Source organism: Myxocyprinus asiaticus, chromosome 20, assembly GCF_019703515.2.
Source record: "Myxocyprinus asiaticus isolate MX2 ecotype Aquarium Trade chromosome 20, UBuf_Myxa_2, whole genome shotgun sequence".
NCBI classification, from domain to species: domain Eukaryota; kingdom Metazoa; phylum Chordata; class Actinopteri; order Cypriniformes; family Catostomidae; genus Myxocyprinus; species Myxocyprinus asiaticus.
In genome coordinates, this window is record NC_059363.1 from 43,426,616 (window position 1) to 43,498,704 (window position 72,089).

General features: G+C 37.6%; 2 protein-coding genes and 1 long non-coding RNA gene across 4 annotated transcripts in view; 2 read left to right on the forward strand and 1 right to left on the reverse strand.

The window, feature by feature from the left end:
- Positions 1-22,719: 22,719 nt before the first annotated feature.
- Positions 22,720-34,972, reverse strand: LOC127410950 (piggyBac transposable element-derived protein 4-like). The gene is made up of 2 exons (XM_051646237.1): positions 34,741-34,972; positions 22,720-26,486 (listed from the first exon to the last, which is right to left on the reverse strand). The coding sequence occupies exons 1-2, from the start codon at positions 34,893-34,895 to the stop codon at positions 24,686-24,688; spliced, it is 1,956 nt and encodes a 651-aa protein (XP_051502197.1). The 5' UTR covers positions 34,896-34,972; the 3' UTR covers positions 22,720-24,685.
- A 3,637-nt stretch (positions 34,973-38,609) lies between these two features.
- LOC127411008 (uncharacterized) lies at positions 38,610-39,806 on the forward strand. 2 transcript variants are annotated; one of them, XR_007892200.1, is made up of 5 exons: positions 38,610-38,767; positions 38,869-39,010; positions 39,169-39,335; positions 39,479-39,536; positions 39,765-39,806. It is a non-coding gene; the product is annotated as an uncharacterized LOC127411008 (long non-coding RNA). The 2 variants fall into 2 exon arrangements; XR_007892201.1 differs by having other exon boundaries at positions 39,461-39,536; positions 39,765-39,781.
- A 3,766-nt stretch (positions 39,807-43,572) lies between these two features.
- LOC127410936 (vam6/Vps39-like protein) overlaps positions 43,573-72,089 on the forward strand; it is a 68,312-nt gene continuing 39,795 nt past the window's right edge. Inside the window, exons 1-9 of the mRNA XM_051646210.1 lie at positions 43,573-44,141; positions 45,446-45,511; positions 45,598-45,662; positions 58,828-58,870; positions 59,071-59,165; positions 63,070-63,168; positions 63,254-63,346; positions 63,886-64,069; positions 70,863-70,983. Coding sequence (XP_051502170.1) covers positions 44,069-44,141; positions 45,446-45,511; positions 45,598-45,662; positions 58,828-58,870; positions 59,071-59,165; positions 63,070-63,168; positions 63,254-63,346; positions 63,886-64,069; positions 70,863-70,983 — 839 coding nt within the window. The 5' untranslated portion in view covers positions 43,573-44,068. The remainder of the gene's footprint in view (positions 44,142-45,445; positions 45,512-45,597; positions 45,663-58,827; positions 58,871-59,070; positions 59,166-63,069; positions 63,169-63,253; positions 63,347-63,885; positions 64,070-70,862; positions 70,984-72,089) is intronic.

A 72,089-nucleotide genomic window follows, 5' to 3' on the forward strand; every position in this document is an offset into this window, starting at 1 on the left:
AAGGCTTTAGAATTCATGTAAACTTTTGACTTTGTAATTATGTTAGAATCAGCATGGGCCATTGCTGAAAATGGTTTTAATCTTTGTGATACAGTACAAATGGCATTAGAAACACATTGGCCATTTGTCAAGTTTGGATAGTTTAACATGGGAAGCCAAGAGGAATTATCTTATTTCAATATGGTGACCTTTGTCAATCTAAGGCTTCTGTAGGTTGCAGACAAATTTAGGTGGATTGAAAGTACACTATCACACAAGATAGTCTTCTAACTTCCTACGCTAGAATGCTTTTATGAAATGGGAACACGTCTGCTTCTACACAGATTTTTCATAAACAATTAAATTCACAAGGTAAAAAAAATGTGTTGTTCTAGAGCTTTCAATATAGCACTGGGTGAAAAGAATTTACAAATCACTCCTTATTATTTTAATTAGCATTTTCCATACTGCCCCAACTTTTTAGCGGCCAAGCAGCGAAGCTTCTTTTTTTTCTGCCCTAAAAGTGTCTGTGCATCAGAGACCGTAAGTTATGGAGACACCAAACTTGGCAGGATGATCCCAAATCTCCATCACTACTCAGGCACACAAACGCACACCCATCTGACCCTAGGTGGCGCTATAATAAACACTTTTATTTTTTGGCTCATATCTCTGCAGGGCTAGAATTGAAAGCCCTACAAAATGTATATCTCTGATTTCATTTCCGTCTATAATTTTTGTCCGGCATTTTGAATTTTTTGAAAAACCTACTTTTTCGAACTCCTAGACTGTTAGTCCGATCGGCATGCAATTTGGTATACAGTGCATCCGGAAAGTATTCACAGCGCTTCACTTTTTCCACATTTTGTTATGTTACAGCCTTATTCCAAAATGGACTAAATTCATTATTTTCCTCAAAATTCTACAAACAATACCCCATAATGACAATGTGAAAGAAGTTTGTTTGAAATCTTTGCAAATTTATTGAAAATAAAAAACGAAAAAAATCACGTGTACAGAAGTATTCACAGCCTTTGCCATGACACTCAAAATTGAGCTCAGGTGCATCCTGTTTCCACTGATCATCCTTGAGGTGTTTCTACAACTTGACTGGAGTCCACCTGTCGTAAATTCAGTTGATTGGACATGATTTGGAAAGGCACACACTGTCTATATAAGGTCCCACAGTTAACAGTGCTTGTCAGAGCACAAACCAACCCATGAAGTCCAAGGAATTGTCTGTAGACCTCCGAGACAGGATTGTATCGAGGCACAGATCTGGGGAAGGGTACAGAAAAATTTCTGCAGCATTGAAGATCCCAATGAGCACAGTGGCCTCCATCATCCGTAAATGGAAGAAGTTTGGAACCACCAGGACTCTTCCTAGAGCTGGCCGCCTGGCCAAACTGAGCGATCGGGGGAGAAGGGCCTTAGTCAGGGAGGTGACCAAGAACCCGATGGTCACTCTGACAGAGCTCCAGCATTTCTCTGTGGAGAGAGGAGAACCTTCCAGAAGAACAACCATCTCTGCAGCACTCCACCAATCAGCCCACCTGGAGTTTGCCAAAAGGCACCTGAAGGACTCTCAGACCATGAGATACAAAGAATGAACTCTTTGGCCTGAATGGCAAGCGTCATGTCTGGAGGAAACCAGACACCACTCATCACCTGGCCAATACCATCCCTACAGTGAAGCATGGTGGTGGCAGCATCATGCTGTGGGGATGTTTTTCAGCGGCAGGAACTGGGAGACTAGTCAGGATTGAGGGAAAGATGAATGCAGCAATGTACAGAGACATCCTTGATGAAAACCTGCTCCAGAGCGTTCTGGACCTCAGACTGTGGCGAAGGTTCATCTTCCAACAGGACAACGACCCTAAGCACACAGCCAAGGAGTGGCTCCGGGACAACTCTGTGAATGTCCTTGAGTGGCCCAACCAGAGCCCAGACTTGAACCCAATTGAACATCTCTGGAGAGATCTGAAAATGGCTGTGCACCGACACTCCCCATCCAACCTGATGGAGCTTGAGAGGTCCTGCAAAGAAGAATGGGAGAAACTGCCCAAAAATAGGTGTGCCAAGCTTGTAGCATCATACTCAAAAAGACTTGAGGCTGTAATTGGTGCCAAAGGTGCTTCAACAAAGTATTGAGCAAAGGCTGTGAATACTTATGTACATGTGATTTTTTTTCGTTTTTTATTTTCAATAAATTTGCAAAGATTTCAAACAAACTTCTGGGGTATTGTTTGTAGAATTTTGAGTAAAATAATGAATTTAATCAATTTTGGAATAAGGCTGTAACATAACAAAATGTGGAAAAAGTGAAGCGCTGTGAATACTTTCCGGATGCACTGTACATCATCTACAGACCCTTCTGACAAAAAAGTTATCAAAAGAATTTCGATATGTCAAATCGTTCCGAAGGCATCTGTAGTTTGCAGACAAATTTAGGTGGATTGAAAGTACACTATCATACAAGATAGTCTTCTAACTTCCTACACTAGAATGCTTTTCTGAAATGGGAACATGTCTGTTTCTACACAGATTTGGGCATAGTGTCATATTTAACAGGAATGGGCTTTGGATTGGTCAGCGTTTTTTCGTCCTCTTTCATCATGTTTGCAGTGCTGAGATTCTTCACTGGACTTACCATCACTGGCATCAGCATCATCGCTACTGTACTCAGTGAGAAGCCCTTTCTGTTGCTGTTAATTCAATCTAAAACTCCAATTCTGAAAAAGTTGGGACCATATGGAAAATGCTAATAAAAATAAAAAGGAGTGATTTGTAGGTTCTGATCACCTTGTGATATATTGAAAGCACTACAACAACATATTATTTGATATTGTACCTTGTGAATTTAATTGTTTTTGAAAATATTCACATTTCAAATCAGATCGCTCCAAAAATGAGATTCAAATCACTCCAAAAAAGTTGGGACAGTCAAGTGTTTGCCACTGTGTAACATCACTATTTCTTCTAATAACACTTATTTAGCATTTGGGCACTTAAAACACACGATTGAAAAGTTCACCATCAGAATTTGTCCCTCATTCATCCATTTTGCAGGTCTTCAGCTGTGCAGCTGTACAGGGCCTTTGCTGCCGTATTTTGTGCTTCTTAATGCACTACATATTCTCAGTTGGAGACAGGGGAGTACTGCTGGCATGCCAATCTAGCACCTGCATTCTCTGCTTACACAGCCATGCACTTGTAATACGGGCAGTATGTGGTTTGTAAAACAATGTTGTCCTGTTGGAAAACCACTTATGAATTTGTGTGATCTCCTATCCCTCACACGTCACTGTCTTAAAAACTGTAATTCGTCTGTAATGTATATCATGACATGGGGTCGGGAATACTTTGGTAAACCTTTATCAGTCAACACAATTCGGCGCTGCATCCACAGATGTGAATTAAGTCTTTACTATGCAAAGCAGCAGCCATACATGAACACTGTCCAAATGCGTTGCTGACTTCTCTGGGCTCGGTCTCATCTGAGATGAAAAGTAGAAAAGTGGAATCTTGTTTTGTGGTCCGACGAGTCCACATTTGAATTTGTTTTTGGGGAAAAACAGCTGTCATGTTCTCGGGGCCAAAGAGTCAAAGGACCATACAAACTGTTACAAGTGTCAAGTCCAAAAGCCAGTGTCTGTCATGGTATGGGGGTGTGTCTATGCCCATGGAATGTGTAACATGCACAGCTGTGAGGGCACCATTAATGCAGAAAGATATGTACAAATTCTGGAGCAACATAAATTGCCTTCCATATGCTGTCTTTTCCAAGGACGTCCTTGCATTTTTCTTGCAGCCCTGACCTGTCTCCAATTGAGAATGTGTGGCAAAAACACTTGACTGTCCCAAATTTTTTGGAGCGTGTTGCAGACATCTGATTTGAAATGTGTAAATTCACAAGGTAAAAAAATGTGTTGTTCTAATGCTTTCAATATAGCACAGGGTGAAAAGAATTTACAAATAAACTCTTTTTATTTTTATTAGCATTTTCCATACTGTCCCAACTTTTTAGGGGGGCAAGCAGCGAAGCTGCTGAAACCCTCTTGTAATTGTACTGGTTTTCTTCTTTTTCTTCTTTTTTTCTACCCTAAAAGTGTCTGGGTGTCAGAGACCATAAGTCTTGGAGACACCAAACTTGGCAGGATGATCCCAAATCTCCCTCACTACTCAGGCACACAAATGCACACCCATCTGTCCCTAGGTGGTGATATAATAAACACTTTTACATTTTGGCTCATATCTCTGCAGTCATAAGGGCTAGAATCTAAATTATTTTCCCCTCTGATTCGTTAATGTTTCTGATTTCATTTCCGTCTATAATTTCTTTCTGCCACTTAGAATTTTTCCTGCTACTTTTTCGAACTCCTCCAAGACCGTTATTCCGATCGGCATGCAATTTGGTATACATCATCTACAGACCCTCCTGACAAAAAGTTATCAAAAGAATTTCGATATGTCAAACCGTTCCGAAGATCTTAAGGATACAATTCCTTCGGTTTAACGCGATTTGAGTAATTGATCAATATCTACTCAATGCAAAATCCAAATGTACAAGTTTCATACAATCCTGCCCCTAGGGGGTGCTACAAATAAAAAACGTCATAACTTTGCTGCCATTTGAGCAACAAAGTTCAAATTAAATATGCAGCTTCTTTGGTTCAAATGCTAACATATTTTTTAAAAATCAATTCAACAAATTATCCTATCAAATTTCAACACCTTATAACTCGTATTGGGAATGGCCGAGGGTTATGGAAATTACTATACACAAGCAGGGTGTCAACTTGAAGCCGCATATCAAATTTTGTGACAATCGCCACATGGTGGCAGTATAATTAGCTAATTTGCATTTTTGCTCATAACTCCGGAACGTATAAGCTACAATACAGAATCAGAATCAGAATCAGCTTTATTGCCAAGTATGCTTACACATACAAGGAATTTGTCTTGGTGACAGGAGCTTCCAGTGTACAACAATACAAAAACAATACAAAAACAGCAGCAAGACATAGATAATAATAAAAAATAAAAAATAAAACTAATTATACGCATACGTACAGACACACACATACATACATACACACATACACATGGGTAGTGCAAATCTAATACAATCTGTTATGTACAGTGCAAATGTTTTTTTTTTTTTTTTTTTTTTTTTTTCAGAGGAATGAAATGGCAGAGAGGTTGGATGTGTTGGATAAATATAAAAAAGACTAAACTGTGTATTGCACATAGTTATTGCTCAATGGGGCAGTTTAACTGTTTATGAGATGGATAGCCTGAGGGAAAAAAACTGTTCCTGTGCCTGACGGTGCTCAGAGCTCTGAAGCGTCAACCATAAGGCAACAGTTCAGAAAGGTAGTGGGCAGGGTGAGTGGGGTCCAGAGTGATTTTTCCAGCCTTTTTCCTCACTCTGGAAGTGTATAGTTCTTGAAGCAGGGGGCAACCAATATTCCTCTCAGCAGTCCGAACTGTCCTTTGTAGTCTTCTGATGTCTGATTTCATAGCTGAACCAAACCAGACAGTTATTGAAGTGCAGAGGACAGACTCAATGACTGCTGAGTAAAACTGTATCAGCAGCACCTGTGGCAGGTTGAACTTCCTCAACTGGCGAAGGAACAGGGAAATCAGAGTGGCTAAAATGAGATACTCTGAGAAGCTGAAAAACAAGTTTTCAGCTAACGACCCTGCATCAGTGTGGAGTGGCATGAAACAACTCACAAATTACAGGACTCCTGCCCCCAACCATATGGTGGACCAACAACTGGCTGATGACCTGAATGTGTTCTACTGTAGATTTGAGAGGCCCAATCTCACACCTCACACCTGCTCAGACCTTCACTTCACACAAACACCAACACTTCCTGCAACCCCCCTCCTCTGCCCTCCTGCTACTCAACCTGCACTTAAGATCTTAAGATGATGTGAGCTGCGTCTTTCGGAAACAAAAGACGATGAAGGCTTCAGGCCCAGATGGCGTCTCACCAGCGTGTCTTCGATCCTGTGCTAACCAGCTGGCCCCCATCTTCACACAGATCTTCAATAGATCACTTTTGAGTGTCTTTGCAGAATGTGCGTGTCTTTCCTTAAGGGGAAAAGGTGATTTGGAAAACAGTGTGGACATTAATTCAGTATCAGTTAGATTTATTTGTACAGTGCTTTTAATAATACATACTGTTTTTATAGTTGCTTTACAGAGAACATTGTACATTTGTGTACAATGTTTATAATGTACGTCCAAATGAATGTTTATTTGTATTGCATGTAGTTATTTTTGCTTTTTTGTACAGTACAGTTTATTGTGAGACTGCTAAGACATTATTTCCTACACAAGAACAATAAATTCAATCTATCAACAGGATCAGTTGTTTAATCAACACTGAGTTCTGAAACTTTATATACATTATCTAGACATTCCTGACAAAAAGTTATCAAAAGAATTTTGATATGGTAAATTGTTCAGAAGATATTAGCCGATTTTGGGTATGGCCTATTATTACTAATTGACACATATTTTGTGAGCACATATTTTAAACTTAAAATTTGTACACATGAAGAAGAGAACAGAGGCAACCGTTTCATTTTTAATGCTAGGGGGCGCTATAATTCAAGAAAATCCTATTTTTGCAACTGTGCTCAAAGTAGGTGAAATATCATACCAAAATAGCTGTCCACAGCATCCACAGGATCTTTTCTGTCAAATTTGATCATTTTGGTCATCTCGCCATATGTGCTTGGCCCCCAACAATAGTCACTTGCAGCTATATTTTGGAATTAGGATTGTATCTTTCATTGTCTGTCTCATTCAGAGTCTAGTCTAGAAGTTTTTCTCTAGTTACTATTGGTCTAAAACAATATAAACAAAGATTTCTGAAAAAAGAAGTACCTCAAACAAAGCCAAAGTGATGAGTTTGTGCATTTCTATCAGATGTGGAGTGGGTGGGCATCATGCACAGGAAGCTGGCAAGGGTGATTGACAGCATGTCCTGGACATTTTCCACCATGTGCTTCTCATTGATTGCATACTGCATATGAGACTGGCGATGGCTGACAGTTGCTGTCTCATCATTATTGCCATTATAACTTGGTGGTAAGTATAAACAAACCAATCCCAATGTGACAAAAACACACAATATCCACATTTTGTGATTAAGGCATTTTACATTTACATATAAAAAACAGTAATAAAAACACTCCCACAGGAAATATGCTCATTTTCTAAGGTTATGGGTGGTTCTTAAAAGAGGTGGTCCTGATGGTGGTGGGAGTTGGAGAGGCATTATATGACAGAATGCTGCCATGCAACTTGGAGAGGAGAAGTAGGTGGTGTTACTCTGTCTAACTTCCAGTGCTTCCCTAGAGGCATTGTTGCTGCCTACTCACTGGATGGGTTGCATGGCAAGCTGTGGCTCCGATGGCTGGGGGCACACCTTCCTTCCTCTTCATCAGCCTCCTCCCAGCATAAGAAATTTTAGAGGATGCAAGTGGCCTTCACCACTGCATCTGCCACCTTTGGTGAGACACCAAGCACTCTGTGGTAGAGTCTCCACTGGGCAGCAAGGATCCCAAATGTGCACTCCACCATCCTCCTGGCACGGGAAAGACAGAAATTGAACACACGCTTTTTCCTGGGTGGGGTTGGAGAAGGTGCCTCTTTAGAGGAAAAGCCTCATCACCCACAAATACATGGGACACAGGCTGGAGGTCTTCTGCTCCTGGTAAAGGCGCATTCTCTGGCAGGTTGAGGGTCCCCTGGTGGAGGGCCTTGCCAAAGTCAGAGGCACAGAGGGTCCCACCATCGCTGCTTTTCCTGTATGCCCCCACATCCACCATACGGAAAAGGTAGCAGGCATCAACTACTGCTAGGAGGATGATAGAGAAGCTCCCTTTGTAATTGTAATACATGGACCCTGTTGATGATGGGGCCTGTATTGCAAAATGCTTCCCATCGATTGCTCCCAGGCAGTTGGGGAAGTTCCATAGCCTATTGAAGTCTCCTGTGATCCTATTTCAGTGGTGTTGTCCATGGAAGGGCATGTACTTCTGGACCATGACAGACCATATTACCTCACATCTTTCACTATTCTTGCCACTCTACAGTAACCCACCCTGAGGATAAAAGCTATCGATCTGAATGAATCTCCTGTTGACAGATACCTGAAAAAAAAAAATACAGAAAAAGTTGCAGTGGGTCAATAATCCATTGGTTATAAATTAAATAAAAAAATCTATACTTTATTTTATTATTATTATTATTCTACTTTAATTAGATTAAATGGTTAATGTGTTTAGATGTGTAAAATCTTTTGTATCACTGAATCATAAATACCTATAAAAAAAAAGACATACATTAATTATGTAAGTTAAGTTTAACTAAGTTGTACCACATAGGCAGTGATGAGAGTAACTAAGTACATTTACTCAAGTACTGTATTTATGTACAATTTTGAGGTACTTGTACTTTATTTGAGTATTTTCCATTTTCTGCTACTTTATACTTGTACACCACTACATCTAGGAGAAAAATATTGTACAAAATATAATCAACAAAATTCACAAGCTACCCAGCAGATAAGTACATAAATTAGTTAAAATGAGCTCCACCTTTACCAGCTTCAAAATTAAAGTGATGTACAAATCAATGCATAAATAATTATAATCCAGTAATATAAGACAGGCCTACATTATTCTGAAATGGACCTGCATTATGAGTATTTTTATCTTTGGTACTTTAAGTAGCCTATAATTTTGATGTCAGTACTTTTGTACTTTTACTTAAGTAAAATTTTGAATCCATGACTTTTACTTGTAACAGAGTATTTCTACACTGTGGTATTGCTACTTCAACGGAAGTACAAGATCTGATTACTTCTTCCACATATGCTACCTCAGACAAATGGAGAGACATTCCTCCGAGCTGATGGCCTCCCAGTAATTTGTGTCTCTCCTTGATATGGAAGGTCCAATTTTCTGGACAACACTTCAAACTGTGTCCTGCTCATACAAAAGTACTCCTTGAACCGGGCTCCGTCCAACTTCAGTTCTTGGACCAAACGATGGTACTCGCCTGCAGGATTTAATCTGAGGGTATACACAGAAATCTACCATAGAGGTCTGGACAGGTCTTAAAATGAAACCAGACCCTTACCCGAGACCATGTGGCTTGACCCTACCCAGCCGAAGGATAGGCTACCGTCAGATTTGAAGCCCAAACCCGAAATCACTTACTATCTAATTTCTTAGTACACTAGAGCAGAAGGGGAAAAAAGCATTGCCTTACCATTTATTAAATTAAACTTCACTTGGTGCAGAACAGTCTGGTATAAACAGAAACACAGCAACAGTCCCCTCTATGCAGCCTTAACTTGTTTAAAATGTTGAATCTTTGTGAGAACTGCGCTAAAAACAATCTAGACACAGCGCAAAGAATGAAACAGAGCACAGGTGTCTTTCTTTTTTAACTTGACATGGTGTTTAAAGAGTGCTGGTCCTGCTTGAGAAGCTGAAGAAAAAGCGAGATGAGGTGCAAATGCCAAAGACATTCGCCCAGCATGTGTTTAAACAATGGGAAAACAGAACAGATGCGCGCAAAGACACGTTCGGTGTGAACGGCCCCTAACTCGTCTGTTGGCACGTGTCTGTGAGTGAGAGCGCGAAACAAGTTCAGTAGGCCTGTTTATTTTTTATTTTTTCATTAATTACAAACCCGAACCTGGGGCCGGTTGCACCAGCTATACATATGTTACAACTTAGCCTAGTTGTGGCGTAAATAGGCACTAAGTCACAATTTACGCACTACTAAATATTTGAGTGTTGCACCATTAAACTTGGGTAGGACGTAACACTACATATAAACTAAATATTTATGGAAGCCTCCGACCAGGAGTAACGGATGGATTAAAAAAGCAGACTCATTTAATGACATCAGTGAGCTCATGTTTTGCGTGACAGCGTAGGGTTGCCGACCGTTCCGTATAATACGGAATCATCCCGTATTTAAAACATCAAAGCAGCGTTCCGTATTAAATCCATACGGAACGCAGTTTGTCTCATACAGGCTACATGTTAATGTCTGTGTAAGGTAGCGGTAAGTACAGTTACTGAATTAAAGAGTGAACTTACATATGTACATGAGATTTGTCTGTGCGTGCACACGTGAGAGTGAGAGCTCTCTGTCACTGGTTGTTGCTACGTTACCTGGATCATCCAGGCTGGATGCTAGCTGACAGTGGCGGGAGGTTTAACTTTACAGCGAGTATCTCATGATGGCAACTGTTAATAGTCCATCTTGTAAAAGAAAAATAAATGTTTACAGAAATATAAACCAGAATGGGAGACCGAGAACCCATGGCTTGGCAAAGTCTGGTGAAATATGTATATGGCAAATTGTAAATTATGTAGGAGAGATTTTTCTGTAAGCCATGGCGGAGTTTGCGACGTCAAACAACACGTGAGACTCGCGAGACTCATTGACGGAACGACCGACAGCAAAGGACCCAAGGAGCAATTTCTAGTTTTTTCGTGTTACCCACCATCACATCACCAGAGGCAGAGGCTGATATGGTAGGCTACTGTTTCAAATGTCAAAATGTATTTCAAGATGCACTCCAAAATCTCTCAGATAAATATCATGTATAGCCAATATATGTGTATGTGTGTGTGTTTTATATATATATATATATATATATATATATATATATATATATATATATATATATATATATATATATATATAAATATATATGTATATATATAATATGTATATATATATATATATATATATATATATATATATATATATATATATATATATATATAAAACAACAAAATAATTAATAGTACATCATGTATATAAAGTATATGCTTTCAGATATGATTTAGCCTATTTAATTTTAAAATAAAATATTTCATTATTGCTTAGGTGATGGGCTTACACATACAGACAGTTCCTGTAATACTGAAATCACAAAACAGTTATTGTACTGTTCACTTTGATGCTAATAACTGTGATCTTGATCCTCATATTTGTATTTTTACTTTTAGGTTACTGCAGCTGAGTTGGCCCACGTTTACCACACTGTAAAGCACAATATGAGCTATGTCAGTGCTGACTGTGATAACAAATTACTTCATTGGACAGTCAGTGACTTAAAGATAGTGAAAAACATTTCCTGTGGACGTACGAAAGCGGAGACCATTGTCAAAAACATCCTTGCCCCCAAGTCAGTTGCTGAAGTTGTTAATATTTTGAAGGGCTCGAAACCCATCCCATTTTCCCTTCAAACAGACGCATCTAACAAGGGCAATCAAAAGATGTTTCCTCTGTCTATTCAGTATTTCACTCCTGAGAGTGGAGTAACCCAAAAAATGATTGATTTTGTGGAGAATCTTGATGAGTCTGCTGATGGCATTGTGACATGTATAGAGCACAGTCTTGAACAACTGTCACTTACTCTAGATCAAGTTTCTGCATTTAGTGCAGACAATACAAATGGGAATTATGTTGTTCACAACTCAGTTTACACAAAGTTGAAGAAGAAGAATAGCTACCTCCTAACAGGCAACTGTCATGCCCACATTGTTCACAATACAGTAAAACAAGCACTGGATGAGCTTTCAGTTGATGTAGAGAACATTGTTCTCAAAATCTATGCATTCTTCTCAAGCTCTGCAAAAAGAAGAGAAAAACGTAAAGAATTTTGTGAGTTTTGTGATGTTGAGTTCCGTGAGTTTTTGCATCATGTTGTGACCAGATGGCTGTCCCTGAACCCTGCGATCACTCGCCTCATGCAGAACTGGACTGCTCTTAAGTCCTACTTAATTAGTCTTGGAGATGACTGTCCAAGGCACCTGAGGATTTTGCTGAACCTGAAAATGGATGCAGAAGAGCTGCAAGAGGAAGATGTTGTAGAGGTTTATCTTCTCTTCTGCAATAATATTCTCTCCCTCTTTGAAGAGATGGTGAAGAATCTTGAAAAAGATGCCACAGCATCTGTTGATTTGTATCCCATCATGAAGTCTTTCATGGACAAGTTGATTCAGAGGAGAGATTATGAGTTCTATGGATATTTGACAAAACTGAAGCTCCAGCGTCTTCCCCCATCTGATGCAAACACTGCCAAAGAGGAGTTCAAAGCCTTCTTCAGCACTGCCATCAGGTATGTTAAGAAATGGTTTGACTTCTCTGAGGACAACTGGCTTTTTCACCTGCAACTTTGTCTCTCCAGTCTGAGAAATTTTCCTTTGGTGATATGGAGAAGGTTGCAGAGACACTTAACCTCATTCAAAAGCTACAAATCAACATGGATGCACTTTACGATGAGTGTGTCACTGCCAACCCCATTTTGGAGAAGCTGAGAAAATATGACCAGTGGCAGCATACAGACACAGCTAAAAAGTGGATGAAAGTGCTTCAAGCAACAGATCTTCCAAACCTACTGGCTTTAGTCTCATTTGTCCTGAGCATTCCATCATCCACAGGCTACGTGGAGAGGATATTCTCCATAATGAAAAACAATTGGAGTGACTCAAGGAACAGATGCTCTGTTGAACTCATGAAAAGCGAGCTGCTTATCACCATCAACTTCAGCACACCATGTTATGAATTTTACAAAACTGTACTTCATGACAAACAAATCCTTGCTGCTGTGAGAAATGAGAAGTTCATGCACTGTTCATAGAAAATGTGAAACATAAAAGACAAAAATTTTTTACATTTACTGTAAGTAACATTTCTACATACATGTCTATATTTAATCAGTTGCCATGTTTATTATAAAGAAGTTGAGCTTATCAAAGCCTATTACATGCACATTAACTTTTTAACAAGCTCAACTGTCATGTAAATTACTTTAAAAATAAAAATGACAACATGCACTTAAAAGAACAATCTGTTCCTCATCATTTTTGCAGTCACAGTTCTATAGTGGTACTGCTCAGGCAGGTGGTTTGTGTGTAACGGATGTGACATTTTAATATGACATTATAATTATTTTAGAATTAAATTGTACGTAAATAGCTTAAGCAAAACGTATTTATGTCTGAGATTCCTTTTAGCATTTAATTCAGGCAAAAAATAAATAAAAATAAAAATAAGAGACATTTATACACATACTTCTTCAGACACTGAAATGACATAATCTATGTTGTACAGTACAAATATTTTGAGTGTCCCTTATACTCTCCCTTATTTTCCTATAAAGAACCAAGATTGTCCATTATTTTCCTTTGCTGAAGTTGGTAAGCCTAGTGACAGGCATCAGTCATTTCGATTTCGTTTAAATTAACGAGAGAGAAAAATACTTTCTTTTAAGTGGCTCTTCAGCATGAAACCGATCTAACGGTGCAGTTTTCAGGATGCGTCGCCCGGTGTCAAGTTTCAACATATATGAAATATATAAGATATTAAAATGAATAAATGTCTATTTTTCCAACCTGTTGTATTAGTATTTATTTATCACCCCTTATTTATTTTAGATACAGTTCCTATTTATTGTTATTTATACAGAGCAAATATACTATTTATCAAATGTAGCTACTTTTATTACCTATTGTATTTCAATGGGGATATAATTTATTACATCTGACAGTTACGGGTTACAAGGTTTCAACATCAACCGTAACGACATAAAACTGAAGTTCACAGCTTTTTACAGTGTTGCCAACTAGTTTCAATGGAAAGTAGCTAAAGCCTGCTCGAAAAGTAGCTAAACGTCGCTAGATGACGTCATACGCTAATTAGCATATTTGTGACGTCATCGCGTCTCATTTGAATTTTGCATAGTGTCCGCCCTTTACATGTTTTTGCTTCTCTGTGCTTACCGTACATACTGTAATACCCTATTAATTCCCTATATCTATCAATTACTCAGAGAGAAAGTTAGAAGCGACAGAAACTTATCTTTTCTCTCACAAAGTGCTCAGCCATAACAAACCACTATGTGCATATATATAAAAAAACAAAAAAAAAAAAACTATGTGCATGTTTACATAAAACAAAAACAATACAGATTCGTGATTGGTCCTTGACAACGCTGTTTGCACATTTGCAGCTCATTCACGTCTATGTCAGCTGCCGTGCGGTCAACTGATTGTGCTGCTCCGTCTTCTCGCCTGCTCACCTCTCCCTCTGTCAGTCTCACTGAACAGAGTAGACGTAGAGAGAGGTGTGCCTCCGAGTCCGGGCAGGAAAGCAAGAACACGCGCTCGCGGGGCAGTACTGGCGACTTTCTTCTAAGGAAGATAGCTAAGGTTTGTCCAAAAAGTCGCTAGATTTGTCGCTAGGCGGTTTTTTTAATAAAAGTCACTAAAGAGGTCTGAAAAGTCTCTAAATCTAGCGACAAAGTCGCTAAGTTGGCAACACTGGCTTTTTAATACTTCTGTGTACAAATTTGAAGGCTGCTTATTGGATTAATTAAGGTAAACGTCATATTATGCGACTACGCATTACTTTACGGAGAGTTTACGACCTACTAGTTAGGTCTTGCCTTAAGAACAGGTGGTGCAACTAAATTAAGCACTGACTTAGGGTACGTTTACATGACAACGATGTACTAAAAACGGAAACGTTTTTGAAAAGGTTCGCATACAGACGACAACGTTGTTAAAACGATCCCCGTTCTCACGGATCCGTGAAAATGAGTAAAACGCTGTATTATGCATGCCAGGCCAGTAGTTGGCGATGTCACTGTAAAAAAACACTATGCGCCTGCTCACATAAACATTCTTCCACAGAGCGGTGAATACAAACAATGAAGATGGCGAAAGCATCGAGCAATTTTGTCTGGCCAGACGATGAGGTTGCAAAATCTTGAGCAGCACAAACACAGTCCTGTAGTCCGCCATTGTAGTTCTGAATGTCTCACGCATTGTTTTGAAGTACTCGCGCGCATGCCTATAGACTGAACACGTAATATGCGTGCGCATGATGTCATCGTTTTTGTATGTTTACACGGTGACAATAACGGCATAGTTTTCAAAAACTTGCACTTTGAAACCTGTTTTCAAAAGTTTGCGTTTTCAGGCCCCTAAACACCATTGTCATGTAAACGAACTGCCAAAACGCATAAAAGTTTTCCGTTTTTAGTTGAAAACGATGTTGTGTAAACGGCCCCTTAGTTACAAACTAACTAGTAGTTACTAAGCACTTAGTGTGAACTTTACGTCCTAACTTATGTGAGAACTTACACACAGCTGGTGCAACCCTACCCTGAAGTCCTACTTGAAAAACTGACCCGAAACCCGTCGGGCCCGGGTGGGGTTGCAGACCTCTAAATCTGCTTAATAAACCTTATATCATGCTCCCCCTGAGAAAAAACCCCCAACAACAACACCAAAGCGTTCAATTCTGGTGACTTTGAGATAAACAGTTATATATTTTCTCGAGTATGAGTAGCATTCATGTAACTATTGGCTAAAGTATTACTTCCAGTAACCGTTCAGACAGACACGTTTTCACGCTAAAAAAGCAAAACGCACCACAGTGAATAGAGCAGAACGCAAGTGTCTCAAGACATGTTTTTATCAGTTGAAGAAGTTCAACTTTATCTTTACACAGCATCTAAAAATGCAGCGCTCCTGTGAGAGATGCTAAAAACACAGTGCAGTTTTCAAAAGACATCCATCTAGCGAATGTTTACAAGGAAAACGATTGAAAAATAGCGCGAGCGGACGCAAAAACACATTCAGTTTGAACAGCATGTTCACATGCCACCGCACTAGCTGAAGTTTCTCAAAGTTACCTCTCAAAAAGACAGCCTTTTGTTTCAGTTGACTGTATTCATGTATTCATAAATATCCCGATACCGATACTCCAAATGATTCAGTGAGAGAGCGCTCTGAACGAATTGTACTGAATCACGAATCGATTCAGACAGTTTTGCAAGCCCGTTTGGCCAATTCACTGAAAAGAACGGACTCAAAATAATTATTCATTCACAAATTGGCCATTGTTAGTTCTTTTAAACAGCCAACAGATATACGGGACACATTTCATGATTGGTGAAATATTCTGAGAGTAAATATTTCTCATGTCATTCAGAGAGCTCATGGTACACACAATGTGTACAGCAGTACATCTGCAAGCACCATTGTTTCCTCGCCCACAAAATCTCATGAACCCACATAGACCGGCGGCGGGTCCATCCTCTCTCTCTATGTGCTTCAGCCTTCCCTTCATCCAGAGCAAGGGCCAGAACAATTACTCTACCTTGTGCCGACATTTTTACATTGAGTAATTGTTGATAACACAAACTGTGAAATTAGGTACTTGCAACACATTACTTCCGCAGATATTTCGTATCATGGCAACCAAAGCGTCTCAGCTGAAAAAAACGCTGCACCTCCAAAGCGCTCTCAAGTGCTCCCAGCTGGGCGTTTTCAGAAGAGCACCTGGCATTTTCAGCTGGCAAAAACGCTTTAGTGGACACACGGCCTAACGGCCATTTCACGCATGATGCGTATGCAGTGCATATGCAGTATGTATTTTTTTCAGTGCCCATGTTAACAGGTTAGAGCATTCAGACTACACGCAGGTGCAGCACGGAATTGCGTTGCAGGAGTGGTGCTGAAGCATCAATTCAGTATTTTTGCAGTGCTGCACGTGCTGAATTAAAGTGATAGCGCATTGTTTGTGGTCAAAATGAACATAGATTGAAACGAAAAAGTAACAATTTCAGCATAAATGCATATACAGTCTAGCTGATCCCACAAGAGCTCAATGAGGTTAAGATCCAGAACACTCTTTTCCAATTATCTGTTGTCCAATGTCTGTGTTTCTTTGCCCACTCTAACCTTTTCTTTTTGTTTTTCTGTTTCAAAAGTGGCTTTTTCTTTGCAATTCTTCCCATAAGGCCTGCACCCCTGAGTCTTCTCTTTACTGTTGTACATGAAACTGGTGTTGAGCGGGTAGAATTCAATGAAGCTGTCAGCTGAGGACATGTGAGGTGTCTATTTCTCAAACTAGAGACTCTGATGTACTTATCCTCTTGTTTAGTTGTACATCTGGCCTTCCACATCTCTTTCTGTCCTTGTTAGAGCCAGTTGTCCTTTGTCTTTGAAGACTGTAGTGTACACCTTTGAAATCTTCAATTTTTTTGGCAATTTCAAGAATTATATAGCCTTCATTCCTCAAAACAATGATTGACTAACAAGTTTCTAGAGAAAGCTGTTTCATTTTTGTCATTTTTGACCTAATATTGACCTTAAACATGCCAGTCTATTGCATACTGTGGCAACTCAAAAAAAACACAAAGACAATGTTAAGCTTCATTTAACGAACCAAATAGCTTTCAGCTGTGTTTGATATAATGGCAAGTGATTTTCTAGTACCAAATTAGCAATTTAGCATGATTACTCAAGGATAAGGTATTGGAGTGATGGCTGCTGGAAATGGGGCCTGTCTAGATTTGATCAAAAATGACTTTTTTCAAATAGTGATGGTGCTGTTTTTTACATCAGTAATGTCCTGACTATACTTTGTGATCAGCTGAATGCCACTTTGGTTAATTAAATTACCAGTTTCCTTCCGAAACAGCAAAATCTGTACAATATTCCAAACTTTTGGTCGCAGTGTATAGCTAAGATTTTTTTCATGTGAAATACACTACACAGCATGTTATATTGTGTGTGGGGGAGGGGGACACTCACATCTCAGCAGAAAGCAGCAATCACGTGACAGGCTGGTGGTCAGAGAACTACACCTTACCTCACATTTCATCGTGAAGGTTTAAAAATACAAAGGTCTTTATGACCCACAGGATTTCTTGTACAAAGCTTTGAGTGCAAAAGAAAAGGCTTGGACGGCTGTTGGTGTGGATGATAAGTTTTAATTTAAAATGTATGTGATACTACCTTTTCACATAATAAACACATTTTCTATAATACAATTTTTTTTTAGTAAATGTAAAATAATACACACACACACACACACACACACACACACACATACACACATATACATATACATATATATACTGTATATAGGTGCATCTCAATAAATTAGAATGTCATGGAAAAGTTCATTTATTTCAGTAATTCAACTCAAATTGTGAAACTTGTGTATTAAATAAATTCAGTGCACACAGACTGAAGTAGTTTAAGTCTTTGGTTCTTTTAATTGTGGTGATTTTGGATCACATTTAACAAAAACCCACCAATTCACTATCTCAAAAAATTAGAATATAGTGACATGCCAATCAGCTAATCAACTCAAAACACCTGCAAAGGTTTCCTGAGCCTTCAAAATGGTCTCTCAGTTTGGTTCACTAGGCTACACAATCATGGGGAAGACTGCTGATCTGACAGTTGTCCAGAAGACAATCATTGACACCCTTCACAAGGAGGGTAAGCCACAAACATTCATTGCCAAAGAAGCTGGCTGTTCACAGAGTGCTGTATCCAAGCATGTTAACAGAAAGTTGAGTGGAAGGAAAAAGTGTGGAAGAAAAAGATGCACAACCAACCGAGAGAACCGCAGCCTTATGAGGATTGTCAAGCAAAATCAATTCAAGAATTTGGGTGAACTTCACAAGGAATGGACTGAGGCTGGGGTCAAGGCATCAAGAGCCACCACACACAGACATGTCAAGGAATTTGGCTACAGTTGTCGTATTCCTCTTGTTAAGCCACTCCTGAACCACAGACAACGTCAGAGGCGTCTTACCTGGGCTAAGGAGAAGAAGAACTGGACTGTTGCCCAGTGGTCCTAAGTCCTCTTTTCAGATGAGAGCAAGTTTTTTATTTCATTTGGAAACCAAGGTCCTAGAGTCCTGGAGGAAGGGTGGAGAAGCTCATAGCCCAAGTTGCTTGAAGTCCAGTGTTAAGTTTCCACAGTCTGTGATGATTTGGGGTGCAATGTCATCTGCTGGTGTTGGTCCACTGTGTTTTTTGAAAACCAAAGTCACTGCACCCGTTTACCAAGTAATTTTGGAGCACTTCATGCTTCCTTCTGCTGAGCAACTTTTTAAAGATGCTGATTTCATTTTCCAGCAGGATTTGGCACCTGCCCACACTGCCAAAAGCACCAAAAGTTGGTTAAATGACCATGGTGTTGGTGTGCTTGACTGGCCAGCAAACTCACCAGACCTGAACTCCATAGAGAATCTATGGGGTATTGTCAAGAGGAAAATGAGAAACAAGAGACCAAAAAATGCAGATGAGCTGAAGGCCACTATCAAAGAAACCTGGGCTTCCATACCACCTCGGCAGTGCCACAAACTGATCACCTCCATGCCACGCCAAATTGAGTTAGTAATTAAAGCAAAAGGAGCCCCTACCAAGTATTGAGTACATATACAGTAAATGAACATACTTTCCAGAAGGCCAACAATTCACTAAAAATGTTTTTTTTATTGGTCTTATGATGTATTCTAATTTTTTGAGATAGTGAATTGGTGGGTTTTTGTTAAATGTGAGCCAAAATCATCACAATTAAAAGAACCAAAGACTTAAACTACTAAAGTCTGTGTGCACTGAATTTATTTAATACACGAGTTTCACAATTTGAGTTGAATTACTGAAATAAATGAACTTTTCCATGACATTCTAATTTACTGAGATGCACCTGTATATATATATATATTATCTGAATGGTTCTTTAAATGGTTTCAGTTTTTTTTATTATTATAATTTTTTTTTTTATAACTTTATAAGTGTTTTTATTACAGAAAATGACAGAATTCTGAATTAATTTTAGCTGGATATCTTGAATAATGTAAACACAGTAAAAAAAAAAAACAATACCTATACTAAAAAGTGGATTACATTAAATGTGTATTAAATGTGTATCATAGAACTTGATTCAAATTTAATCAAAACAGTTACTTTTCAAAATACCACTGCATTATTTTTATCAAACGAATTGCTCGCAGATCCTCACAGCACATTCCAAAACACAGCATTGCTGCACAATGAAATCACAGTATTAATGAAAGCATTGAACATTTTTATTCAGCACAACACTCGTGCTTGTGGGATATTGCTTATATAATGTAATTACCACTGATATATTATTATTATTACTATTATTTATTAATACTACATTGTAAATTAAATTTTACTATACAGTAGTATTGCATTCCTTTCGCAAGGAAGAATCTTTTGAAATTTTTTCTTTTAAATTAAGCTTTTATTTTGGCAGCAAGCCGAATTAAGGACTTCGCTATATGGCTTAATGTGCTTATCAATCCACTAAAAGCTGCAATTTAATTATACACTCAATGACCTCTTTATAAGGTTCACATGTACACCTACTTATTCATGCGATTATCTAATCAGCCAATCATGTGGCAACAGTGCAATATATAAAATAATGCAGATATGGGCCAGGAGCTTCAGTTAATGCTCACATCAACCATCAGAATTGGGAAAAAATGTGATCTCAGTGATTTCGACCATGGCATAATTGTTAATTGATATTGTTTACATGGCACACATTAGGAACATTAATACCAATTGAGCATTGTTTAAATGCCACAGCCTACCTGAGTATTGTTGCTGATCATGTGTATCCCTTTATGACCACGGTCTGCCCATCTTCTTATGGCTACTTCCAGCAGGATAACGTGCCATGCCACAAAGCATCTCAAACTGGTTCCAAGAACATGACAATGAGTTCAGTGTACTTCAATGGCCTCCACAGTCACTCAATCCAATAGAGCACCTTTGGGATGTGGTGGAACGGGACATTCGCAGCATGAATGTGCAGCTGACAAATTTGCAGCAACTGCGTGATTCTGTTATGTCAGCGTGGAGCAGAATCTCTAAGGAATGTTTCCAGCACCTTGTTGAATCCATGCCATGATGAATTCAGGCTGTTCTGGGGGCAAAGGGGGGTCCTACCCAGTATTAGAGAGGTGTACCTAATAAAGTAGTCGTGAGTGTAAATACTGTATATAGTCTGCATGTGCTGCGCTCTTAACAGTAAACGAGTGCTCTGCTGTTTGTCATCTATTACACACACTGAGCAAGCATGAATGTGTGGCCTGCTTTACACATTAATTTTGCAGCACGCATCACATGCAGACTGCATATTTATTTACATCAGCCTTTTGTGTTTAATTATTATACTAGGACATATCTCGATTCTACTTTGATTAATTGTAAATTCATACATTTGTTTTATCCCAGATATGTCAAATTCCATGACATTCCGTGTTTTATGATTAATTCCTTTTCTGATTTTCTGATGATACCGTCCATGTTTTCCACATCATGGAAATCATAGGGCCCTAAACATAGGATGTAACAATGGCTCATATCATTAACTAATACTATTTCTGCAGACACATATGGCAGAAGTAGTAAGAGTAGGATGTGTAGTATGCCATTCTGAACCCAGCCAATGTGTGCAAGAGAGAGAGACCCACCAGACTCACTTCCACTTTTGTCACACTAACATCTGCTTTTCAGATTCATAGTGGGAAAACTCCTTAAGGACTGTGATTGTGATTGCACTACCATCAAAGGACAGCACTACACTGCAAACAGTGACAGAAATGTACAAGATTTAATGGTTGTTACAAAAAAATACTAGCTAGGTGACAGGCTAGGTAATAACAAAGCAAATTACTGTTAAAAAGCAGGGAGGGAGGGGGTTAGCAGTACTTTTGTAGTGAGCTGAGTGGTTGTTGTTTGTGGTGAACTCTTAAAGGTGCACTCAGTAATTTATTATATCATTTAAAAAGTTTTACTTCTAAAGAAATGAATAGAAATTTTGAAACATGTATAAAATCATGACCACTCATTTGAGATGAAGAGTTAAGTCATATCAGTACCCTTAAAAGCTCTTTTATTCTACATGGGCCAGGGGCGCCTCATGGCGGCAGCCATGTTAGAATAACACAACCTGCTAAATACTACTCACTTAATCTCAGTAACCTTTCCAAATCTTTCCAGTTGTTTGTGATTACTGGATAAGGATTTTTAAGAATAATTTTGATTTAGATTTATTTGCTAATGAATTATTTCAGACTAATTTGTAAACCCGTTTGACTGATTCATTTAAAAAGAACTGACTCAAAAGGCTACACTGCAAGGCTTAACACACAGATCCGATCTTTTGACAGTATTTGATTTTTTGTCCCGCCTGTTTACATTCACTGAAGATACGACTCGTATCTGATATCTGTTAATGCCCAAACTCAAATTATTCCATTACTGACCGCTTTCACTTATGAGCGTCACGGTTCACCCTCTGTTTTTTTTTTTTTTTATAGCCTTGTGTTACTTCATATTTTCAAAAGTAGGCAAAACTGCACTTGATTGCAATTAGTTAGGCAAAAAAGGTGAAAGCAGCTTTTTTACTGCTGCCATGTTAAGAACAGCTTTAAAGATTTCAGTCAGACAAGAAGTGTGGCTAAAGCCCTATTTTGATGGAATTACTTTTCCTGTGATATGTCCGTAAAGTCATTATTACTGCGGATGTCTGTAATATGATTTGCACGGGATAAGCAGGTCTGTAAAAATCAAAGAGTTGGGTGTGTCTACAGCATTTACACACTGCTGTCACGCAGAACTGACCTATTAGAAAATGTATACTGTGCTGATTAATTATGCAGGAAATATTAAACATGAGCTTGTACTGTATCAGTGATTATAATAAGAAATTGATTGGAATGTATAAATAACAGAACTGGTGACGTTAACAAGCCTGTAATCGTATATTACACTCTTGAATTAAGAATATAGACAATCCCTTCAGATGATGTAATTTTATTTGTCACTTTGGAATAGTTTTTATTTATTAAATGTGGGGCTCAACACAATTTCCCAAACTCACTCTGCTTAAATATTAATAATAAAAAAACGTGCTTGCGTTCCTTCTAATTTTCCTAAACAACAAAAAAAGACTGCTCATTTGTCTTTTCCATTGGTAAATTAACACTTGACAGCATAAAAAGCTTGATAAAAAGATGCATCAGTCCAAACATAACAGTCAGCATTATCTGAAGTTCATCTGAAATGAAGCGTGTCTTATAAACCCAGCAAAAAAGAAACATCCCTTTGTGTGACGTCTGTTTGTGTGAACAATTTTGAGTTAGTGAAATAAAAAGTTACCTGTTTGAGTTGAAGCTACGTTTCCCATTTCCTCATTCTTCCCACGAATGAACCCTGTTACAACGTGTTTAGATGTAGGTCAGATGTTAGATATGTATCTGATTTAAAACCACATATGGAAGTGGCTCAGATCGGATGGGAAAAAAAAAACAGTTCTTATGCGGGTTCTTCTGGTTACACGTGTGCAACAATATCCGATCTGTGTCAGATGTGAGTAAAAAATAGGAATTTTTTGTGACAGTGTAAACAAAGCCTATGGCTTGTGAGCAAGTTTTACTCTACACAAAAACAATATCTATAGCCAATTCAATATTTAAGGGCAGAGCTAACCACAAAAATGCATATTTTAGTTATAAGCCGATATATCGGCCAGGCTGATTAATCAGCCTATATTTGGCCATTTTGCGATTATGCGATAAACAGAAGGCCAAACAGAAGTGTTAACTTTTTCTTGTGTTTTTTTTATCCTATTTTCTCCCAATTTGGAATGCCCAGTTCCCACTACTTTATAGGTCCTCGTGGTGGCTTGGTTACTCACCTCAATCCGGGTGGAGGAGGACAAGTCTAAGTTGCCTCCGCTTCTGAGACCGTCAATTTGCGCATCTTATCACGTGGCTCGTTGTGCATGACACCACGGAGACTCACAGCACTGGAGGCTCATGCTACTCTCAGCGATCCACGCACATCTTACCACACGCCCCATTGAGAGCTAATATTAACCACTAATCGCTACCACGAGCTACCCAGGCCCCACTTTTACGATTTTTTAAATTTCCATGACTTTTCCTTGCCTATTTAAAAATTCACTGATATTTCCTGGTTTTCAAAGACCACAGGAACCCTGTAAAATAATAATAATAATATGAGGGGTTAGTGAGATAAAGTGAGTAGAACTTGGCTAGTCATGTGATCTTACATGGAGTCCACCATAAAGGCAACCGGCCCCATGAGGAATAAAACAGCTTCATCTATGCCACTAATGCTGCCTTCAAGAGCAACTGGAAAGCTCCTATGTCCGAGTCGGGCACTCGTTCTTTCGACATAAATAACAAAAAATAAAATACGGAAGAAGCCATACTTAAACAATAGACACTGAACAAGGGCAAAAGCTCTTTTTTGTTGTGCCGGTAAATAGAAATAAGTGAATACACCTGCATCACTTTTATATGACCTACAGTATATGGTTTTTACAATGCATGGTATTGTAATAATAACAAATCATTAATGAATGTGCTTAAAACAAACTTCGAAGGCAAGTCATTAGTTGAATATCATATAAAACAAACAATAAAGCACTGAAAATTAAATAACTTTGCAAATAATTTATTTCCATCATCTTACATGCTGATGTGCCCCTTTCAATGTCATAGGTGCTAAAGATGTAAGAGTGGGCTGGACCCCAAATGTACAATCATCTCAACAGGCTTTGATGTCTATCAGAAGCTCTATGAGCCTAGAGATGCCAAATATCCCTTTTGGTGGGAAAGTGGGAGTTGTATCACTAAAGTGACTTGCTTTTGTTATCTTTCACTCTACAATTTCTCCAAAAAGTTTTATTACAAGGGAAGAAAATGCCTTTTTTCAGTGCTGCTGAACCCATTTAATAGTTCAATATTTTTACACAGGCAGCCTTTCACTTCTGCACATGCCACTCCCTGAAACAATTCCTGTCTGGTATTAGACAGAGAGGTACGAGACAGGTGTCACACTGCCAAATTGTGGTTTTCTCAATGCCCTTTTCTTTGCAGAGCCTGCACCTCCTCCGACCTTTGGATGCATTTTTTCTACTCCCAGATGAGGCGGGATCACCCATGGGAATTGGGTAACAACTTCCTAAAGCACCTGAAGTTCGGCTTGGTGTGCTTGCAGTTGGCCATGTTGTGCCTGCATTTGACCCTGGAGTGCCTGCAGTTGACCCTGGAGTGCCAACAGTTGACCACAGAGTCCCTGCAGTTGACCCCAGAGTGCCAACAATTGGCCCCATTGTGCCTGCAGGTGACTCTGCAGGTGTTCTTGCGGAGAAACTAAAGTCCACAAGCTGCAAACACAACTGCTCCCTAAACACCTTGTGAGTCAGTGGTTTGCGGTTCTTCTCCACCTCCAACACCTTGTGCATTAAGAAGCTATTGACTACAGCAATTTCAACAAAGTGGTAAAACAGAGTTTTGTACCACTTCTTTGTTTTCAGACCTATGCAGTAGTACTTCAGGAGGGCATCTGACAAGTCCACACCCCCCATGAACTTGTTGTACTCCTTTACTGCTTCTGGAACAGGGACGCTACGTTTTGACCAGGAACCATCTGCATTCCTTATTCGTCGCAGCACTGTGCCACCAGTGTATGCCTTGTGAATTGTTGAGCACATAGTAACATCCTTAGTGTCTCTCCATTTGCAGAACAAGAGGTTTCCATCCCTGATCCATCTGAAAGAACCCCTTTCTGCATTTTTTGGCATGGGATTTTCTATGGACTTCAAACAGCCCTGGCGGTTCTCACGGACAGTCCCACACGCCCCAAAGTGCATTTTGTACAGGTCAAGGAAGAGGACTCTGCTGGTGTAGAAATTGTCCACATAGAGATGATAACCACTCCCAAGATATTTCACATGCAGCAAATCCTTAACTGCGTCATATCCCAAGCCTTTGCCGGATCGAGAAAGAGACTTGCCAGTGTAGATGTTGAAGTCACAGGTGTAACCATTAGAATCAGCCAGGACAAATAGTTTGAATCCCCATCTGGTGGGCTTGTTTCGCATATACTGCTTCATGCCTATACGGGCCTTGGAGGCCACCATGCGTTCATCTATGGAGATGTTCCTAGTAGGATGGTAGTACGCTCTGCAAGAGTCCAAAATGCTGTCCATCAGAGGCCTCAGACGGCAGAGTTTATCATACGACGGTGTCCCTTTTAACTTGTCATACTCCTTGTCATGTTCTGGGTCACTCATGTGTAGGGTCCAAGTGATAGCTTCAAACCTGTAGCGGGCCATCACAGAGGAACAAAAGGGTGCTTTATAGAGCCTGTGGTTGCTCCAGTGATCTCTGATTTTACGAGTTCTCAACAACCCCATAAAAATCAGCAGCCCTAGATAGTGGAACATCTCCTGAATAGTGAGAGGAAACCATGGAGTCCTCTTTCCCTGTGCATATCTTCTCAGTCCATTTTTGTTTGTGTTCTCACAGAGTGTTTCGACCACTTGAACACTAAAATAGAGCTGGAACAGCTCCAGTGGAGAATAGGAGCTGCTCTTGTCAAGATGCACACCAGGAGGCCGTGCAGGTCTGAACTGAAGCAGGAGAGGGCCTGGGTCTGGTTCCAAGCTGTCTTTCCATGCTTCTTGTTTAGCTGGCAATTGCATGTCCATAAGGTCATCTTCAGGTGGAGTGTCGGTTCTCTTTCTTTTCTGATGGGATGCATTTGCAGTAAGAGGCTCACTAGAAAGCAGAGAATAGCCTAGTTAGACCAGTAACATTTTGTTTCACTATATACTTACAGGTTCCAAGATCAACACTTGCCATGCACTAAATGAGAGTAAAAATTGGCTTTTTATTGTATTTTATTTTCGGCCTAAGCAACTTGAACGAATCAAAGAGAAGCAGATATTTAATAATAAAATAAGCTTAAAATGTATTTATGGATCTGAAATTTTCTCAATTCAACCATCAAAAGTTAACTTTGGACTCCGTACGTAAATGGTTTGAAATGAAAATTAACCAACCCAAACCAAACTAAACTAACTGCGATTAAACAATAAAATTTGATTTAAAATAATAATAATATATATTTTTTAAAGACAGTGGCCAAGCTAAAATTATTGAGCAGACTTTTCTACAGCAAACACAACACATTCTTACCATTCTCACTTGATTTATTCTAACCTGTCCCAACAGTATGAACTATAATACAAATATAAATAGTTATAATGTTATTTCTGCCTCAAATAATGTTTGTGTGTTATCAAAGTTACATTTGAAGGGAAAGGACAACTTCATGGATATAATATTATATGGTAATGAAATGGTAGAAATGTTCTTTCCAGACACAATGATTTAAATGTAAACAAAAATGTAAATTTAAATCTAATAATACAAAATAAAAAAACAGAAAATAATCTTGCATTATAGACAGTACCACAAATACTAATATGAAGAAATTAGGAAATAGTCATTTTTGTTGCAATTCCACTTGGTCACTAGTGGTGCAGAATCCCTTATATCAGTTTCAATTGTCAGAGAATTATGGTGCTTCTCATTTCTTAAATTGTGCATCCTCATTTCCTTTCCTTACATCCTAGCTCCTCCTTAGGATACGAGGAAATGATGCAAGGATAAAACACGAAGAACAATGTTTATTTCCTCTTGAATTCAGACATACAGTGCTTAGCGTAGAATTGTGAAGGGGGTGAACTGCCCCCCCCCCCCAACATGCATCTGGCCTTGTTTATATATGTATATTTAAATCAACCCTGAAAATAATTTAGTATGAGAAAACTTGCAATTGCGTGACTGTGAGTCTGCCATAATTCAAACAAAAACTGACGTGCCCCTCCGTTCAACGAGTTGGCATTGCCCAACAATTGTCGCACAATCCCCTCTATTGTAGACAGCGGTATCACGTAGTACTTGTTATTTTCTCAGTGCTGGATGGGCCTTTATTATTACTGGATGAGAATTTCAAAAAATGCTTTTATATATGCTGCTGAGGCGGATTTCCATTCACAGGTATGAATCCTTTCAATTATCAGTTTTTATTAAAAATAACTATCCAGTGTAAAATGTCTACAATGAGACATAAAAAGTTTTGAGATTTAAAGGGGTCACGACATTTTTAATTTTAGTATGTTCCCTGAGGTTCACTTAAAATATTAGTAACGTTTTTTGCACAAAAAACAGTCATACATTTGTACAACATAATAATTTTCAACCCTCATTCACTCAGTTTTGGTGCTGCTTCTTCTTCAAGACTTGACAGTAAACACCCACTGTTGTGATTTGCTCTCTGTTCTTGACTGACTTGCCATCTCACTGCTCAAAGATACTGGGTGGGGCTACAGAAGTGATAAGGTAAAGTAGGAGTTGATGTGTTGTTGTGGAGGCGGTCAAATGCAAATGAATACCGCAGTGTGACATCACAATGTGGAAGTAGTGAATGAGTTGTTACGGCATCTTGGTTTCAACAAACACTTTTTTTGCTGTGAGGAAGAAGTTTTGAGTTCTTGAGTTCTGAAACTTACATTTTGTTTTTATATTACAAAACCTCTTATATGTCAAAAGATCAAGGAAAACATGACCCCTCTAAAGTCACCATGAATTCAAAGTTGACCATTCGTATTTTTTATTGGATGTTGCTGTTTTTTTAACGATTTATCCATGCACGCTATTTAAAAAAAAAACAAAAAAAAAAATGATTTGCCCTCTAGTCTTTAATCAAAAACAACAACTTGTTTAGATGCTCACAATTATTTCCTCGGTGGAGTGCTCGGGAATGACCGCTCCTGTTATAACAAAGTCTTTTTAGGCAAGTCAGGTGACTTGGTGGACATCTTTGGAAGCATCTCGGGCAGCAATTTTATATGTAAACAAACAGCATACAAGTGCAGCTCCTATCTATTTGAATGGGAAAAAGACCAAAATCCTCAAAATGGGTGGTCAAGATTACTACCAAAGGACATATTTCAAATCAGCAGTAAAATCTGACATCACTGGTATCATAAATTGTGCTTCTTTCCTTCAGATTACACAAAAAAACGTCTCGGTTACGTATGCAACCTTGGTTCCCTGAGACGAAGGGAATGAGACGTTGCGTTTATTAACGCATATGGGGAGTGCCTTCTTACACAACCTAGTTAAAACCTCTCTACACCTCTATTATTCTAATATTGGCTATGGTGTTTGAGCCCCGCCAGTTTTGGCGCAAAGCTGTCTGCTATAAAAACAGGTGCACAAACTCCATTTCCTCAGAATTTCTGACTAAGAACAAGGAGCGCATCACTCATGCTTCAAGAACTCTGAGTCTTGCATGTGGCTAGCATTCGCAATGTCTCGTTCCCTTCGTCTCAGGGAACCGAGGTTACGTACATAACCGAGATGTTCCCTTACGACTCAGTATACTTGACATTGCTTTATTAACGCATATGGAGAACAGAATCCCATCACGCCGCACTACGACATAACCTCCCAGAAAGGAAGCATGATGCCGCAGTCTCGTGAGATGGCAACTGACATGAGAAAGCTGCAGTGAGTGACCCTCATGTTGAGCCAGGAGGGGAACACTCATAATGAATAAATGAACTATAATCATATAGTATGAATTAACTCCTTCACAAACCCAGTTGGGAAGGGAGTTTATTTATAATGTAAGTGCTTGTGACTTCTGATAAATTACAACGGACTGAATGCAGGCGGTTGTGTAAAAAGATGGGGAGCTCGTCCTTAAAGGGAGGAATAAGTATATATATTTGGTCAATGAAACAGCAAGCGCTCTAAACAGAGAGGACTTGTGAAGAGAGAGACATTACATCTAGGCTGGAAAACCTTGTGAATGTGTTTTGAGAAGAACATCCTGCTGCAAAGCATATGTCTTGTAAGGACACACAATTCGTCCATACACATAAGGAGGCCATGCCTCTAGTTGAGTGTACTTTAACACCAATTGGGCAAGTCTTACCCTGTGACTCATAAGCCAGGGCGATTGCATCGACAATCCAGCGAGAAAGTCTTTGCTTAGAGACAGACATTCCTTTCATGCATCCTCCATAGCATACAAAGAGCTGATCAGACAGTCTGTACTGGCGTGTACGCTCAACGTAAGCGTGTAGCGCCCGCACGGGGCATAACAAATGCAATGATTGTTCCTCATCTGAATTAAATGGAGGAGGGAAGAAGGCCTGAAGGTGAACCGTACTTTATGATTAAATCATGCTTGCCTATAGTGGCGCCGGCTTCATGTGCGTGAAATGCAGATATAGTCACCACATACACGTACACATACAATCGCTTTTGAAGAAATATGAGAATTTCATGTATGGGGCAGTTTACTGGGTCTTTGCCATGTCAGAGACACCAGTCAGTGAACACTTTCCATTTTAGCGCGTAGAGGTGTCTCGTGGATGGTGCTCTGGCCTGTAAAATGGTGTTCATGACTGAATGCGTTAGTTCTGGCACATTTAGCATGCTCCGTTCAGGGGCCACACATGCAAGTTCCACAGCTTGGGCTGGGAATGCCAGATTGTGCCTTGCACCTGAGAGAGGAGATTCCTCCTCAGCGGTATTTCCCATGACGAGCTGTACAGCATCTCTATCATTTCCAGAAACCATGGCTGGTTGGGCCATTTCGCCGCAACCAATAGAGTAGTTTCCTTGTCCTTTCAGACTTTGCATATGACTGATTGAATCAGGTACACCGGGGAAAGCGCATACTTGCGTTTCGCCGGCCATACGTTGGTCAGTGTGTCATGGCAACATATATACGGCACTTCTGTTGTGTTGTCCGAACGAATCAGAATGTGGTGATTCACAATATCAGAATGAAAAGCTCTCAAAGCCAGAAAGACAGCCAGTAGCTATAGGCGGTTGACATGTCATGGCCGTTTTGCACCTGTTTCCAGGTGTCGAAAGTCGGGCGTCCATTACACACCACGCCCCATTTGTGTTGTATGCATTTGCGGTCAGCACTTTCTTTCTGAAAACTTGACCCAGCATAACACTTTGTTGGTAAAGTGCTGGCGCTGTCCATGGTGATAGAGCAGCCAGACAGTGACGAGATACCGCAATGCACAGGAAAATTAAATGACTTCAGTGGTTATGTTTTTTCAGTTTGAACTGAAACAGACACCAAAGAATGGTCTGTATGCGCTCGTTCTTGAGGTGCGCATGCATGAACTCCTAAAAAGGTTTACTGGTTGGGGAAAAGTGTGCTTTTCGCCAGTTGGCATTAGACCAGATTTTCCATATGCAAAGGAGTAAGTCTCTGTGTTTGCTCCATAGTGCCTTTGATTGGCTGGTAATAACCAATCGCTCAGGTAATTCAAAACATACACACTGTTAATTTTCAATGGGGCGAGCGCCGCATCGATACATTTCGTAAACGTGCGGGGAGCAAGAGACAGACTGAAATGAAGGACTTAAAATTGATCTGCAGTTCCCTCGAACGCGAATCTAAAAAGCCGCCTGTAACGTGGTGCAATTGGTATATGAAGTACGCGTCCTTCAGATCTATTGACGCAAATCAGTCCTGGGGACGGAAATCTGATGACATCTGTTTCTGAGTTAACATTATGAATGGCCGCATCACGAGCATGCGATTCAAGCATCTCAGAACGAGGATGAGGAATAGTTAATTCCAGGAGGAGGAATTAACGGCTGTAAATCCCGCTGTGTGTGTCGCAGTCTGTGCACGCAACACCAGCATATCGTGTGGTTAGACCACAGATTGTGCTCGACTGTTGTAAACACCAGCACGTCTGTGAGGAGTTGACAGCAGGCTTATTAATTCATAAGAAACAACCTTTATCGCGTTCTTAGCGAGAAGATTGTGTATTTCGGCTCGTAACTCTGGTGCATCTTCGGACGGAACCGTGGAAGACAGAACACTGTTGAAACTGGGCGGCCGATGAGCAAATTGGATTGGACAACCATGTTCGATAGTTTATTAGCACCCAGTCAGAATGCCAGTAAGAGCTCTCCATGACTGGCTCGTTTACCTGTAAGGCGGGACTTTTCTACATCCGTCGATCGTTGGGTGTTCCAATTTCTCCCTTTGATTTGAATGGAAGTGACCCGTCTCTGCTAAATAGTCTTTGGTTATAATCAATGAAACCGTACAATGAAGCTGTCTGCCCAACCCAAGGACAAGGTAAGGATTTCTTTTTTAATAATTAAAATACTTATCTTGTCTCTTTCTTCAGGATAAAAGCATCTGCTAAATGACTACATGTAAAAAGTAAACGACTTTCGGAGCTTAGTAATCGTGTTAAAGTCACTATGAATGCAACGCCTCGCGCTGTTGTTTTAAATGAGGGTGCGTTCTATTCAGAAGTAATCATCCATATGATCTTCAAAGACTTTAACATTCAATGTGAGAGCTTTGAAAGGCTAAAAGGTGATACAACTAGGTGACACAAAACTATCATTTGAATTTTGAAAACATGGAATATGAGTCATATGTGAACTAAGTGGGCATGTTAAAGGTGTCCATAGAAATAATCAGTTGTTATTTTTTTTTTTTTTTTCAGGGTGAGGAAAGTCAGGTATTTCAAATGAGCAGGTAAAAATTTTAATTTTCTGAAAGGGTGAATGTTTCTGAATGAAAACTTAAATACATATCTTAACAACATAGATAAACTCTCATATCTGTTATTATGTAAAAATAAAAATACATATATAAATACTATATTCTATTAAAAAATGTTTTTTGTATAAATACATTAATAAAACAAATGACATATTACAAAAAAAATTTCCGTCATTATCTACCTTACATTTTTTGTAGCTCCTGGTTTACTGGATAAATAAGATTTCATGTTTTAAAGGAAACTTCCTTTAAAAAAACTTTAATAATTTCGGATACGATGTATTTGTTCGCGCATCACTTCAGAGCACCATCTTTGCGCAGCTGCATACTCACAGTGCGCTTAATGTATTAATATATACATAATACATAATCCTCCTAATTATTAAAGATGCACTGTTAAAGTATGTAACATTTATGGTTTATTTAAAACGCAAAGGTGAGATACATGAATAAAAACTGTTGTGCTAGATGTGAAGGGAGGGGAGAAATTAAGCGTATATCAGGGCTGTATAGAAGGTAAACCTCCAGCAAAGTTTCACAAAGGTCTAATCCAATGTTACTAAGTATAGGGTTATGATTAGATTTTGGGTAAACAGCGGGTGAAAGCCACTTGCAACTCTCGCGAGACTTTCAGCAACCGGAGGGTTACTGTGGGTCAGGTGCTTCGACACAAAAGACTTCCGCATAGGATGCACCTGTCCCCGCTCAAGCCTCCTCAGAAAGCTTCTGACACTACACCTGTTGCACGCGACAGGAAGTAAGTGTTCAAGACTGTCCCATGTCTAAACCATGCCATAGCTCAGTGCACTTAACCCACACTAAATCCACACTAGCGCGAATACCGCTTCAGAGAGGTCTTTCAGTCTAAGTATAAACAACGCTTTAAGTGTATCCCAGAGTTCATCACGGTCAGGAGCTCACGCCCCGCCTACCAGAGCGATAGGTGTTTTCGCCATGATGATGTCAAGGGAAGCTTTTCAACATAAGTTATTTATTATAATCAGAAAGTGAAACGTAAGTGAAGCATGTATTTATTTTAGTATAAATGAATATATTCAACATTATTTAACGTGTTTAGGATGACTTAATAGCAGCATCATAATTACAAAATATTATTTATGTGTATATTTATATACTTCTTTGTTATCCTTCTCACCCAATAATCACATTATTTTGTTTGATCTTGCCTAATACCGCTGGTCATTTTGGACATTTATCAGCCAGTGTGGCATACAATATAATAGTAAATGTTTTAAAAGAAAAAATTATTAACAACACAATGGTTTTTTTCTCATCATTATGTATTTAAAATATGAGTTGTAATGCTTTTTGTTTGTTGTATGAAACCACATACTGATAAGTTGTGTAAAGGAGTCTTTGGTCGTCTTCTATAAATGACAAGCCAATGCATATCATTTAAATGGTTTGTATTAGTAGCTATTAATGAATCACACAGGTTTATAAAAAAAAAGTTTTTATTTATTTTTTTCATTTAAGTTTTATGCAGTGTATTGAGAAACAAAGTAGAAAGAAATTGCTTATATTTCATATTTTACAGCAATTATGGGCAACGCAATTTTACAGTTAAACAGTTTTTAATGTGCAAAGTATTGAAAATCAAAATGAGTATAAATAATGAACTTTTACAGTTATTTTCATACAATAAAAACATAATAAAAAATGTACTTAAATATTTTCTACAGTGCAATACACTTCCAACAACCAGTATGTCTGTACTAGTGTATTAATAAATGGAAATATGGGTAAAATGTTCAGTTATTTCTTATTTTAAGTAGGCTATAACAGTCACCGCTACCAAAAACAATCAGTTTTCAGCTGAGTGAAAATACAAAAACAGCTGTCACAACCAGCACTAACATCTTTAAGTCTCCCAGCGTGCAATCAAAAGTCATACACACACTCGCAGTATTCACGTTTGTAATGGCGGCTTTATAATCGGTTTCCGGGTCACTGGCTTGAGCAAGGTTACGAGGAAGCATTTAAATTAGTCTTCATTTTCTTGATCTCCTTGTGATTTTCTTTCTTTTGTTTTTTTTGTTGTAAAAGTTATAACATTGTATCTACTATCATTGCATATATATATATATATATATATATATATATATATATATATATATATATATATATATATATATATATATATATATGTGATAGTTTTCTTTTTGCAAAGTACTTTGTCAGCATTTCTGTATCTTGTATGATGTGTAATTTGTAAATAGTGAGCATTATGTATGTATAGTGTGCTGATTCAGGGTGTGTTCCTTGTATAATGTGCGAAATTATGTCGCTACACTACTGCATTGTTGAGCAGTTTACAACCTTTGAATTTAAAGAAGACTTCCTGCCTATGGAACATAAAATGTATGTATGTATTACCTGCTTAGCCCAGAGTCTAATTCCCCCTCATCTGAATCTGAATGAATGCTTTCAAGACCAGAAGATGAGCTGTCTTCATCTCCAAAATCTTCCTTCAGATCTTCGCCCAGCTCTTTCTCCGGGGAAAACGTGCTCGTGCAAGAAGGCAACGCCATTATTCTTTCTATTGTTGTCAATCCATCCACGGATTGAAGCCCAACGAGCTCTAAAATACCAATGAAGCCAATTGCAAAGAAAAATCTACTCCTAAAGTGCGCGCATATTACTATAATTACGGTAATTTGCGGGCGAACCAGGAAAAAATGCAGTGAATCTTCAAATCAAATCAAATCAAATCACTTTATTGTCACACAGCCATATACACAAGTGCAATGGTGTGTGAAATTCTTGGGTGCAGTTCCGATCAACATAGCAGTCGTGACAGTGATGAGACATAAACCAATTTACAATAACATCAAATGAACACAGCACAATTTAAACATCTGTTATACACAATTACACTCAACAATATACAAATAATAACATACACTGTACAGTATACAATACGCTGGTTTTTTTTGTTGTTGTTTTTACTATATAGATACACATTATTCAATAAAAATTAAAAATTAATATATATATATATTAAAAAAAAGTATATATATATATATATATATATATATATATATATATATATATATATATAATGTACAGTATTGTACTGTATTGACATTCAGGCTGTCGGTTGATAGTCAGTTGTTAAGAGAGACATAATATAATAATAATAATATAATTTATGACAGTCCGGTGTGAGATATAAGTGTAAGGGTAATAAAGTGCAGTGCTGATGTATATTGATCATGAGAGATCAAGAGTTCAGAAGTCTGATTGCTTGGGGGAAGAATCTATCATGGATTCGGCTGACAGAATCTTGACAGAATATCAAGGCAATGTTTGTTTGGTGTTGGTATTTATTAATTTAACTTTATTTTAAAGAAGTAGGTTAATTCTTGCAAAGCACTACCCATGCTAACGCCACACTTCCTAAAGATATTGATTTTCTCAACTTAAGAGACCTGTAAATAATAATAATTAAAAAAATGCAGTTCATTTTTGATCAATTATTATTTATTTCAAGGGACCTCTAAAAACCTATACACTTAATATGAAGCTTATACTTTATCAGTTTGATGTAAGATGCATCTAAAGTTAACACAAGGCTCAATGTGTGTTTAAAGACCTGCATTCACACCTCATCCAAATAAGTAGAAAAATGAATGCAAGGAACATCCCACACTATAAACCCTTAATATGAAGCCCATTTACTTTAGCAAATCAGTTTGAAGTAAGATGCATCAAAATCAAGACCTTGTGATTGTTCTCTACTATAAAGAGACAGGTCCATTCAAATTAGCAGAAAGAATGAATGCCAATTTCTTGCAAGGGTTAGGTAAAAATGTTTAATGTATTGCATTAATTATGGTTAATGCAATAAACTGTAAGCATACCCTATTCAAAAAGGATGCAATGTGAAACACTTATTTCATTTTTTTTTTCACTTTTCACATACATTAGGCTATTACATTACAGAAAGTAAAATAGTGAAGTTCAAACATTTTAATAAACATAAACACCTAATAAATGTTGCCATGTTATTCTGTTAAGATTCGCTGTCCATCTCAATAAAATTGAAACAAAGTCTTTCTAGCACTGTCGGCCCTCTTTGGGACACTCTTGGGAGGCTATTTCCAGTCATGCTAGTGCCGCTCCCATCTACTTGAATGTTGGAACACCGAAATCTCAAATACGGTTGGTTAATATTACGATAAAAGAACATATTTCAAAACAGCAATCAAATTTGATAATATTGGAATAAAAAATTGTGCTTCTACCTCACATTACACTAAACCATACAATTTTCCTGGCTTGTATAGCTAATGCGCATGCGCTTTCTCGAGACTATTGACAGGCGATGTCCGTATCTAAAAGGTGATTGGCTCTTTTTCCTTTCTACATCCGTTGAGCGCTAGAGCTTCTTGGTTGGGCGTTGCAATTTCTCCCATTATTTAAATAGAAGTGTCCCTTCTCTGCTAAACACTCTCTGATTGAACTGTCAAAGCACGTCTTTCTGTTCCGCCCACAAACTACCGTAGTTATTATAATAGGCGCGGACTGACTTGACCGCATTATTATTCTGTTAAGGTCCGTTACTTCCGTTGCAAGTCATAATAAATCCCCCATTGAGCAGCATTCAAATTGTAGCACGTATTTGTCCTACTGTGCAAATTTGATCTCTAATATGTATAATCATTTAAATATATTATCTGCAAGACTGGACATAAAAATGAAGTTTACATTAGTCACTCATTTAGTGTCCCTCTGAATGTCAAGTAAATAAATAAATAAAAAATAAAAAAGTTAACAGATATGCATTATGCTTCACTCACTGATGCAGTAATGGAGCGTTTGGAATCATTTGAAATAATTTTAATGTACTACACATAATTGATCTCATATAACAGGGGTGTCTAAACTTTTTCGGTCGGGGGCCAAATGCAGAAAAAAATAAGATGCATCGCTGTTCAAATTAATAACTCTTCATAGCTATACAATTATAACTTCTGTTCTGTTACTTGCGTTACAAATAAGCTTCATTTTATTTACTAGATGTGCATGTGCAAGCTGAGCACGTACATCAGACACAGATGCACTGTCAGAAAAAAAGGTACTGCACAGGTACATTTTTGTTCCCAGAGGAACAAAATAAATAATTGCACCTATAAAGGTCCACAATAAGTCCTTAGGGTACAATTATGTACCCAGACGAGTTTGAAAGGTACATTTTTTTAGTTTTCAATGTTAAAGGTCCATATTTGTACCTTTGTAACAAAAAAAAGTGTATAGGCCTATCTAGAATATGTCATAACAAAGTATATTTTATTTATACACCCTTTACAAAAATAAATAAATAAAAACATGTATAGGCCTATCTAGAATATGTCATAACAAAGTATATTTTATTTATACACACTTTACAAAAAAAACAAACAAAAAAAAAAAAAACCTGAATGAAACAAAGTACATAAATAGCCAACAGTATGAATATAAAAAGGACTAAAATAACAAATATATGCATTTATATTGAACATGTACACGTAACGACAGGTTGTGCTCTCTTTAAGGAAATGTCCCTGGCTCGCGCCTGTCCGTTCAGTCAATCAGTGAGAGAGATTTGCACTTCGCTGGTTCCCTCAGCCGAGTTCTGACAGCACCGGCATCTCGAATGGAGTTGGTATAGAAGTCACGGAAGAGGAGAGGAAGAAATTTGAGGGTGAGTATAAAAGTTACACGCTGAAGCGTCCTTAGAAAATTAAAGTGTTGACCACTATTTAATCTAGGTATTAAACTCAACCAAATAGTTAACGGCACATAACCTTGAACTTATAACTAAGGCCAACAGAAAAAAAAAAAATCAGTTCTGGAAATTTCTGTCTCAAATAAAATGACTTTATTCGTCAAATAAGAGAGACGCTGAAACGAAAGGTTTTTTTAATTGCACTTATGTGTTAAGGCGCTTGCTGTTCTAAGTTTTGGCGGGCAAGTGGGCCCTATGAAGATTACGTTTGCTATACTTATCTTTATCAGTTTAGTATATTTACAACTGTATGTCTTAATATAGGCAATGTATGTGTGTTTGTATCAGTGTGTGTGTGTGTGTGTGAGACTGTGTGTGTGTATCAGTGTGTGTGAGACTGTGTGTGTGAGACTGTATGTGTGTGTGTATCAGTGTGTGAGTGTGTGTGTTTGTGTGTGTGAGAGAGAGTGTGTTAGAGAGAGAGAGTGTGTGTGTTTGTGTATGAGTGTGTGAGAGAGAGAGAGAGTGTGTGTGTGTGTGTGTGTGTGTGTATGTGTATGAGTGAGTTTTTGAAATTCCCAAGTTCCCTGTAGATGTTCAGACTAAGCTGGACAGAAAAGAATGTAATATTTCTGCATCGGATCGAATCAAAATCATAAGAAAACTGTATGAAAGCATTGCTCAGTTTAAGATGTAAGTATTCTTAATAACTGTGCCAAAGTATTAAAGGTTTACACTAAATTTGGTATTTAAATCACATATAATGCTAAACTAACATAAAAATATTTTTACAGGTATCCATCTATGAGTTGTTCATATGATATAAGGGGAGTATACACAGACCAAGCGACGTTTACAAGCGAAAACAGTCCAAAACAGTTGTAAACAAAGATGTTGTTGGATTTTGATGAGGATGCCATGTTGGATGGCATGAGGGTGAGTAAACCATAAGAGAATTTTCATTTTTGGGTGAACTTTTCCTTTAATGTAGATGTAGCCTTAGCATTAACTTATGGGACATTGAAACTGTATAAAATTACATCATTTCACAGGAAATTGCTTATGCTTTTTGTGTCTTTCTCAACTATTTGCAGCTTTATCATGAAATTGATTTCCTGTATAAATCTCTTAATGTGTGCTGCTGCTTTCGAGAAGGTTTTGGAAATATTGCATCTAGTGTGCTACAGCTTGCTCAAGAGAAATCTCCCTTAGCAAAGCTGCACAAGGAGACGAGAAGAATCTCTCACTGAAGATCATTCTGGTAATTGATTCTGATTATTTAAAACTGATCCGTTAATTGGCTATTGACCTCAGTCTTTATTCTCTTAATTAATCCTAGTCTTTCTTTGGATGGATTTATACATGTTTATGTGTCTTATAATTTAGTTATTGATTTCAAAGCAGCTCTCCTGATGTTGCCATCCTTGTTCAGGGAGAAACTGAAAATATCGTGCTTGGGGAGGTGCGTATATAGTCCTCTGTTTGTTTATTAATTTTATGTATGTGATAATTAAAAAGTAAAAATAATAAAAAACTGCATTTAGAGTTGTGCCACATTTATACATGAATATTGTGAATATTAATTACTGTTCAAGCTATATATTGTGTCTGTCCATAATTTGTAAAGTAACCTTAAGTAAAAAAAAAAAAGCTGACTGAGAGAAATTATTATGTGTACTCTGTCATTTAGAATGAACCATCATTGCCATATCCAATTGTTCAGCTGCAACAGAAGTCTTTTGGTTACTGACTGGAAGTCTGTGTTTACAAGAAGTGGTCAGAGCTGATGGGTTGGAGATCTGCAGGGCTAGCGGTGTGGATGAAGGGGCTCTTGCTGCATTTTGTTCTTACTTTGTCTTCAACCTGGCATATCCATCTCACTTAAAGAATACTCTGATATTTATTCAGCGGTATGTTCTGAAACTTGCTGTGGATGGTGACAAATCCTCTGCCTACCCCTGTGACCAGAGTCATTAACCACTTATAATAACATCTACCAAAAATGCCTCGCCCATTCTGTTGTCCAAAATGTTCTCGGAGAACATTCACACTTGTTAAATTTATCCAACACATAGGTCTCGTTCATGCACATGAAGCAAATTTTTCAGTAATTTTTTTTCATACTGTGTGAAATGTGAGGAAGACTGGACTGTCCTCTCACCAGGTGAGGAGGCTGATTATCAGGCACTAGATACATATGTTGTTGATGACAAATTGTTTGTTAGCACTTGGTATTCCTGCTGAAGAAAAAAACGGCACTATACTGTAACCCTAAAAAGGTGCAGTACACGTATTCTTTTTTTTGTCCCTAATTTGGAAAGCCAATGTGCTCTAAGTCCTCATGGTGGCGTAGTGACTCGCCTCACTCTGGGTGGTAGAGGACGAATCTCAGTTGCCTCGAGTTGTGCATCTGAGACAGTCAATCCGTGCATCTTATCACGTGGCTTGTTGAGTGCATTACTGTGGAGACATAGTGTGTGTGGAGGCTTCACGCTATTCTCCACAGCTTCCATGCACAACTCACCACGTGCCCCACCAAGAGCGAGAACCACATTGTAGCGACCACGAGGAGGCTAACCCAGCGTGACTACCCACCCTAGCAACCGGGCCAATTGGTTGCTTAAGAAGCCTGCCTGGAGTCACTCAACACGCCCTGGATTCGAACTTGCGACTCCAGGTCTGGTAGTCAGTGACTTTACTTGCTGAGCTACCCAGACCCCCAATGTAGCCTTTTTAATAAGCTATATGTCAATGTTAAACATTGGTTTTTATTTTCTGTATGTTTGAGATTGAATTTTGAATTTGACTTTATAGACTTGGATGAATTATATGACTTACATTACAATGTTTGTGTTTTTCACTTTTCAACATAACTCTTACAATGTTTTAATGTTTGTCATTTAATGCCCATTTTAAATGACTGCTTTATATTGTATTGTATTGTATGTAGTGTATTTGCTGTTTAATGTATGTTATAATATTTATTGATCCACACCTGCTGTTGAGAGATGTGCAAAGTTATTAATTTAATGTAGTTCTTTTTGTAAAAAGAGATTTATAAATAAAATGGAATATCTGTAAACCTGTGTCAATAAGGTACTTTTTGCAACCTAAAGGATCAAAATGGCTCTGTCACTGGGGTGGTACCCTAAAGATACATAGTTGTACCTTTTAATAAGGTCCATTTTTGTACCTTCTACGTAGAGTGCATGATTGTACCTTAGGGTACAAAATTGACTCTTAAATGGTACAAAGTTATAAGGTACAAATTTGTTCCTCAATTAAAGGTACCACCCCAGTGATGGGCACTTGTACCCTAAAAGGTAAAGTTTTGTTCTTTTTTTTTTTTTCCTTTTTTGAGAGTATGTGCAAGTGTTTTAAGCGCTCTCAACTTAAGTATGTCCTCACTCAAATGGTGCTGGGATGCCCGTGAATAAATTTTCTTGTTTCAACGAAATATCAGAATGAACCAATTAATTACAGTATACTTCCCAGTGATACAGAGGACGCCCCTCCATATATTTTCTCCATAGTCATATAGGAAGTAATTATTACTGCTAGTTAAGCTCAGAGGATGTATTCTGCATCTGAAGATGTCATTTTAATACTTCTGTTACAATTCTCTTTCCGATACATTCATCTGCTAGGGAATATTTTCATAATGAACAAAGGATTTAAAAGCATGTTAACACAACAATAATATTGTAGTAACTGGTGTAATAAATTAGTTTGCACATGTTTCAACATGATCCGAATCACTGCTCCCTTCTCTATAAAAATGTATTATTTATTTCATGAATGCATTTCTGATTTGTTGTGCACATTTCTGCTCAGCAATGTACAAGTTAGACATCCAAACAGCAAATAACACATGAAATAAGTATGTTTGCTAAGGCAAGCATGGCTTTTACTTTTTCTAATATTAGGGTTAAGGATTCAAACAAACCTCTAACTCCAAGGATTAAATTTGGTGTGTTAACTGGTCCTGCACCTTTTGTGCTACAAGACACAAATGATATTGATACCATAAATATTGCAGCATCCTACGCCATTGAAACTATTTAGAACACCTAAGCAACTGCATAGCAACTCCCTAGAAACCATCTACAGCACCTTAGCATTGTTGCAACATCATTGCTGTGTACAAGGGGAAACACATCATACATTTTTCAGAAAATGTTTAGGGTTATGTTTTTTAATTATGTTTGACTGTTATTTCTATGCATTTATTTTCCATTTGTACATTTAGTTTGTATCTTGTCGGTACAGGTTATGTTGATAATATTACAATAATACGGTACAGCTGGGCTAAAGCTGAAGTATGGGAGTAGATTTGATAGGAAGATTGTTCAAAGTGGGCTCACACTGACTGATCAAATCATAATGGAGATTAATTTGTTTATAAAACACTTGAGATGTTATGACATGGCAAATGTAACTGAAATTAACCCTTGTGCATCAGTTTAAAAAAGTTACTCATTGGTCCTTAGAGGACAAAAATGTCCACATGAAAAACTGCCATAATAATATTATATATTAATATTAATTTCCACTTTCAGTTAGTTAACTTTTTTAACCAACATCAGTCCTGATCATAACTGCCAAATATTCATATAGTTTCAGGATTTTAACCCTTTAAATGCCAGTTTGTTTATATAATGCCACTGTTGTTTTTTTATTATTTTCCATATACTAAATGCTAAGGGGAATTTTGTTTTGGATTAGCAACAACATTGATTTTGATGCATTGTTATTTTTTGTGCAGTGTCAGACATACTCCACTACTCCAATGTACTCCACAGATGTTTTCTACACACACACACACACACACACTCTGACATCCATACCAACACACCCACACAATTTTAGCTGCACAATGTATTCAATTGGCCTGCAGTGCTCTATAATACAGCAAACAGAAAATAGGAAAAAAGCATGTATTTGCTCCATAGGTTAAACATGAGAAAAATGGCGCCATCTGGTGAACATTATTAAAAATTATAATTTTGAAGCCAGTACTCCGGAATGAAAGCATATTATCATAGAAATCATGATTTTACGCTTTAATGGCACTGGGATCAAATATTGCAGTTTTAATGGGTTTCAATGGGGAAATGTTTGTCCTTAAGGTCCTGAGTGTAACTATTTTGTGTACACAGTGTATTATAGATGTATTATAAGAACTGAGGTTGAAATATCAAAATTCCTCATCAAAATTATCGAAAAGACAAAAAATTCCCGAAGTTCGCACAAGGGTTAAGAGGCAATTGTGCACCTTTTTCTAAAGTGGTTATTTTATCTTCATTTTTGTCATTTAAAAAAAGCATCTTGCTGTCTCTAAAGTATTTGCATAAGTTGAATTTCCCCCCAATAATAACCATCTCCCCTATATCTGCATTATTTCACTATAACACTGTAGTCACAGTGCACGCGCTTCATTTGTGATGTTTTTAATAGGACTCTCGTGAGCTCGCAGCGTCACGTGCTCGTCACAGCACCAGGAAGCTCGCGCAACAGAGATAGCTCACTGCTAGCTGTCATATACTGAATCCTGTCAGAGATAAGTTAAAGGAAGTCGACAGTTAAACGATTAAACTCGATTTAAAGCACAGAATCTCGCAGAACAATGAGGTGAAAGACATTTGTACGTACGCATAAGGAAGCTACCTCGCAAACTGCTCGTATCACATTTAACAACAACAAAAACAAAAGAGGTTCAGTGGTAATCTCGTTTATATTTAGACATAAGACCGACACAGGACACAAGAAAGATGGAGTGGGACAATTCTGGGACATTTGACACCAGTCAAGCTGGTTAACAGAGAAGATATCCAGTTATGACTGCTGTGTTTTGGATTTGTTCAAATCTGTGTGTTTGTTTACTGTTCTGTTAGCTGATATTATACTGATGTCATAGTGATCAGAGCCTTTTTTTCTTCGAAATATCTTTGGTTATTTTTCTGCGTGTGTTTGGTAATATATAAGAGCTCCAGTATGCATGACGCCTATGAACCAGTTCCCATCCTGGAGAAATTACCCCTTCAGATTGACTGTTTGGCGGCCTGGGGTGAGTTCTGCTTCCCTTTCAACACTTTCAACACTGACATGGTTTAGGTTTGATACTCTTGGTCTTCACTGATAATGGCAGCGTCTCAAAACCTAGATTTGGACAACATTATTGGGCATTCTGAACAAATAGTTTTAAGAATAGTGGACTGTTACATGCTGAGGGCTCATGATCATTACACTAACGTTTATCAATAACTTTCACCTCCTTAGACTAAAATGATACGTTAATTTCTAAAGAATCCTGGACTATCGATCGTTCAATTAAAGGGATAGTTCACCCAAAAATGAAAATTCTCTCATCATTTACTCAACCTCATGTCATCCCAGGTGTGCATGACCAACTCTGTCGCACCTCTCAGTGCAAGTGAATGGTGGCCAGATATGTGAAGGTCCAAAAAGCACATAAAGGCAGCATAAAATCCATAAAGACTCCAGTGGTTTAATCCATGTCTTCTGAAGCGATCCTATACATTTTGGGTGAGAAAAATTTAAATATAAGTTTTTCACTTTAAATCTTTACATCAGCAGTCTCATCGGTGATCATGATTTCAAGCTCGATTACACTTCCTAACGCCATCCAGCACTGTGCACATGCATCATCGAGTTTGAAATCATGATCGTGCCTAGAGACTGCAGTAGACCTTTGCATGCTAGTGCCATTTTGATTTTTAATAGGAATGACAATGAGGCTGTGAGGGATAGACTTACACTCTCTTCAATGGGCTGTGCTGCAGTTTAAAGTATTTTTGGATCGTTCCACAGACAAAGCATTGAAAAAATATCTTTCTGAGAACATTCATTGGACAAAAAAACTCAAGACAGCATAAGCTGTGGAAAATCAGATGTGATCTAGGACCTTTACACAGCTTTATACCATCTGTGCCATTGACAAGATGGTAAGTCAATCAATCACAGCCTCGTTGTCATTACCATTAAAAAATCAAAGATGGCGCTAACGTGAATAAGGTCTATGGCAAGATATACAGCAAAAAAGGATCTATGTTTTGATCTGTTCTCACCCATAAACGATTGGATCGCTTCAGAAGACATGGATTAAACCACTGGAGTCCATTCACTTGCATTGTATGGACCTACAGAGTTGAGATATTCTTCTAAAAATCTTCATTTAGCAAAAGAGAAAGTCATACACATCTGGGAAGGCATGAGGGTGAATAAATCATGAGAAATTTTTCATTTTGGGGTGAACTGTTCCTTTAACAAACTAAGGCTATTTTAAGCTTCTGGTCATTTGTAAAACATTTTCATGTTTCATTTAGTCTGATGATCATTCTGTGTTTGCAGATGATTGGCTCCTTGTTGGGACCAAACCAGGCCATCTCCTTCTGTACAGAATCAGGAAAGATGCCGGTGTGTAGTTTTTGTTTTTACAGCTTGTATTCAGCGTCGGTCCTTTTGTGGGATTTAATTGTTACTGATTACGCTGTTTATTTCAGGTACAAACAGGTTTGAAGTTACATTGGAGAAATCTAATAAGAACTTCTCCAAGAAGATTCAGCAGGTATGAATTCAGCAAGCCGAACTGACTTTTATTCATATGCAAGATATGAATTAAAGATACTGTATCTATAACTCAGTTTTCACTAGTTAAAATGATGATTCTTTATCAGCAATTAGCCCCATTCTAGTGTAAATGCGTATTTTTTAAATATCAGTAGTTAGTTTGCACTAGTAAAAACGTTAATCCTTTAAAAATAAATTCTTATTAAATTCTAATTAGATTCTTATAAAATTGTATAATATTAAAAAATAATGTTGTTACTGGCTTAAATACTGATTCTTGACATCGAAGATGGAATTTCAACAAGTATTAAACAATTATTGACAACTGTAAGTGCATTTTCACAAGGAGAATTTCACAATGATCTGTCAATCATTCCTGTTCAAAATGCAATTACAGATTAATACTACTTTAATACAGATTAATTACTAGTTGAAATTCCAATTTCACATATAAACAATGTACTACTTATTAGAAGAAAATAATTTTTGATATCAATAATTACATTTTTACTATTGCAAATGTCAATTCCTGATATCAACAATTGAATTAAAACTGTTAAAATAAGGGGCCTGGGTAGCTCAGTGGTAAAAGATGCTGGCTACCACGCCTGGAGTTCGCTAGTTCAAATCCCAGCGCGTGCTGAGTGTGACTCCAGTCAGGTTTCCTAAGCAACCGATTGGCCCGGTTGCTAGGGTGGGTAGAGTCATGTTGGGTTAACCTCCTCGTGGTAGCTATAATGTGGTTCTCGCTCTCGGTGGGCCGCATGGTGAGTTGTGCGTGGATGCCACGGAGAATAGTGTGAAGCCTCCACACGCGCTGTGTCTTCGCGGTAATGCACTCGACCAGCCACGTGATAAGATGCGCGGATCAACGGTCTCAGACGCGGAGGTAACTGAGATTCGTCCTCTGCCACCCTTATTGAGGCGAGTCACTATGCCACCACGAGGACTTAGAGGACATTGGGAATTGGCATTCCAAACTGGGGAGAAAAGGGGAGAATATCCAAAAAACATATTACAATAAAAATTACAACTGTAAACGGGACTCGTGCCTATATGCAAATATATTTATGGTTTTCATCCAACACTGGATTATGGTGGGACACAACTGTGCAACTGTGACCAGTTCATTTGCCCACTTTGGCAATTGTGTGTTTAATGTATAATATACATTATATAAGTCTGGACTCTTTGACATAGGAGTCTGACAGAGAAGTAGGACTGAAAATTAAAATTTGTTATATAATTCAAATATTAATGCTTGGATTGAGATGCGTTATAAAATGGAACGTTATCCACCTAGGAAAGAATGTTTTTTTTTCTTGCTATTTGCTGTCAAATTCTGCCCCTCCAAAGGTGAAATGCAGTAACTACATGGCTTTATACTTTTTGGATTTATTTCCAGCCAAATATTCATTATAAAAATTTCAATGATTTTCAATGTCAGTTGAATGCAATTTGAAATTTTTTCAAATTTCAATGTCAATAACATGCAATTGTTACCTTAAAAAGCTATTTTTAACTGATCAACCATGTTAGATGTAACCACATGAAGCACATCTTTAGGTTAGTTTTTAAATTTTTTAAGAATGTAAATATACCCAATTCAAGTGTTGTTTCTGTGTTTTGTCTTTTAAGGATTATATTGTTGTATATTTGATTTTACCACTCTGATGTAGAGCGAATAAAAATGTTTTGTCAGGTAGTTAGTGCTAGGTAAAAAAAAAAATGTCTGCTGTGGTAACAGTTAATTTAACTGCTTTTTAAAATGAAATTTTGCTATTTTTATTTTGACTACATCCATCTGGTTACATTACAAACAAAAATATTTTCAAGGTTGGATTATGTAGAAATAGATTCATAATATAAAAATACTTTTACAGTGTATGTTGTAAGAAGTCAAAAATGTCTGGAAAATTAATGTAATAAATTACATGTACTCCCTTATAATTTAGCCCAATATTTGTTATTAAAGCGACATAAAGTTAATTCTGAATTTAAAATAAAAATATCTATCTTATACACTTTGTGTTCAGCACAAAACATTTTGTCTCCCTCAGAGGCTACGCCCCTTATGGCAAGCGTCACAGCAAGTTTTATTATTAATCAGTACAGACATACAATCATTCTTTTGACATTAAGTACAATGGATACCCTAAAACTACAGCAAAAGTTAAGTTTCCATTTTGAGAAAGGCATATTGTAAGTACATAGTCAGTTCATGTTTACATGTAAAATGACTTAACAATACACAGTTTCAGAGACAATACTTCTGTTGCAAGCTAGGTTTAAGTGCTCAAGGATATAATGGTGATGGTTCATAGCTCACTCCGCCTGCATTGAGCTTAAACCAGCAAGTTTTCAGTACTACTCTTGGGCTTTGGCTATTATGCAAAACCACACCCATGGGAGTTGTCACCTGATGGTAGTTACATTTATAATGTAGTCATATAGCACAAACAAACAATACATTAATATAGTTGCAAGGTAAAAATTTTGCTTAAACAAAGCAAAGAGGTTTAAGAATATGCTGTTGTTTGTTCAAGTAGTCACTGAAAATGGTGAATAGAGTCTTTTTGGTACTGCTGTCCTGCTGTGAACAATTTGTGCTGTAAATGTCCTCAAAGGAAGTCTGCATGTAGTCATGACTGTGTAGGATCCTGATCTTGTGGTGTCCTCACAGTACTATACATTCCTACAACACAAGAAAACTAAATACTTTTCTATTTCTTTTAAGTTTAGAGATGTTAAGAAGAAGAAGAAATAACATGAAAATGCAAAATGTATGTAAAACAACATTAATAAAAATAAACTTACCCGCGTCGAGTCTCATATAGTAATATGATTGTTTTCCAGTAGTGAAGTGTGTCGTTGTTCATCAGAAGGAGAATGATGGGATGTTTTTTTTTTAAACAGAGGATCAGTATGTCAGTTGTTTTAAACCAGAATGTGATGGATGAGGTGTGGTGTACTCACAGTTATAACTAAAAAGTCCTGGAACAAAAGAAAACAAAAAAAGTTTTATTGTAATGTTTTAAGAAGGTTAACGAATTATATGCAAATGAAAAACATGCAAAACAGCCTTTATAAACAATAAACATACTCGCATCAAATCACTATTAAGATTATTTTTTGTTCAGCAGTGATGTCTACTTTTCTTTTTTCTCCGGTAAAGAATGAAATGTTACTGAAATTTGTTTTTTTAACAGGGGATCAGAAAATCAGTTGTTTTTAACCAGATGGCGAAGGATGAGATGTTAATGTTTTTCAACATAGGCTTAGAAGCTTAGTTGTCCAGAAACTCCATATTGTTTGTGGCTTGAAAAGGTTCCTCCTGGTAAATGTGAAACTAACATTACAGTTTTCTGGCATCTTACATTTTTTTGATATCAGTTATGCACTACTCAATACAAAATACTGTTTTTATATCATAGAGAATGAAAGAAACACTGCTTTTAATAAGTAGAACTACACAGCCCCAACATGTCTGGCACAGTTTGCCCCAAAATAACCATTTCTGATTTTTTGACAAAAGTCAATTTATAGGAAATGTAGAAAATGTAAATTTTATACTAAAAACCTTTTTACAAAAACACCACTTGCTAAAAATTACCACTTGCTAAATAGAAAACTGCAGGGCGTGCTTCAAATTACATACTGGTATATTTTTCTCCAAAATTTAACTACTGTGCAGTGACAACTCCTATGGGTGTGTTTTTGCATAATAGCCAAAACTTGTTAATCCAAGCTTAATACAAGTGTCGTGAGCAAAGTAAACGCAAGTAAAGAAAACAGAAAGAAAAAATAACAATGACCAGAGGAGACCTGGGTTGGTTGGCACAACATTGATTTTTTTCTTGAATGTTTCTTGTAATAAAACATTAAGAAAACCCAACAAATAAAAATAAATACAACAAATAAATACCTAAAGACCACGGGAAGTGGTACTGTCAAACAAGTCAAAACAAAATAAAAAGTTTAGTACATGAACAATAAGGTAAAACATTGTTTGTGATATTTTTTAGAGGGCTGGCGATGTGCAGTTTTGATCATTATCTTTAAGTGCAGGGTTTTATTGGTTTTTAAACGTAATTATTTTCAGTTACTTGCAGGTATTGCTATGACATTAAGTTCCTTAACCCCTGCAGCATCCCCTGCTCAAAATCCATTCCTGTGGCTATAGATTATGGGGTTGATTGGCACAGTTGACACAATTTTTTTAAAAATTGGAAGCAGTTTTTAAGATGCAAGCAATTAACAGAAAACATATTTCAAATATGAATTAGTAAAGAAACATGTTTCAAACACATTTAAAGTAATATTGTTACTTTATAAAATATGATTAATTTAAACATTATTTAAAATATTTCAATAATTTGGTTCAGTAATGATCATAATTTGTAATTAAAAAATGTTATTGATTCATATATACACCACAAAGAAAAACCCAACACATATACAACGAATCAACATTTCACATTCAAACCCCACCCTGACCCCAAACGAACACCCCTGTGGTCCCACATAATAACACACACACACAACCAAAAAAGAAACTATAATAAACATACATAATTAAACTAAACTACACTCTCCACATCCCCTCCCCAAGAGTCTCCCCAAAAAACTAAATTATTGCCCCATTTTTTAACAAATAAGTCCCAAAACCCCAGCCTTCTACTTACCACTTCCTCGAAAGCAGCCACCCTTCCCATTTCCACACACCACTCCGAAAAAGAAAGCGCTCCATTCGACTTCCATCCCCTTAAAATTATTTGCCTGCCGATCATGAAACTGGTCAGAACCCAATATATATATATATTGTTTTAACTTTTATTTTTAACCTCAACATTGCATACAACAGAGTACAATTTTACTTTCTGACATGTTAGTTTTACATATTCCAGCTGCATCGACCATTATTCAATTTTAGATATATCAAATACAATATACAAAAAGGGGAAACATCCAAGTACATTTAGAAATACAGGAACCAGGAGAGAGAAAATAATAATAATAGTAATAATAAATGAATAAAAAAAAAGAAAAACTGCAAATAAAATTGAAAATGAATAAACAAATAAATAACATTGAGGTAGTTTAAACCACTATGGTATGTAATAAGTTATCTTATTGCATTAGTAAAGGCATTACAAGGGTCAATTTTTTGAAAACTTTGTCTTCTGAAGCCGTAATGCATATGTGATTCATTCCATTTCATACAGCTCCCACACTTTTTGAATCCAAGCCTTGTATAATGGAGGGTCAGGTTTCAGCCATCTGAGTGTGATACACTTAATAGTGGCTGCCAATAGAATTCGTAGCAGATATATTTGATCTCTAACCTCAAAGCCTTCTGAAGCATCCCAAGAAGGACTACTCTGGGATCTTTGGGGATCTCATGGTGGAATAATTCTTTAAGAGCATCGAATACATCCTTCCAGTAATTTCTTAATTTTGGGCATGACCACAAAATATGAGTGTGATTACCAACTTGCTTTCCACATTTTCTCCAACACTTTTCTGAACTAGCTGGACTCCATTTTACTGTTATGTGTGGGGTCTGGAAATATCTTGTTATTATCTTCCATTTGAACTCCCTCCAAATATTAGAGCTTGTTCTTTGGTGTACCTCCCCACAAGTCTCCTCCCAGATTTCAGAAGAAATGTCTCTGCCCATTTTGGCCTCCCATTTCTCATTTATCTGTAAGATATTATTTGAATTCATAGACAGAAATGTTTGGTATACATCAGAAATTATTTTCTTAACCTCATGTCCGGTCTGTAGATCTTTAATAAAGAGTTCTATTGGAGAGGGTTTTTTTATTTTTTTATTTATGTTTTTATTTTTTTATTTTCTAGTTCCTTATGTGTGATAAGGAAGTGTCTCAGCTGTAAATATCTATAAAATTCAGTTCTAGGGAGTGTAAACTCATTTCTTATTTGTTCAAAAAATTTGAGTCCATATTGGGACCAGTTTTTAAATCCTTCAACTGCATATGATGGTACAAAACCCTTAAGATAGCCTATACTAGCTACTGATGAGATTTTCTTAGACAGGCCAAGTGATGTTTGTATAGTTTTCCGCATTTTTAGCGTGACTTTAGTCCATTCACCCATTAGAACCTATTTTTAGGACATCTCTGTGAACGGTACTACCTTAAGAGGTATAAACAAAGGTTCTTTTCAATACTGATCCATCGGGTATAAGTGTAGTCCTTTATCCATGAAACCAGGGGCCTCATTTGTGCAGCCCAAAAGTAATACCTGAAATCTGGAAGTCCCGGCCCTCCCTTTGGTTTAGATAACTGTATTATTTTAAACTGTATTCTTGGCCGTTTTCCTTGCCATATGAATTTTGAGATTGTTTTATTCAGCATATTAAAATGTAGATTTTGGGACTTCTATAGGCAACATCTGAAACAAATAGAGAAGCCTCAGCAAGACATTCATACGTATAGACTCAACGTGGCCAATCAGAGAGAGAGGGAGAGCCGACCAGCGATCCAGATCCTCGCTACATTTTTTCTTTTTCTCTTATTGTTTGCATCGTATAATCGATCTAAGGAAGAGGGAATGAAGATACCTAGGTACTGCAAACCATCCTTGGGCCATTTAAACCTACTCATGATTTTGGTCTGTTTTGAGGTTTGGTCATTGACATCTATGGCCTCAGTTTTATCCATGTTCACTTTGTATCCTGAGTAATATCCATACTGAGAGATGATCTTTTTTAAATGCAGGATTGTTGTTTCAGGTTCTGTTAGGAAAAGTAGGACATCATCAACATATAAAGAAAGCTTATGTTCTTCTTCTCTAAATGTGATGCCCTTAACTGTTTTGTCATCCCGAATAAGTTGAGCTAGGGGTTCAATGCTGATTGTAAACAGCAGGGGTGACAGTGAGCATCCTTCTTTACATCCTCGTTCCAAGGCAAAGTGCTCAGATCTGTATCCATTAACTCTAACTGAGGCGAGTGAACTTGAGTAGAGTGTTTGTATCCATTTTATAAAATTGGGGCCAAAATTAAACCATTCAAGAGTTTGGAATAAATATTGCCTTATGTGCGTAAAGTGATAGAAGCAATGACTTCTCTTCTTTGGATTTTGTATAGCTCATTATATTTAACACTCTGCGAAGGAAATCTTTCTCCCATACTCTCTTGAGAGAAGTTAAGGCTCCATCCCCCATACTCTGAATTAACAGGGAGTAGTACACTGATGCCTCATGACCTTTTCCAAAAGCCGCAATCACCTCTCCCAAAGCATCTGCCTCCTTAGGGGGATGTGTGCTACTCCCAAAAATAGTGCAAAGCAGGTGGCGCAGTTGTAAATACCCATAAAACTGAGGTCTGGGGATCCCAAAATGTTGGACCAAGTTTTCAAACGATCTCAACACACCACTTTCATATAGGTCACCGAGTGTAGCAACCCCCCTCACAATCCATTCCGGCCAACAGAAAGGAGACTTGCCAATACACAGTCTTGGGTACTGCCATATGCTCGAGGCAGCATTTAAATATGGGAAATTGGACGGTAACTTTTACACACGTTTGGATCTTTGTCCTTTTTAAGAATCAGACTGATCCAGGCTTGTGTCATGGTTGGAGGAAGTTTTCCATTCTTTAATGATACATTATAAACTTCTAACAAAAGTGGAGCCAGTTCTGTAGCATAGGATCTAAAAAATTCTGCGGCAAAACCATCTGGCCCCGGAGCCTTGCTAGTAGGTAGGGACTTAATTACCTCGTCAAGCTCCTCCAAGGTTATCTCAGAATCAAGAGAGTTTTTTTGCTCAATCGTCAGTTTAGGAAGATCTAATGGTTCCACAAATTTTCTAATATCTTCATCAGTAGACGAAGACGTGGAACTATAAAGATCAATATAGAATTCTTTAAAGGCATTATTAATATCAATGGCTGAGGTAAATATTTCACCACCAGCAGATTTCACTGAGGGAATGGTAGAAAAAGACTCTCTCTGCTTTATATATCTAGCCAAAAGCTTCCCTGCTTTGTCACCTGACTCAAAGTATGACTGCCTTGCCCTGAATAACCAGAACTCCACTTTCCACGACAAAATAGTATTATATCTATATTTCAATTGGGTCAATTCTCTGAGGCCATCAGCTGACATATCGGCGCTTCAGCTCTGCCTCTGCACTTTTTATATTTCCTTCCAACTCCACAAGTTCTCGTGCTTTGGATTTTTTGATGAATGAGGCATACTGTATGATCCAGCCTAGAGGAAAAATACACTTTATCTGCCCATGATCTCTTGTTTCTTATGTTCAGCGTCAGACAGGTGTGCTTTTTCCTCTTCAAAGGGCTATGAAGGCCCTTAACATTATAACTTACAAACTTTATAGACCCCATTGTTTGTTATATATACGGGTGAAGGGACACATTCTATCCTGTAAAAGAAGAAGGGCGGTTGGCAAGTGGGGAAGCCACATATTTGTATGTTTGAGTTAATGATCATGAGATGTGGACATATATTTAGTGTAATATAGAGGCCACATATTAGGGGAGGGGAAGGAAGGGGAAAAAAAAGGCAGCTGTATAAAGTGTAAAAGTGTTTCAGTTTTTAGAACTAAAATATTTGTACGTTTGTAGTCACAAGGACGAAGCTTTTCTCATCACTTTCCTTAACACTGAGAGGTCCCAGGGGAACAATGGGACCTGCGTAAACATAACTAAAAGGAACATTCATAGAACTCAAGAGCATAGATATAGCCAGGTGTTTTTAGGGTCCTAGTCCCGAGCTGCACAAGAAGAACAAGCAGCTATGAGAACAGTTCTGTTTATCCCAACGGATAGTTACTTAAACTGTTTTTTGTGCCAGTAATTACCTGTGCATACGACCAAGATATGGACAAAAGGTTATTAATATATACCTCCACACAAGCTCCTACAGAACCATCAAAACAAGAAGTAGGTATATGGCAACAACAGCATCATAAGTAGTAGCAGTTCTTTCTTAATTAAGTCCTTAGCTGTGTTCGTAGTCACTGCATACAAGGCATTTGGATTTTACACTGTGGATGTGATAATTAAGGCTGGGGGAAGAGGGGAGTACATGACACTGGGCAATTCATATCTGAATTGGAAGCAATTTAAATACAAATACATACATTTCTATGAAATTGTGCAATCCTCTCATACCATGTGTTGTGCAATCTTCTCATACCGTGTGAAATGCCCACTTAACCCATTCCCTTCACCCATACTCAGTTATCATATTATCCAGCCCATTGAGCTGGATATATGGGGGCATAGATTAAATTACTATCATGTATAGGGGCTCAAATACTTATCGAGCAATGTCACTTTCCTCAAGGGTACTGCATGCTTGTCAGGCGTCATTCTGTGTCTCTGGGATGATTTTCCTCTTCACATACTTCATTGCTTCATATGCATCCCGGAACTCCTTTTCTCCTTTCCTATCCATTTGCAACATCTCTCTCAGCAGTTTGGATACTGCTGTGGACTAGCTTGAGGTGGAGAGTAGCCACCTCATCTGGCCATGTAGAGAGCCCCTCCCCAATATCCTTGATGTTCTCTTTAATTTGCTCGATTTCAGAGCATTTAGCAATAACATTGGTTGCAATTTCAGACCTCACTGCCTGTAGTTCACATTTTATTGTCTCAAGGTTTTCAGTTAGCACACACTTCAGCTCTTGCTTTATTATAGAGGAAATATCTGACCTCAGAGAGGAGAGAATGTCTGCCTTTATCACTTCAAAGGCCATGTTTATATCTTCGAACTGCCCTGTAGTAGCAGCAGATTGGCTGGAATTGCATGAGGTACTCTGTCCCGAGGCTTCAGGCCTTGCTCGGGAAGGGCCGGAGTACTTGTATTTGCGGAGATTTGCTGCCATCAACAACAGTAACACTAGTCCGGTGTCTGTTTGTGACAAGGAGGAGGGCGTGACTATGCACGCCTGGCCCAAAATTGGGCTAATCAGCCGAGGAGAGAGGTAAGTGCAACGAGATACGGCAGTTCGGGAGAGAGAGAGCTACAGGCAGCTGCCCTGAATGCGTTTGTATTTATGTTTTTTTTCATTAAACATTACTTTGATGCTTCGTCCGGTTCCCGCCTCCTCCTTCCCGGGCTTCGACACCAATGGCACTAATGTAACAAGTTTCAATGCAAGGTTTCCACACCATTAATATCATGTGGCCAATCAAACAGAAAAAAGAAAAACGTGCGCATTAACCCCACACATGACAGCGCCAACCAACGTCCATCCCTCTAAACTCAAACAGTCCATGCACGCCTACAAGAGCCCCCACGACAACTTTGCTGTCGAATTGCTCAAGTCCGGTGTTTCTATACAAATTTTGTGAGACAGAATTACATAACAGAAGATAATCTATAAAACAAACTCCAGTCAATAGGGAAAATAAACACAAAGAATGTGTAGATTCATTCCCAAAACTGTATCAAAGGTATGTTCCTCCACAAAACAAGCTCCAGCCGCTAACGGAACCAGCAAAAAAAAATTAAAAAATATCTGTTCAGTTTCCTCGGACAGTCAAACAAATGTTCAGTGAGCCGGCTGTTCATGAGTGCAACAGATGACTTAATCTTTCCAATGTCCTGCAAAAAATACTCCACAAATGAAACTCCAGCCAATTGGAGGCATAAACTCAAGGAACATGCAGATTCATCCATAAATGTCCCGAAGGGGTGTTATTCCACAAAACAAACTCCAGCTGCTAGGCGGAACCAACACAAAAAGAAACAAAATGGCGCCCAGCTTCCTCAGACAGTCAAGTGTATATTTAGCAAGTCAAGTTCACTTGGGGGCCACGTGAGAAACACCAAATGGCTTGCTCCAATGCTTTTATGAAGGACATCGATTGCTATGGATATGTAAATACTTTGCGGCCATCATTAGTATCTATTCTCAGTTTGGCCGGAAACATCAGTGCAAAGAGATCTTCCATTGATATAAGAGATTCTTGCATTCCTTGAATGGATCACATTTCTCTCTTGACAAATTTGCTAAGTCTGGGAACAAGAAAATGCTGTGGTTCTTCTAAGAAAGATTTCCTTTACTCCTTGCCTCGCGCAACACGAGATATTTATCGGATAATCTCAGAAATTTGGCCAGAACTGATCGGGGCCTGTCTCCCTCTGTGGATCTCCGAGCCGGGACTGTTATGTCGAGCAGACTCGGGAAGAGCTCGTCTAGGAATTTCACCATATCTCGGCCTTCCTCATGCTTAGGAATTCCAGCAGTTCAGATGCTGTTTCATCGATTATGATTCTCCAAATCCTCCAGTTTTTCCCAAACGTGTTCCAAATCCACCTTGGTTGCTAGCAGATTAGCAGCTAATTCCCTCTCCGATGACTCCAGATAATCGATCCGTCTCTCGACGTCCGACAATCTTGTAACCAACTCGGCGAATTTCGTCTCCATGGAAGTAATCGACCGACGTATTACAGCAAGATCCTCCAAATCTGCAACAACTTTCGTCAGCATTGCCGACACATTCATCAATTCATGCCAGATTTCTTTCAGTTCACCGTCTTAATTGAGTCCGGGGCTTTCGGTCTGTTGCTTCAGGGAATAAGCCTGAGCACATAAGTGTCTTTTAATATCTCCAGAGCCTGAGGATTTTGAATTTTTTTACATATTGTCTTCCTAGAACAGTTAAGAATCAGGGTGTATCGAATCTCACCGGTTTATGACACAAATAGTAATAAAATTAGCAAAGTGCGCAGAGCTCGCCGTTCACACGTCCGCTCCACGCATGGCGTCATGTGACTCCCAGTAATCAATTAATAGTTAACAAACTAATCCAAAAACGAACCTTGTGCTAATCAACTCTTATACCAGCCAATCCGGTCTCCCCTACACCCTCAACCTCCCCCAGGGAGCTGTCAAGTCTTGTCTTCCTCCCTATCCCCTCTCAATTCTATGGCGGTCGAATCTTTATGTCCATTAATACACTTTATGTCCATTTATTGCCTGATGAAAACTATAGTATGTTTACACAACTTCAACACTTCCTCCTATATCTTTTGTATAAACATGGTCTATTCACGTACCCTTTTCAGTAGTTGGATTACGTACATGTTGACTGTATCCATGTTGTTCCATTAATTTCACAAATATAGATGAAGTCAAGATGTCCTCATTAAAGTCTCCCTTGATTATTTTCTGTCCTGCATGCTTCTCTATCTCTTCAATGGCATGTAATAGCTGCTGTTGAAATATGCCAGTTTTGTATGAATTAGGCCTGTACAAAAGTGCAATAGTCAAATTGACATGTGGAACTACAAAGAATAAACATTGTAAGCTCCAGAGCTCAGGAAGAAAGATATTACACTCAATTTTTTCAGAAAAATACATTCCAACTCCACCTCCTCTTTGGTGTTTTAATTTTCTAAAATAATTTATCACAAAGTAATTACAGTTTGATGTTTCAGACTGTATGGTAGCTTATTTGCATATCAATATATAAACTTATAAAGATAAATTGCATAATGTCTCACTAAAACTTTTCTATATATATATATATATATATATATATATATATATATATATATATATATTTTTTTTTTTTTTTTTACAATATTATACATTAAACCAGTCCTGAAATAACTATAATTTTATATTTGACTATACCATACATTAAACCACATTTATATGTGTCATCTTAACTGCACCATTTCAATTTGTTGACCGCGCCACCTGTTGGTCAAAAGTAATAAGCTTTTATGTCCCAATGCAATTGATAGTATTCATGGTTTTTCAACCATTTTGCCTAAAATCATGACCAGATTGCTTTAATTACTTATTTTTTTGCCATTGTTATGCCTAATAATGGTTGACGTGCTTGGCTCCTTAATTGCTGCTTGCAGCTATATTTATTATTATTTATTATTATTTTTATTAAATGTTAATTGTAAATGTTGAAAGGGCTTGCAAAAGTATGATTGCATTGCAGATAAAGAAAAATTCAGTCCACTACAGGAAAGATTGTTACCATTGTTTACTGTTTGTTTCTTATTAGGTTTAAGTTGTAGTTTGAAGAGCTGAAGAGTTAAGCAGTTAATTAAACTGAAGTCTGTTTTTATGTCACTCAGATGATTCAAGCTTTTTTCTGTCATATCAGTTGGGCTTCTCTGATAATCTGTCTCCTCTCACAGCTGTTCGTGGTATCCCAGTACAAGATTTTGGTTAGTCTGTTGGGTGAGTATTTAATCCCAGAATGGTCTAGTCATATTGTCATATGATGTGAAGTCATAATCTTTTTTACCTTGTTAAGGGTGCATGTGAGGAAGTTGGTGCACATTTTTATGCACTTGTTGAAAATGTTGATGTGGTGTCAGGTTACTTGTTGAAGTATATATTTTCAGTATCAGCAGTATCATTGGTCTCTTTCATTTCAGAAAATAACATCCACGTTCATGACCTACTCACGTTCCAGCAGATCACTGTGGTGTCCAAAGCCAGAGGGGCCACACTGTTTGCCTGTGACCTGCAGGTAAGTAACAAACAAAGATCCCTGGCTCAAATTTTGTTTTTGATAATTAAAGATAAGCATAAATGATGAATAAACATAAATTATTAAAGCTATGGATCAATATTTAAGGAGTAATCCGTTATTTTGTGGAAGGGGGTCAAAATGACAAATTTCGGCTATGATTTTGGAGCAAAACTACAGGTCAAAACAAAAACCTTATAAATGTTGAATTTTTTTTTATTTCTGCACAGAGACAGGTAAGTCTATTGCTAAAATCAGTTGACTTCAGCACCTCTTGTTGCATTATACTACAATAATGTCCAATATGGTAAAAAATAAAATCAGTTTTTATTGTTTTTCAAAAGTTGGAGTGCTTATAACTCCAGATGTATTAAAGTTTTCTTATTATCCTTTTATATTCTGGTTCAAAACAAACCTTCCTTTTTGTAGCTTCATGTTTAAGGCTCTGTATTTAGTTAAATCCCAGATATATGGGGCTCTCAGTGTGACTCCATCCATAAATTGTTACGTTTTACCTATTTTCAGTGTTCAAAACAAATTGTGGGTCGCATGGTATGAAGCTAGTTTTTCTTGTCTAAGAAGACAATGGTCTAAAGTACAAATAATATTTAAACTTGAAATGTACCTTTTTATTCATTTAGATTTTTTCACATAAAGCAATAATGTCAAAATCTTGATTTTGAAAGTGTTTCCCCTTTTTGGACTGTAATGCAACAAAGGCTGCTGAACTCAACTGACTTATTTCTGTGTAAAAATAAAATAATAACACTGCCATTATTTTAATCTTATTTAAATCCTAGGTGAAATTGTCATTTGACCCTGCCTCTACAAAATAATGGATTACTTAGTAAATATTGATCCATGGCATTTAATATTTTGGCTTTCATCATAAAAAGTACTAACAAAATTAAAATAAAAATCAGCCGAGGAATTTTCTGAAATTTGGTTGATTCAACATGGAAAAACCATGTTTATTAATTAGTATTGCTTATATGCAGTCATGGTAAAAAAGTATATGGACATTCAGCCCATTCTTAAAAGTGCATTCAGTGATATTAATGTTTATGTTTGCAGACACCTAGCTTCGACTATGCAGCATCACACAAAATCAAGTGCACATTTACCAATGCCATTGGAAAAGTAAACTATTCACAGTCAGCCATGATTAATTTTTTCCAAGAGCACAATCACAGGGAGGGGATTGTCAGTATAAAGCAAGTAATATTTTCCATTTACCTTTTTGATTTGTAACTATAAGCATCTAATAAAAAATTAAAACAATTCTAAAGCAAATAGTTTTCCTAAAAATTGATGTCCACATATGTGGACAAGTACTAAGTTGTAAAATTTTAAATAATACGAAGCCATTGAAAGTCAGATTTTTTTTTCATCAAATTGTTGATTATGTTTCAGGAATGTTGGTTATTCATGTTTTTGAGACGTTACAGCTGATTTCCTATAAAGCTGAATAAATCCTTCTTATATAAAATTAATGGCCAGAATCATCCAATCACTGCCAACCATGTTAAAATTTAAATTTAGCATTATAAAATTCTGAATCTATGTACTGATTATCATTGTCCCGTGTCTGCAAACATGTTGAGTGGGTCAAACATCATCTGCAGCCTGAAACTGAACTTTTGGTCGGATTATAGGAGTGAATGCACTTAGCTGCAGAGAGAGCTATAGGATGCTCCCTTGCCCCTATTTAGTGAATGACTTAACCTCCAGTGTGCTGTCTGTCTGCACTGGTCTCAGAAAAGTTCTAAATGCACCTTGTTTTAATCAACTCCATATAAAGCCTCTGAGAGCAAAAGTTTTCAGCTTTTGGATGAACTCATTGATTCTCAATGTGATAATGCACAGTAAATATTTAGGAATGCATTAACTAATGTTAATGAGTAGAACCCTATTGTACAGTGTTAAAGTAAAATATACTAAAATGTATTAACTAAATTTTTGTTTTGTTTTACTTTTGAGGGGATAAGGTTCAATTTTCCACATATGTGGACATCATGTTTATTAGCGCACTGATGCGTGAAAAATGAATGTTTTTTTTTTTTAAATTGGCATATTAAACAAAACTAGAGATGCTACTCTTTACAACCAAACAGGTTTAAATAAAAAAACGTAGAGGTTTCTTACCAGTGGCACTTTTGTTGGTGCTGTGCCTGTAGGAGCACTTCACGGAAATCGATGCTATGCTGTTGTACCATGTGATGCTGCTCACCAGAAGTTTAACCCTTAAATGACAGTGTAGAGTGTTTTGTTAACAGTATTTGGTCGGTTTAAATGAATTGAAATTATGTGTTGCGTATAGCAAAGCCAAATACAGCGTCCACACATGTGGACGTTAGGGGTGTAACGGTTCAAATTTCTCATGGTTCGGTTTGTATCACGGTTTTAGGGTCATGGTTTCGGTACGGTTCGGTATTTGCAATGTTCAGGAAAAAAAGAAACATTACTGCCAAATCCAAAGTAAGAATACTTTATTTGGTAACAAACACTTCAACAGGTTTGCCCTTAATAAAAAATCATTGTTTTACAGTAACCATAGTTTAACTATGGTATTTTTAGTAAAAACACAGTAACCACAAAGTCAACATGATTACTGTCCTGTTTACAATATATAGTATAATCATGGTTAGTATATGGAAACTACAGTATTACTGTTGTGAAACCATGGTTAATTGAATCAAAACCATGATTTCTGCAATGAAAACCATGGTGACAGCAGTCATGGTTACTACAATATTACTATGGTTAATTTTCACTGGGTCTTTAACAAAAAACCCTTTTCTCTAATTAATAAATCAACATTTTAACTTTATACCTGCACTATTACACTACATACATCGACATAAAATGCATTTCAAACTCTATTGCCCATATATTCAATATTCAGAAGCTGTACATCACTACAGAAGGATCTTTGCTATTAAAATGGATACGAGGGATGTTGTGACGCAGCTCGAGTGTTTTAATCACACGCGGAATCACACATCTTCATCAACGGAGTAGGGAAACATATCGCTGGCAATGAACACCCCAATCGCTTTAGTTATTGTTTTATGCCTGTCCGAATCAGCACTGAGTGCCTGCTTAAAAACGAAAGGGAGTGTATGCAGTTTCGGCTCATCTTTCCCCGGGTATTTCGCCGTAAATGATCATATGTCGATGTTATTACCAGTATATGGCACTTGTGTCGAGCGATGTCTGCAAACAGTGCCTGTTTTGTAAACGTTTTTTGACCATCAGCGGCTCGTTTTCTCCACTTGCCATTTTCAACTTGACACAACGCTTGCAGAACAGTGATGTCATCAAGTTGACCCACGTGAAACACAGGTGGAGTGTATCCATCTACAGATCCATTCAGGTGCATGAGCGGAGGTTGTAACTGTGCGTGTCTATATGATGCTTTATTTTCTTCACAAAACCTTGTGCTCCAGATGCATCAATAAACTTGAGGTGAACCGCGGTGCCAAAGCTTACCGAATCGTGAGTAGCTAACCGTACGGATCGGTTTTTTACCGAGAACCATTACACCCCTAGTGGACCTGGAGTTGCACAAAGTAAAAAATATATTAACTCTAATTTAAAAGATATATATGTCACTGCATTTGATAACAAAATATCAGAGCAAGTGGCATCTATTAAAAAGAAAGACAGCACAAGCACACTTTTAAAGCTAAACTTTTCACAACAATTTGGTTGTTAGGTTTTGAAATGATAAAAAAAAATGGATATACAGTAGTATGTCTTTAAAATTTAAGACAAATATTATTTGGAGGCTTTCAGGTTATCAGAACATAGTTAATCTGTCTCTGATCCCCACGTCCCCCTTCTTCCCCCCTCTCACTCTCTCTCTCTCTCTCTCTCTCTCTCTCTCTCTCTGTCTCTCCAGCAATCCAGCTCAGGTGAGGCCAAACTGCGCATGTGCGTTGCAGTCAAGAGGAAAATTCAGCTGTTTTACTGGAAGGACAGAGAGTTCCATGAATTACAGGTTGGTTAAGAAGCACAGATATCAAATAATTTTCGAATGGTCTGTCCATTACTGAAGGCTAAATCATATTTGGTCACTGCTGCAGGGGGATGTCACCGCTCCAGACATTCCTAAGTCCATGGCTTGGTGTGAAAACTCCATATGTGTGGGCTTCAAACGAGACTACTATCTGATACGGGTAAGTAAAAAGAACAAATACAGGTAGAGGTAGTAATGACATGAATGTGCCCATCATCAATGGTTATTTGGTTCCAACAATGTTGGGAAAGCTGCTTGCTCCACATTATTTAAAAAGGATTAAACAGTCAGGCTACCTAACAAAAAGTAGCTAACATTGAAGCCATGTAAGGGAGAATCTGAGGCATATTTATTTAGCACATAAACTTGGAACAGGTACATTTTAATAATCTAAAAACACAATTGTAATCTGCATAAAAATAGTGATGAACAGCAGCATTTGAGTAAAACAAGACATAGTAGAATGCTACCCAATGTTTTTAATGAATCAGTGAATCTTTTTTAACAGATTTGTGGAAATGAACAAACAAACAAACAAACTGATTAACCACAATGAATCAGCTACTGTAACACTGTTGAAACTTTGTAGTTATGTCGCTTCTGTTAGTCAGTTACTCCCCAACACTTGTTTTCAAATATAAGTGAATGTCATAGGATGTCTACTGAATTAAAAATAAATATGTAATATTTCTTTCTCAGATGGATGGACGTGGCTCCGTCAAGGAGTTGTTCCCTACAGGTAAACAGTTGGAACCTTTGGTGGCCCCATTGGCTGACGGGAAAGTAGCAGTGGGCCAGGATGACCTCACGGTTGTCTTGAATGAAGAAGGGGTCTGCACTCAGAAGTGTGCCCTTAACTGGACAGACATCCCTGTAGCGATGGGTATGATGTCACTCTTAATGAACATGTTTCAACAAAGTTCTCATTAGCTCAGCAACTCGCCAAATATGTATCATCAAACAGGTTCAGTCACTTTTAAAATAATATGAATATGGCCCACCAGAGTTTAGTTGATCTCCATTTGTTTTCATATTTAAGTGAATTATTTGTTCTCTAGTACAAATTGTTAATCTCATCAACCAAAATTACTGATGAAAATGTCTGTTACTGTACAAGAAATTTCCTAACGGGTTAATTACCTCATTTAAACATCCTGTATATGTAAGATTAATCAGCTATATCCACAACATAAACGTAATAGTAAAATTGACATCTGCACAGACTGAAGCGAATGCACAAGTGAACTTGAAGTTACACGCTAGGCAGAATTGGTAACTTGTGTTGGGAATATACGGTTTCCTTAAAAACGTGCTACATCTAATGCAATATACTAAACTGTCTAAATGTGAGGAATTCACAACAGAGGAACTTCTAAAAAGTAGCTAATACATCCAACCCTCTATGGACAAGTCAGAGAAAGAATCGCCATTGGCTAGTAAATTTTTGTTATTACTCGCCACACTTTTGGCAACATGTAAGCGTAATGCAACTGAAAACTAAAAATATATTAAAGATATTAAGAAAACTGTGAAGTGAGCATCATATATAATATATATAATCATATATATATATTAGTTTTCACATATAAATCTTAAAAATCTAGCCACAACATTAAAACCATCTGCCTAATATTGTGTAGATCCCCCTCGTGCCGGCAAAACAGCGCCAACCCTCATCTCAGAATAGCATTCTGAGATTATATCCTTCTCACCACAACTGTACAGAGTGGTTATCTGAGTTACTGTAGACTTTGTCAGTTTGAACCAGTCTGGCCATTCTCTGTTGACCTCTCTCATCAACAAGGCGTTTCTGTCCACAGAACTGCTGCTCACTGGATTCGGAGTAAATTCTAGAGACTGTTGTGCGTGAAAATCCCAGGAGATCAGCAGTTACAGAAATACTCAAACCAGCTCGTCTGGCACCAGCAATCATCCATGAGATTATCTAATCAGCCAATTGTGTGGCAGCAGTGCAGTGCATAAAATCATTCAGATACGGGTCAGGAGCTTCAGTAAATGTTCACATCAACCATCAGAATGGGGAAAAAAATTTGATCACAATTATTTGGACCGTGGCATGATTGTTGGTGCCAGACAGGTTGGTTTTAGTATTTCTGTAACTGCTGATCTCCTGGGATTTTCACGGATCCATGAATCCATTTTGTACTGTAGTAGTTATTTTTTTTGTTTTGTTTTTGTCACCAAGAGTGGATGAACATACCTCTACTTGTTTTTGATGCTTCAAATAAACTATACAGTATATAGACTCTAAATTGTATAAGAACAATATATATATATATATATATTTGATATATAGTAGGGCTGTAAATCAATTGATCGATGATGTACTGAGTAATTAATCAAATTAATCGCATATACTGTAATCAATATTTGCAGAGAAAGGACCCCAAATAAAATAATTATTTAAATATAATATATAATAAACATAATCATTTATAAAATTAAAATACATTACTTTATTGTGGCAGATGAGAAAAGCATTGATAAACAATACAAAATGTGGCTTTAGAAAGCAATATATTATTTATTTCCATTTCACTGAACAAAAGTCTATCAATGGCCTACAGTCCACATCAATCCATTTAGCAATTTAACTTGAATATCTTTCCGAGGTAGACTAAGGGCTTTTCTAAGGACGTGTGCATGTACACATGCGTCAGACGGATGCTTTTAAAGTTGTGTCGCTTCAGGGCCGTTTCTACCTATAAGCGGTAAATTGGGCACCCGAGCCACCGAGGGGCCCCACAAAGAATAAAAAATATAAACATTTTATTTTATTTGTTTATTTTTAAATATACTAAATGCTGCCTGTAGGGCTGGGTGATATGTCCAAAATCTTATATCACTACTGTATATGAGTAATGTTATATCACGATAACGATATATATCACATTATAGTATTTTTTTTTCTTTCTGGAAAACCAATAAAAATTGGTTAACATAATAAATAACCATATTCTAATGCCTAGTTTTGGAAAATCTAGTCAGTGAAATAAATACTTTTTAAATGAAAACTACTTCCTCTTATATAATTTTCTCCTTATTTAGAACTTGACAAACATTCGAAGTTAAAAATAAAATAAACACTACTGAATTTCACCTTATGCCAAATGTTGGTCTGATATGTTGTTGACCAATATTATTATACTTATATTATTTATATACTGTAATTATTAACTATATTTTTCTTTTAAAAAATAAAGTATCTTTTATCTTTTATATAGATCTTTTCAAAGCAAAGTAACAGAAAATATTACATAATTTTAGTATAAAAAAATATACCATGAAAATAACATGTCTTGCAAATCAAATATATTTATAAACACTTAATTCATGGAAATAATGTGGAGCGCATCTTTCGTCTTTCATTATATACTTTAGCGTGCTTCATTTTGAGGTGGTAAAACAGATTTGAGGTGTTTTACCACACGTGATTATACAGTTAAAAAAATTAAAACATTTCTAATCTGTTGGCTTTTGTGAACCTAAACCACAGATGTTGCACCTGTTTTAACAACAAGCTCCCCTTCATTTTCCTGACTTCCTTTTGATCATATCAGCAATAATTCATCCAGTGATGGAGAAGTACAGATGTGCCTGTTAAAGAGATGATTCAGGTGTCTGGATCACAGTGATGCTGAGAGTGATTCAGATCACGGTAGACTGCTGCATTCTTCGCTGTAGAATGCTCAGAATTGGCCTGCAAAATCAGAATTGCAAAGAATCAGCATGCAGTGCATAATTCCTTTAGTGAATCTGCCGTTAAACCAACACACGCAAATTTTACCAGCAGCAACTCATTCGCCGCTCAAGCCTGGTTTCAGTCTCACATGAAGCGTATCCACTGATAGATGCGATATAGCAAAATCTCTATCAATTGACACTTTATATCGTCGCCACAATATATATCATCAAATCGTCCAGCCCTAGCTGCCAGTAAGAATCAAGCAGCTGCTATGTCTCAATTTGACAGTTAAAGGGGGCCCCCTTGTGGCCCGACAGGGAAGGGAGAATGTAAATGCAAGGAGAGAGTTGTTTGTCATGTATTAAATTGCAACAAATAGTTAGCTAACGTTATGCAGTTGTGTCCTGTTGTGTATAATTATTGTGTTTTGTGTAGTTAATATATTCAGTTTTTAAGTTAATATATTCAGATTTGTTGGGGGTCCTCCAAGTAGGATCTTTCTTAGGGCCCTGAAATGCTCAGAAACAGCCCTGTGTCGCATCATAAGCACTGCATTTTTAGGATGCTAAATCTAGTTTAAAACCTAGAAAAATGCATATCGAGAACCCTACATTCGGAATTGCGCTACAACCATCTGTGTTTGAACGTAAGAACGTGTCCTGGTTTTGTGCAGTCTGCTGTCAGTAAGTGTGGTTTGTTGCCTGTTCAGCTGGAGTTGCGCTTACTGCCCCCGCTGACCGTGACTCGTAAAAACATGGTGAACATTCCTTATTTTGGTCCGGGGGCATGATTAATTGCATTAATATTTTTAACATGTTATTTTTTTATAAACTTGATCGCACTGAATTAACACGTTAAAGCAACAGCCCTAATATACTGTATATAGTAGATAATATGTTGAGTAACTTAACTAAATTGCAAATATAAGTGTAGAAATAGAGATGCTGGGTAGTTCCCAGAGACAGTTACAGAATAATGTAGTTCTGGAAGAATGGAAAGACAACAGTGTTTGTTCCATCACTGCAGAGTAACTGTCAAACATCCAGATGAGTATGTTATTGAAGAGCTCTGGCTTTCACAGTATTGTCTCGTCCAGATTGGAGTCTTAGCATGTTCTGGGCTCTGGTTTGAGCTGGATTTTTCTATCCCACATGTTGTAGAGGTCTTCTGAGCCACTAGTGGTCTTAAGATTATTTAGATCACAGATTTGACTTCCTAAAATATGCCACATGTGCAAGTCTATTACTATTGCTCCAGCTTGTGTTGATGAAACTGTGTTGATGTTGTCTGTAATAAGATATTTTTGGCATATAAAGGTCTTGTATCATGCGAAAACAACTGGCTGACTGTACATTATCCCACTTATTACACAGCTACTAACCAAATAAATACATGGACATAAACTATTGATTTGAGTTGAAATTATGTAATTGAGAAGAAATAAATCACTGAACATCTGAAATCAACCACTGGTTTGAGTTCTGTTGGTGTTTATTCTGTGAAAATAATCATCTGACTCCTCATTAACCAGCCTATTACAAGACAGCTTGCCAAATAAGTGGACATGAAACATTGATTTGCGTTGAAATTATGTAATTATGTAAGAAGAAATAAATCACTGGACAGCTAAAATCCACCTCCGTTTTGTGTCAGAGTTCTGGTGGTTTATTTTGTAATTAATGACTGTCTGACTGCTCATTATCCAGCTCATTGTAAGACTACTTGCCAAATAAATAAATAAATGCGCATGAAACATTGATTTGAGTTTAAATAATTTTATTAGCTTACTTGTAGAGAACGCACAGTGATCCAAGAAACAGGAAAGATGGCTCGCAATATTGCGGTAACCGGATGAGCGGTCTGAAACGTGAATATGCCGTTGGTACTCTGATATATCAGACCGCTAGATGGCGCCATTGACCAGTCAATATAGACTATTCCATTGAGCCGTGTAATAAAGCTAAAATTAGAACTGAATATTTTGTGGCCTTTTGATGATATTCAATAGGCTATATTTAGCTAGCAATGAAGGATCACAAAACTAGTTTAATGAAATTCTTCAGAAAGATTTTTGCCTAATAAAAGGTGCATTAAAATCATTACGATATTCACTGTGTTGGTTAATTTGATGATGATTTTGCTGGCAATATGAATATAATGTCAACATTCAATATTTGCACCAGATGATTACAGTGCATCCAGAAAGTATTCACAGCGCTTCACTTTTTCCACATTTTATTATGTTACAGCCTTATTCCAAAATGGATTAAAATCATTATTTTCCTCAAAATTCTACAAACAATACCCCATAATGACAACGTGAAAGAAGTTTGTTTGAAATCTTTGCAAATTTATAAAAAAAAAAAAAAATGAAAAAAAAAAAAATCACATGTACATAAGTATTCACAGCCTTTGCTCAGTACTTTGTTGAAGCACCTTTGGCACCAATTACAGCCTCAAGTCTTTTTGAGTATGATGCTACAAGCTTGGCGCACCTATTTTTGGGCATTTTCTCCCATTCTTCTTTGCAGGACCTCTCAAGCTCCATCAGGTTGGATGGGGAGCGTCGGTGCACAGCCATTTTCAGATCTCTCCAGAGATGTTCAATCGGGTTCAAGTCTGGGCTCTGGCTGGGCCACTCAAGGACATTCACAGAGTTGTCTCGGAGCCACTCCTTTGTTATCTTGGCTGTGTGCTTAGGGTCGTTGTCCTGTTTGAAAATGAACCTTCACCCCAGTCTGAGGTCCAGAGCGCTCTGGAGCAGGTTTTCATCAAGGATGTCTCTGTACATTGCTGCATTCATCTTTCCCTCGATCCTGACTAGTCTCCCAGTTCCTGCCACTGAAAAACATCCCCACAGCATGATGCTGCCACCACCATGCTTCACTGTAGGGATGGTATTGGCCAGGTGATGAGCGGTGCCTGGTTTCTTCCAGACATGATGCTTGCCATTCAGGCCAAAGAGTTCAATCTTTGTTTCATCAGACCAGAGAATTTTGTTTCTCATGGTCTGAGAGTCCTTCAGGTGCCTTTTGGCAAACTCCAGGTGGGCTGTCATGTGCCTTTTACTGAGGAGTGGTTTCTGTCTGGCCACTCTACCATACAGGCCTGATTGGTGGAGTGCTGCAGAGATGGTTGTTCTTCTGGAAGGTTCTCCTCTCTCCACAGAGAAACGCTGGAGCTCTGTCAGAGTGACCATCGGGTTCTTGGTCACCTCCCTGACTAAGGCCCTTCTCCCCCGATCGCTCAGTTTGGCCGGGCGGCCAGCTCTAGGAAGAGTCCTGGTGGTTCCAAACTTCTTCCATTTACGGATGATGGAGGCCACTGTGCTCATTGGGACCTTCAATGCTGCAGAAATTTTTCTGTACCCTTCCCCAGATCTGTGCCTCGATGCAATCCTGTCTCGGAGGTCTACAGACAATTCCTTGGACTTCATGGCTTGGTTTGTGCTCAGACATGCACTGTTAACTGTGGGACCTTATATAGACTGGTGTGTGCCTTTCCAAATCATGTCCAATCAACTGAATTTACCACAGATGGACTCCAGTCAAGTTGTAGAAACATCTCAAGGATGATCAGTGGAAACAGGATGCACCTGAGCTCGATTTTGAGTGTCATGGCAAAGGCTGTGAATACTTATGTACATGTGATTTTTTTTTTATTTTATTTTTTTTTATTTTTTTTTTATAAATTTGCAAAGATTTCAAACAAACTTCTTTCATGTTGTCATTATGGGGTATTGTTTGTAGAATTTTGAGGAAAATAATGAATTTAATCCATTTTGGAATAAGGCTGTAACATAACAAAATGTGGAAAAAGTGAAGCGCTGTGAATACTTTCTGGATACACTGTATCAATGGCCCTTTGATTCTTTTGTGGGCTGTAGGTATTAATGAACAGTGACAAGATGTTGTGTTAGAATTGTTTTATGACTAGTCTCACATGTGTCCATTCTCTTATCTGCCTTCAGCGCACCAGCCACCGTACATCATTGCAGTTTTGCCGCGTTATGTAGAGATCCGAACCCTTGAGCCCAGACTGCTGGTTCAAAGCATAGAGCTACAGAGGCCGCGGTTCATCACCTCCGCTGGGTAAGATATCACTTCCCACGCACACACGTTAGTCCAGTTTAAAGGTAAACGTTGTAAACATTTGAATATTTGATGGACTGTTGCTTTCCAGCAGAAGTGCCCATGCCCAATCCTTTCTGACTGAAGATCTAAACTGACACAAACAAACGCTACTCAATTAATACAGCTTGACGTATACTGTGGCAAATCACTAACACACTTCCCTTTTCAATGTTCAATGTTGTTTTCATTGAGACCTCTGGTGTAGAGATGGTTTCAGCTTGAAGACAGCCATCAGTCTGTACTTCCTGATTAGAAAAAATGCTAATTCAGCAGATAACTAAAGGGTACATAGTCTTATACAGGGATATTTCTCCTCTAGCAATGGCCGCCAGAACCAGTGTAAATCTCGTCAACGGAAAATTAATGAATGAAAATGTTGGTTCACAAAGGTTTTTTTATTTTATTATGTCAACTATAATGAAGATGAGATAAAAAAGAGGCATCATGACAATAATCAAACAGTTTTAATTACAACATACAGTAATTTTGATGAAAAATGATGAGAAAATAATACCGCAAGATATTAACAATGCGCTAACACTGTTTTTTATTTATGAATGTTTTTTTTATGATTTTCTGGCTTGAGCTGTGAACACCTGTACAATGAGCTTTACTAAAAGGTTAATAAACAGCTTTGGGATGTGAATTTTTAGACATTTTCATAATCGATTGTTGTGTAAATTAACGATCAATTAATTGATTAATCGTTAACGTTAATATTGCAAAACGCACATGCAGGACTCCTAATAATATGTAGCCTGTTGTTTAAAAATACTTTACATGAATACACTAAAGTAATGTAAGTATTGGTATTTTCCTCTTAAAATATACTTAGTTCAGTGTATTTAAATACATTTAGGCTGTATTTAGTACAAATCTGTGAATTGTTTAATTACTGTTAAAGAATTAGGCTACTGTTAAAAATAACTTGATATATTACTTATGCATATTTAAGTTGACTAAAACTTCACTTTGTGGATCATGGGATATTTCAGACCGTTGGACTTTTTATTATAAAAAAAAATAATAAAAAGAATATTATTTATATCACGATAATGATATAT

Excerpts from the sequence above, each read along its gene's own strand:
- LOC127410950 (XM_051646237.1), bottom strand. The coding sequence starts at position 34,895 with ATGGCGTTGCCTTCTTGCACGAGCACGTTTTCCCCGGAGAAAGAGCTG. Across the intron at positions 26,487-34,740 it reads TTAGACTCTGGGCTAAGCAG|TGAGCCTCTTACTGCAAATG; the intron begins GTAATACATACA and ends TCTGCTTTCTAG.